This window comes from Gymnodraco acuticeps, unplaced genomic scaffold, assembly GCF_902827175.1.
Source record: "Gymnodraco acuticeps unplaced genomic scaffold, fGymAcu1.1, whole genome shotgun sequence".
Taxonomy (NCBI): Eukaryota; Metazoa; Chordata; class Actinopteri; order Perciformes; family Bathydraconidae; genus Gymnodraco; species Gymnodraco acuticeps.
The window spans coordinates 306713-378801 of NW_022992247.1; the positions used below are offsets into that span (position 1 = coordinate 306713).

At 42.4% G+C, this 72089-nt stretch overlaps 2 protein-coding genes across 4 annotated transcripts in view; both read right to left on the reverse strand.

Annotated features, from left to right (window-relative positions):
- Positions 1–32601: 32601 nt before the first annotated feature.
- LOC117540001 (C-C chemokine receptor type 4-like) lies at positions 32602–37955 on the reverse strand. Of its 2 annotated transcripts, none has more exons than XM_034206381.1 (2): positions 37860–37955; positions 32602–33803 (listed from the first exon to the last, which is right to left on the reverse strand). In XM_034206381.1, exon 2 carries the CDS (start codon positions 33787–33789, stop codon positions 32713–32715), a length of 1077 nt encoding a protein of 358 aa, XP_034062272.1. In that variant the 5' UTR covers positions 33790–33803; positions 37860–37955; the 3' UTR covers positions 32602–32712. The 2 variants fall into 2 exon arrangements, with proteins under 2 accessions (XP_034062272.1, XP_034062273.1); XM_034206382.1 differs by lacking the exon at positions 37860–37955 and adding an exon at positions 36761–36776.
- A 32902-nt stretch (positions 37956–70857) lies between these two features.
- The window catches only part of LOC117540016, a 10095-nt gene continuing 8863 nt past the window's right edge, over positions 70858–72089 (reverse strand). For both annotated transcript variants that reach the window (XM_034206405.1, XM_034206406.1), the window contains exon 5: positions 70858–71780. In XM_034206405.1, coding sequence (XP_034062296.1) covers positions 71481–71780 — 300 coding nt within the window. In that variant the 3' untranslated portion in view covers positions 70858–71480. The remainder of the gene's footprint in view (positions 71781–72089) is intronic.

The window sequence follows — 72089 nt, forward strand, 5'->3', positions numbered from 1 at the left end:
ATACACACATGTATTAATATAATTATTTATTCAATTATTTAAACAGATAGCATACAAAATTGCTGTTTTCATTCATGCTCCATTTATCTGAATCCAACCAATCAGCTGGCAGACTTCAATAAACCTCTGAAATCAAAATTGCTGTTTTCATTTTGACTGCATTTTAATCTAACTTGCTACAGTATCAGCAATACGAGAGGTGAATTATGTCCAATAACGTGTCACCACACTATAAACTATACTCCAAATTCTCCAACTAAGGAGGAAGGGGAGCATTATTTCATTTTATTAGATTTTATTGATCTTGTAATACTTAAAATAGGACTCTTGGTTAAGTGTGTGTGTGTGTGTGTGTGTGTGTGTGTGTGTGTGTGTGTGTGTGTGTGTGTGTGTGTGTGTGTGTGTGGTGTGTGTGTGTGTGTGTGTGTGTGTGTGTGTGTGTGTGTGTGTGTGTGTGTGTGTGTGTGTGTGTGTGTGTGTGTGTGTGTGTGTGTGTGTGTGTGTGTGTGTGTGTGTGTGTGTGTGTGTGTGTGTGTGCATGTGCATGGTGCGAGAGTGAGCGAGCGTTTTTATGTTTCTGGAAGTAAAACGAAGCAGCAGAAAATATAGGTCTGTGAAGTATTTTGTGTAACAAGAAGAACTAAACAAATGCAACAGCCTCTCTCCAGTCATTTCGATATTATTGAACCTGAAGCTTGTTGCTTCGGCCCTGGGAGACCACAGAGTAATCCCCTGTTTCCTCGACTACGGTCTGGGAGCCGACAGGAAAGTTCAACACATGCATAATGAATGCTATCCATGCTATCTGACTGTACCACTTCGGTTTGGTGATGTTACTGAATAATCGCTATGGCATTAGCATTTCCCCCAGAATAGCAAACTGAAAAGCGATAAAGAACGACAGTGCAATGTACAATTAACGCATGACTTTTTAACCACTGCGTTACATGTACTGTAGGCTACTATAATTAGTGGTGTATGTACCGTAGCTGAGATAACATTTACGGGTTAGTTAGGCTAGCAGCAGCAGTATGCCTACACTATTGTCATTAGTGGCGTGAACGTTACCACAAAACTATAGGCATAGGCATATTATAGTTCATAACAGGTAATGTCAAAGCTATGAACTGCATTGTTGTAGTTTAGCTGCAATATAGGCTATATAACATCTAACATTTACAAAAGTCACCTTATTTAGGACTAGATGCCGTTTGCATGGTGGAGAGCAGCAAGGTGATGAAGGGACCTTTGAAGACAGCGCCACTGCAGCGCATGCGCACTTCTTATCTCATAATTATGACTTTTTATCTCATTATTATGACTTTTTATCTCATAATTTCGACTTTTTTATCTCATAATTATGACTTTTTATCTCATTATTATGACTTTTTATCTCATAATTTCGACTTTTTTATCTCATTATTATGACTTTTTATCTCATAATTTCGACTTTTTTATCTCATTATTATGACTTTTTATCTCATAATTTCAACTTTTTTTATCTCATAATTATGACTTTTCATGGGGATTTTATTTTTTTCAAGTGGCGGAAATGGGCTTCCATAGGTATTGATCAGTCTTCTCATATTTTTTTCTCCTGACCTAATGTCAACAGCCCCACCAAAAATATTTTCCACCAGCCGCCACTGGTAACCTTTGATCTCTGGGCTCACACACAGGTGTTTCATAATGTCGTCACCTCAAACACAAACAAACAGACTGGAGTTTAAAGACTGTCTCAGCCTATCATTTTCTGTCTGATGGAGACTTCATACTGACTTCAACATGTTCCACATATTTTATACATTATTGGTGACGTTTGGTTTTAGTTCAAAGGTTTGTAGTTAAAATATTCTGATGCTTTTCAAAGCCTTTTTACTTTATTTTCTCTTCTTTATACACATTCATTCACTACTACTTACATTTAATATTTAATTCCTTCAGCCTTCTTTCAGCTATAAACCATTCAACTATTAACTTATTCAGCTATTTCAGGACATTGAGGCTATACATTTAGTTCTTTATACCTTTTTTAAACCTTCACTATTTTTCCTACTCTTCCAGTTTAATATTTCACTTTGAAGTTTTCAACAAAGTCATTTCAATGCATTTGAGCTGTAACAATTTTGATTCAAATCATTTCACTTTTCTGCATTTCTCCGCTAAGTTCAGCAACACACTTACTTGGTTTTTGTAGCTAAAAGCAGCTACAGAGACCATCCAACTAAATAAATATTCAGCTTTATCTGCATTTTCAGCTAAATTCAGCAACAAATGTACACAGTTTACAGCATTCGCACGCACTTTCAGCAGGAAATGCATTTTCTAGTTTCAATAGGTTTTCACATGAACAATTTTACAGAAGACAGCACATTATATATTGACATACATGAAGCTTCTGGTATGTTGCAACTGACAAACAGTGAAGACACAGTATAGCCATAACATACTTTAAATAACTTTTATTTATGTAATATTGTGAGTGAAGTGTGTGCAGTGATGAGTGTCATGTAGTGTGGATCAGTATGTGTGTGAATAACAAAAACAAAGGATACATCAGTTGTCTTCCACCTCCTGCTCTACCTAAAAAATAGCTCTGTGATTGGCAAATCTCACTCTTGCCCTCTTTGCAATTGACAGCCTTCTCATTGAAGGCAAGAGACTCCGGAAAAATAACTCGTCCTCGTCCTCCACCACTGGCCCTTTCTCAAAGAACGACATCTCCCTTCCCTTCTCCTTTTTCCCCGGTCCTCAATGTTACGCCCCTGATAAAAGGGGAGAATTATGACAAGAGTCAAAGTTAGGTTTCATTCTCCGGTACTTTACTCGAGAGTGAGTCAACAAATGCAACACCTTTCAATAGGCTACATACAACTTGGCTATTAACACTGCATTGTCCAATCATGAGAGTCCTTAATTACCACACTATCATTGATAAGATAATATAATTGACAAGATAGCAGAACTATCACAGAATGATTAAACTAAAATATAAAGACAACATATTACATAACTGTGTGCATACACAACCCAGTCTCATGGCATTTCGTGTTCACCAACACGATTTTTAATCTATTGATTCGTGTTCACCAACACGATTTCCCCCTTTTTTTCGTGTTGCACAGCACGATTTTAAAAGCAATGTATTTCTACTGGTAATGACGCTCATGGAAGCACGGCATTCGTTTGTGTCGGCTGCCCTTAAAGGCAATGTGAGCGTCCATTCCCATTGGATAACGGAGAATTGTACACCCGGAAGTAAGTATTCCTCTTACTGTCGATTGATTTTACAGTGATATCTGCACTACTCATCGACTAAAAAACACCAGATTATCCTTGTTAATTACACAACATTGATTGGTTTAAATTGTGTGCAATGCTTTTGTATTTTTCCCCTTCGATTCGGAGAAACAAATATTTTTTCGGAGTAAAGGATAGCAGAAGACACTACACTACCCAGAATCCCCAGCTATCGTTTAGGACTACACCATGTGCTCTGTTTGACAAACCCCGTGATAGTCCTCAAGCTCTGTGATTGGAGAGTGTGCTCCGAGGGTTACCGAGCCTCGAACAGCACTTGAAATGGGATGGAACCACGGCAGAATGTCCAAAACTGGATTTGAACGGGTCCACCGCGTCCCCCACCCCGTCCCCAGAACTACACATGCTGGCTATTCTGTTTCGCAACATGTTCTTTATCTATGGCACGTCTCTACTGGGAGTTGTAGTTTTAAAAGACGTTTTCGTATTTCCGATAATAAGAAGTTGCCAGTATTAAACTGTGTACATCCAGTGGCGGCGCCAGAGATTTTCTCTAGGGGGTGCTGTGGGGTAGCTTGACGTTTCATAGAGGGTGCTCAACATTAAGGGTTTCCCATTAATGCACCAGCGCTACAGTTGAATTTTCTACTGCAACACTCCCCACACACACACACAGTGCACCCGCGACTGTTACAATGAAGGCTCGATAATCAGCTCACGGCATATAGGTGTAAGCAGGGGTAAAGTGCTATTTTTACAAGTGGGGAGTGGACCTCACCTCCTATAGGAGGGTCCTCACCTCCTCTAGTAGGGTCCGGGGGCATGCTCCCCCGGGAAGATTTTTTTTTAAATATTGAAGTTAAAAGCATCAATCTGGTGCACTTGGAGAGCAACATTAAGAGATCTGTGGATACATCTCTCAACACCCATGAAACAGAACTATAAACAGATTTTCTATTTCTTTATAGATATTTTACAAATCACTCCCCTTTTAAAACAAACCGTTTGAGACCCACTGAGATAACTAGACTAAAGTGAACTATCTAAACACTGAGAGAGTCCTTTACTTCACCTGAGCTGAGGCTATCTGAGACTCTCAGTCTGACAGGAGAGAGTTCTCCCTCCACCTTGTTGTTGAAAAAGCTCCTTATATCCGTTAGCTTGGCTAGTTAGCACCAGATGCTAACCACAACGATCTCCGGTAGATAGTAGATACCCACCGGTGCGCGAGCTCTCTCTCTCGCTCGCACACAAAATGGCTCGTGCCACACACACACACACACACACACACACACACACACACACACACACACACACACACACACACACACACACACACACACACACACACACACACACACACACACACACACACACACACACACACACACACACACACACAGCATGAATGAAACACAGAGACCCAGAAGTAAGCTACTGTACTCACGAAGCATATTATGTGCAGAATCCCTCTCGCTTTCAGGTGGTTTTGATTGAGTGTTTAAGGACTAAAAAACGATCAATTTTTCACTTTGCTGTTAGCAAATAATTTGGCGCTCAAGCTAACAGGAAGTCACTCAAGTGTCACAAAGTAATTTAGGTAGGTAAAAGATCTAATGGGTGCTGGCCATTGGCCAAATCATATCACCTGTGTTGACTTTATGTTTTTGGTCAAACATTTGTTTGTTTCACATTTGCATTGATGTAATCAATAATTTTTCTAATTGAATTTAATAAAAATAATAATTTTTTGTTTTTTTTTAAAACGAAAAAAAATAATATATTTCTTGGGGGTGCTTAGGGGGTGCTTTGGCAATCCTGGGGGGTGCTTCAGCACCCCCTAGCTCCCCCCTGGCGCCGCCCCTGTGTACATCCCTGGAGGTTTAGGGGGTAGGAAACACTCAAATTTAAAACATATAATTAATAAATGGGTGAAAATTGCTTGTGCCCATAATGGGCAGCATTAATATATATACACACATGCCAGCTAAGGTCAGAAGAGCTTTATTTAACAGCTGGTCTTATGTTTGTGACCCCTGTTGTTAATTGATAACATTACATTACATTAATTGATAAGCCTGAAACATGCACTTGTCAAGGTTCAGAGGCAAATTTTGCAAATATGGCAGTAGCCATCGATCAGCTTAAGATAAGATATACTTTATTGATCCCAAGTTGGAACATTTGCGTTACATCAGCATGTGTAACAGTTGTAAATATGCAGTGGTGTTTATTTGTAAATCATTTAGTATAATCACACAAATTCTGTGTTTTATATTTAACAATTCTGTATTCTTTATGTATTGATAGTTCAATACCTGACAAGGTCGGAGATGAAATATCTACATACATCTTATAAGAGTATAATACATTATGTATAATATCAGTTAAAATAAGTGCTTCAACATAGTTAACATTGCTGGAGGTATGCACAAATATTGATAGATGTCTTGTAATGCACTGTTGAGGAACCTGCGACCCAAGTTTTTCATTCAATGCATAACTACACCATAGTTGTGTAGGCCTATATGATATGTCAATAAACCTTAGAAAATCTTGAAATCTTGAAAGGGATGTGCAAAATAGTCATTATATACAGTCTTTAATTAACTATTAGTAGAGAATAATGAGTAATGAATATACTTTATAGGGATCCTATTCATATCTAATAATACAAATAATGAAATGCAATAACATGCTTTAACCACTAGGTGTCCCTTTATATCAGCTGTGCACCTTTATGGTGTAAATACAGCCTATCTACCAATTGGATCAAATATAAAAGTCAGCCGAATTAGTGTTGATACTGCAAGGAGACGTATTGTGTGAAAAGAAATGTAAGATGTTGTTTAATGGCTGATATATTTATGATCCACGTCACGTTTTCAGTTCCTCATGTTTGTCTAGAAGTCTTCTCATCAGGGCTCTATAAATACAGAACTACGGCAGATATGTAATATTTAATGCAGCCGAACCGTGTATTACAATGACGTTATGTGATGACTTTCAAAGAAAAAAGCAAGCACACTCGGAATAAAGCAGGGGTGCCCAACCTTTTTTGAACCGAGAGCTACTTTTAAAGTTGCCAGTCTGCCGAGATCTACCAGTCCAAATAGAGAGACGTAGCCATTACTGACCAGGTAAACTACCAGGTAAATACACACTTCTACTTGTATAAAACTGACCTTTGTACGATAAATACTCCATAAAATACTGCAGATCCTTTATCTTACCTCTTTCTAATCTACACACATACAAGTATTTAACTGAAGTTACACAACAGTGTTGTTGATACAGAGTTGGAGTTTATTCACACGTCACTACAGTGGGTAATGTTTTCAAGAAACATTGAACAGTGCTGCCACATATGACACAGGAAAAAAGAAAATACTCTGAACCCTTTCTTTGCCATTAAAATTAGGCTTACTAATAAGACAACTCAGATCTGAAGCTACACAGGAATCTGTTGCCAAAGTGCAATAAAAAAGACAAAATTAATAGAATCAAACCCTTTTTTTGTTGCATTTTAGTAGAGTATAAAAATAAATGCCTTTAAAATAGGATGCAAGTAACACTAGTTTCTTAACCTGAATTGATAATAGACTATAATCAATTTAAGTTTGCATTCTTATACCATTTTGTACAATAATTATAATGAATAAGTTCAAACAAACTAAAACTTAGAGCTGATTAATAACAGTATCTAACTTGAGTTTTTATTATATCAAAAACCTGTTGAAATGCTATTGTTATTTTTACTGTCCCCCAAAAGCGCGTCGGCACGATAAGATGCTCTGGTAGCAGCCTTGCTCTTGTTGTTGGGCCTGGTGAAAATGGACTGCTGTGCATTTAGCTGTCCTTTCAGGCCCCTCCCCTTTTGGAGCGTAGGGCAGAATTAGGAGGGAATTCCGTCTCGTAGCGTTTGTGCACTGTTTTGAAATGCCGCTCCTAAATTACCCTTCTTCGATAAGGCCACGCTCGCATTGCAGATGAGACAGATGGACTTTGAATTGGAATAGATAAAAAAATAATCATCCTCCCACTCGGAGTGAAAATTATATATTTTGGGCTTTTTTGCTTCTGCCATAATTGCGGTCTTGTGTGTGTGCGGACTGTCACTCCTGTTGACACGGACAACCTCAGCGAAATAGTGCCCACTGCCGACCAGCCACGCCCCGACACATGGGGTCTAGCCGGCCAATCACAAAGCTTTGATGCGTTCAAGTGCATTATTCTGGCACAGGAAGATTATGTTATAGGACATTAACGATAAAACAGAATATTGTTGTTCTATTTTTAGACACATCTCGCGATCGACTGGGAATCTCCCCGCGATCGACCGGTCGATCGCGATCGACTGGTTGGGCACCCCTGGAATAAAGTATTTTTTTATTTTTTTTAAATGTTTTTGGTCTGTTTCCGGTATTTGTTAATGACGATGTGCTGTGAGATGTGAGACTGGAATTGTACAGGGGAAAATAACGTAGGATATCTTTAGATGCGGATTTTGTTAAACTAATATGTTTGCGCTGTGGACCAACATTGACGGGGAAGGGGGTAGCAATAAAGATAACACCATTAAACAGTTACACAACATAACAGAAATAATATCGATAGCAGCGTCCCTAGCAACCACCTTGGTAATAATGAAAACGTCGCGATTTCCTGAAGTAATCTTCGTAATAACTAGCAAACTAAAGATCATGTACATCCACTGCACACATAATCTGAAATAACAACTCATATTTCTCGCATCAAATGACATCAAAACGCATTTTAATGGCCAAACTAACTTTAAAATAGGCATTTTCCACCGAGAATAAAACGAAGTTCGGCCATGTTTTTTTTTTCTGCAGGGAGAAATTTGAAGATCAAGTGACATAGACGCTAGCCATTGGAATGAATGGTGAAAAAAACGGGGTTTGTCAAACAGAGCACATGGTGTAGTCCAAACGATAGCTGGGTATTCTGGGTAATGTAGTGTCTTCTGCCATCCTTTACTCCGAAAAAATATTTGTTTCTCCGAATCGAAGGGGAAAAATACAAAAGCATTGCACACAATTTAAACAAATCAATGTTGTGTAATTAACAAGGATAATCTGGTGTTTTTTAGTCGATGAGTAGCAGTGTTGTGCTAGTTACTGAAAACCAGTAACTAGTTACCATTACTAGTTACTTCATTCCAAAAGTAACTCAGTTACTTTACTAGTTACATAAAACAAAAAGTAATGCGTTACTGTGAAAAGTAACGTTTTCGTTACTTACAAAAGGGGCTCCCATTAATGCCCTTATAGCCTTCATTTCAGTACTGTTATTGCATTGGAGAATAATACAATCTGTTGATCAACTTGACATGCCTTATATGCAATCTGGATTGCATCGATATTAGCTGGCTTTCCATTTGTGTATATTCTTTCTCCAGGTAGTTGGAAAAAGTTTTCCGTCCCATATGCCGTGTGCCCCCGGACATGGTATCATGCTAACTAGCTCCCTGAAAGCGGGTGACTCCACTGTAGCAATAGCCTGTATGTGTTCTACAACATACCGTGCAATGGCTTTATCGACTTTTCCCTGGCCAGCAGTCCCTTGGTTAAAATCCAGCCGCTGTTGCTTAGGTGGAGGTGGAGTGGCGTCGGCTGAGTCTCTGTGGTCTTAGCTACTAGCTTCGTCCCAGCATGTTGTTTTTGCAGATGTTTTAAGAGATTTTAATGACTGGTTTGGGCAGTAGATAGGATCTTTGACCCGCCAAGACACAACTTACATTTAACTAAAACGTTCTTTTCTTTGTGCTCGACAAAAGTGAAATAGTGAGAATATCTCCAGGTGGAGAAACTAGACTTGAGCTCCGCCGCCGCCATGATAGTCTTGTTAGTAAACAACACAAACACGCCCACAGCCCGTCTCCGCATGTGACACAGGAAGTATCTAAGTACATTTACTCAAGTACTGTACTTAAGTACAGTTCTCATCTCTGTTCGCCTGGCTGTTGACTATATAAAAAAACTAACGCAGTAACGGAGTAACGCACCATGTAGTAACGGTAACTGAGTTACTGAATTTAAAAAGTAATGCGTTAGAGTACTAGTTACTGCCAAAAATAACGGCGTTACTTTGTAACGCGTTAGTCCCAACACTGATGAGTAGTGCAGATATCACTGTAAAATCAATCGACAGTAAGGGGAATACTTACTTCCGGGTGTACAATTCTCCGTTATCCAATGAGAATGGACGCACGCTCACATTGCCTTTAAGGGCAGCCGACACAAACGAAAATGTCATTACCAGTAGAAATACATTGCTTTTAAAATCGTGCTGTGCAACACGAAAAAAAGGGGAAAATCGTATTGGTGAACACGAATCAATAGATTAAAAATCGTGTTGGTGAACACGAAATGCCATGAGACTGGGTTGAGATGGCGGCAAGCGCGCGCTACGCAGTGTTTGTTTATGTAACCATGGAGACGTTACTACACACATGAGGTGGCCCTGAAGTGCAAGACACCACAGCATTTCACAAAACGCCACAGCATTTCACAAAACGCCACAGCATTTCACAAAACGCCACAGCATTTCACAAAACATCACAGCATTTCACATTGGACGGAAAGGGTATTCCTTAGGAGAACACTTCTTGTTTGTGATTGGACAGAGCCAGCCAGAGAAGCACTGCTGTGATTGGTTGTTTTTTGCTGCCAGTCAAGAAATGACGCTTCGTGATTTTCGCTTAGCCGGCTAACTGCAGGGAAAACTCCGGCTTTCCGGTCCTACGACGCTGGTTCTCTTTTTAGCGGGCTAGATCTCCATGGTAACTTATGCTGTGCGGCTAACCTGGGGGTATACTACGAAGCAGGATTTGCGTTTAGCAAGATAACTTCTGGGATTTCCAGTACTACGAAGCTGGTTCACTTTTAAGCGGGCTAGATCTCCATGGTGACTTATCCTGGAACCTAGTCTGTGCTCCGATGCAGGCAGTGGCGGCGCCAGGGTATGGCTGGGGTAGGCTACAGCCATACCAAGAAATGGCTTAGCCCTACCTTAGCCCGACCATGAAAAATTATGTTAAAGTAAGCATGTTGAGAACACGGATTGCGAAAATCTACCAGTCGTGTCCACAACACACAAACTGATCCTGCTGTAACAACAAGTGCACGTTACTGACGCAATATGGTTGAGACCATTCGGGCTTATGCTAGAGGGGTGCAAGGAATAGTCCAAGTAGTGGGGGAGTTTTATACACTAAAGGTGTGGACATTCTCTCGCGTGGGGGACCCAAGTTCCCATCGGCAAAAACACGTGGGTTTGCTATCCTGGCTCCAAGATGGTGGAATGAGCTCCCCATTGACATCAGGACAGCAGATAGCTTGCACATCTTCCGGCGCAGACTAAAAACTCATTTCTTTCGACTCCACTTCGAGCGATAGAACTTTTAACAAAGCACTTATATACTGATAAAGGACTGGCTTATCTAAAGCCAGTTGAGTAGCACTTGAAATGTTTTGGCTCTATGAAACCTGATGTACTTATATGATTCTGTTTTCTTCAAGGTTGTGTCTTCCTGGTCGAATGTACTTATTGTAAGTCGCTTTGGATAAAAGCGTCAGCTAAATGCAATGTAATGTAATGTAATGTTATAATATCAGCGCGGCCGCGGTCAGATCAAAATGCCTCCGAATGCAATTTGAACAGACCTACAGCCAATCAGAGCAACGAAACGTTGGGTCTGCTGCGTCATGCATTACTGATACGTCACGTTCACAGTGAAAAGTCCCCAAACTCGCGCCGAGTAAATTTCAGACAGACAGCCGAACTTCTAGGATTAATTGTATATTTCGGATGGATAGATTTGTTCTTAAACACCCTCGCATTGAGGTACAAGTCGAACAGGTGCCAGAGTCACACGACCCACCTGAAGAGTGAATAGTGAGTTTTGAATATATTTTGTAATAATGGGTCATTTGAAAAAGTGTTTTGTATGACAATAGAGATACAGGCTACCTGGGGGGTATACTACGACGCAGGATTTTCGCTTAGCCGGCTAAATTCAGGGAAATTCCGGCTTTCCGGTCCTACGAAGCTGGTTCTCTTTTTAGCAAGCTAGATCTCCATGGTAACTTATGCTTAGCGGCTAACCTGGTCGGGACCAGGTTAGGTTGCAGGCTAAGAGCTCAACTCAGTGAAAGCACCACCTGCTGACCAATCAGAGCTCAGTGTGCAGAGTTTAAAGCGATCAAGTCATATTACAGGAGAAAGGAAATACAGAAAAGCTGCCATTGCAGGAAAGACGGCCGGCAAAAATCACCGACTGTGTGAACGTGAACATTAATAGAATATCACCTCCATCTTCAGAGCAATCTGACTATTATAACATTAGCGTTAAGAAAGCTTACTTAAATATCTGCCACAACATAAGTACACTGAGTGCAGACGTCGATGTGTCCCATTATCATTCATATCACATCATAATGTATCATATATTTCCTTATCTGAGTCAGCTTCTTGAGCCGTATCTGGCCGTGCAACACTTACACTGTAAGTCTTACAGTGTCACATACTGTATGCAGAAGTATTATTTTAAGCAACACATTAAGTTGACGAAACACTCGAGACAAATGTAATTAAAGTCAGATCGGGTTTTAGACGGGGCAGTGATATCATAAACCTGTTAATGTACACATTCAAACACTTTTTCTTTTGCCAGCTGTATTCACCTTGCAGGTGCAGACTATGTGGCTTTTATCCTGGATAAAGTGTTTGAGTCATGGATGTTTAAAGTTTAACTTATTCATATTTGACTAGTATTAAAGTTCACTTTTCATTCAGGAAGTATGACGCTGCGCTGTCAGTGCGCTTCTCCATGTTTCTGATTGGTCGAATGCTCCAAATACCACCCCTTTCATGTGAACGCGCACCTAACTAGATAGGACACGGCTGGCTTGAGCGATCCACTTGATAACCAGCGTCGTAGTACAGTTTAGCGAGAGCGCGTATGTTTTGGATTAGGCCAACCGGCTAACTCAAACATATCCAGGTTAGGTTGAACCAGATTCGTAGTACAGGCCCCTGTTGTGTGCTGTGTCAGTCTCTCTCTGTTTACCTGTGTCTCTGTCTCTCTCCCTCACTCTCCTTCTCTCTCTCCCTCACTCTCCGTGTCAATTCTATATGCCAACTTTTCTTTTTTCTGCCGCTGCGTAGCATGTTGTAACAACGTGGAATTAGCAGAATAGGCTATTGTATTGTTTAACTCACACCTGTTGCTCTCGATATAATTTAGCTGATAAAAGGAGACTAATAAAAGCTAATAAAAGCCTCGCGTTTCACTGTCAAGGGGTGCGATATAGCGTGTATGTAATTACATTACAAATACTGACTTGAGCCCCACCACTGTATGGGTTAGCCCTACCATAGATTACCCAACAAAAATACTCTGGCGCCGCCACTGGATGCAGGATAGGTTCCAAGATAAGAGATCAACTCAGCGGAAGCACCATGCCTGCTGACCAATCAGAGCTCAGTGTGCGGAGGAAATACAGTTTAAACTGCCGTTGCAGGAAAGATAGCCGGCCAAAATCACCGACTGTGTGAACGTGAAAATGAATAGAACATCACCTCCCATCTTCAGAGCAATCAGCAGAGGTGTGGACTCGAGTCACATGACTTGGACTCGAGTCAGACTCGAGTCACAAATTTGATGACTTGAGACTCGACTTGACAAAATCACAAAACACTTGCGACTCGACTTGGACTTGAACACCAATGACTCAGGACTTGACTTGGACTCGAGCCTTCTGACTTGAGGTGACTTGATACTTTAATTCAGAGGTCTCCAACACGCCGATCGCGAGCTGCCGCTAGAAGAGCAGACTCCCTTCGGGGAAAGCAGAATCTTCAGCCGCTCCTACTCTTGCTGAGAATCCTTGCAGGCAGGGGCGGGTCTTTGTTTAGCTGGGCCACCATGCGGCCAATCATATGCGAGGACACACTAGGATCATACTATTATGTGAAAGAAGGGTGGGGGGTACATCATGTGTAGTGGTACAGGCCAGCTGCACAGAGCAACGGGGAGACGGATTTAAATGCAAGCGCGTCGGAAAAAGTCAAGAAATGAGAGAAAACCCAAAAAATAAGCAGCATCTAGCTGCATTTCAATGATATTGGAGAAAGCAAAGCTGAGTGCAGGATTTGTAAAATGAAAATAACCTTCAGAGCAGGGTTTTTTTTTGGTAACCACTCAGGATTTATTTCCAGAGGTGGGAGAAGTTCAGACAATTAAAAAAAGTACAATCAGGGTTCCTGCTGGGTCTTAACAAGTCTTAAATTTGATAAATTCGAATTTAAGGCCTTAAAAAAGGTCTTAAATATGATTTAGAAGGTCTTAAAAATGATGGGATTTGAAAGGTACTTCTGTGTTGCGATCGCGTGTAAAATGTGTTTTGGGGGAAATGTCCGGGCTGCAAAGTAACCAGTACGGTAATAGCCTTTCAGTTCCCCCCAACAATTTGTATTGAATTAAATCAACATGGAACCAGTAATCACTAACTTTGTTCCCCCCGGCCCCTTATTGGAGAACACCCAGCTAGTAACCTAGCAACCAAGCTTCAGCTCATGTAGCCTATCTTCGAATCTACTTACAAATAAATATGGGGAAGTGTAAGTTCAACCGTATTTGGTTGGAAAACATCTAATTTAGTGCTTGGTTGAAACCAGTGGAGGGGAACGTGTTTGAAGCCCGCTGCACCTTTTGCAAAATAAATTAGCGTTTGTTTTGCTAATGTAGCGTTAGCTAGTGCAGCAGCAGCTAGTGCAGCAGCAGCTAGTGCAGCATTAGCTGGTGGAGCGTCTTGTCATATAATGCCCCCCCCCCCACCAAAAGAGGTTTCTATGAATCCCACCCTCAATATTTTTTCAGGGTATGGTTCTAGGACTGGTACCAATAAATGGAGTAAGTTTCATGAATGTGACACTTTTATTTTTGTAAGATAGCAAGGGGGGGCATATTGTGATGGCTAGGCCTGTCATAAAATTCCCGCCCCCCCCCAAAAAAAAGAGGTTTCTATGAATCCCACCCTCAGGCATTTTTCAGGGTATGGTTCTAGGACTGGTACCAATAAATGGAGCAAGTTTCATGAATGTGACACTTTTATTTTGTAAGATAGCAAGGGGGGGAATATTGTGATGGCCAGGTCTGTCATATAATGCCCCCCCCCACCAAAAGAGGTTTCTATGAATCCCACCCTCAAGCATTTTTCAGGGTATGGTTCTAGGACTGGTACCAATAAATGGAGTAAGTTTCATGAATGTGACACTTTTATTTTTGTAAGATAGCAAGGGGGGGCATATTGTGATGGCTAGGCCTGTCATAAAATTCCCCCCCCCCCCCAAAAAAAAAGAGGTTTCTATGAATCCCACCCTCAAGCATTTTTCAGGGTATGGTTCTAGGACTGGTACCAATAAATGGAGCAAGTTTCATGAATGTGACACTTTTATTTTGTAAGATAGCAAGGGGGGGCATATTGTGATGGCCAGGTCTGTCATATAATGCCCCCCCCACCAAAAGAGGTTTCTATGAATCCCACCCTCAAGCATTTTTCAGGGTATGGTTCTAGGACTGGTACCAATAAATGGAGCAACTTTCATGAATGTGACACTTTTATTTTGTAAGATAGCAAGGGGGGGCATATTGTGATGGCCAGGCCTGTCATATAATTCCCCCCCCCCCCACCAAAAGAGGTTTCTATGAATCCCACCCTCAAGAATTTTTCAGGGTATGGTTCTAGGACTGGTACCAATAAATGGAGTAAGTTTCATGAATGTGACACTTTTATTTTGTAAGATAGCAAGGGGGGGCATATTGTGATGGCCAGGCCTGTCATATAATGCCCCCCCCCCCACCAAAAGAGGTTTCTATGAATCCCACCCTCAAGATTTTTTCAGGGTATGGTTCTATGACTGGTACCAATAAATGGAGTAAGTTTCATGAATGTGACACTTTTATTTTTGTAAGATAGCAAGGGGGGGCATATTGTGATGGCTAGGCCTGTCATAAAATCCCCCCCCCCCCCCAAAAAAAAAGAGGTTTCTATGAATCCCACCCTCAAGCATTTTTCAGGGTATGGTTCTAGGACTGGTACCAATAAATGGAGCAAGTTTCATGAATGTGACACTTTTATTTTGTAAGATAGCAAGGGGGGGCATATTGTGATGGCCAGGTCTGTCATATAATGCCCCCCCCACCAAAAGAGGTTTCTATGAATCCCACCCTCAAGCATTTTTCAGGGTATGGTTCTAGGACTGGTACCAATAAATGGAGTAAGTTTCATGAATGTGACACTTTTATTTTGTAAGATAGCAAGCGGGGGCATATTGTGATGGCCAGGCCTGTCATATAATGCCCCCCCCCCCCCACCAAAAGAGGTTTCTATGAATCCCACCCTCAAGATTTTTTCAGGGTATGGTTCTAGGACTGGTACCAATAAATGGAGCAACTTTCATGAATGTGACACTTTTATTTTGTACGCATAGCATATATGCTGACAAAGACTATGTAACATTTGTAAACATATTTAGATTATTAGATGACAACTATGTAAAATTAAACAATACATTTTAAAGCACGTTTATACAGACAGGACGTAACAATAATGATAAAAAAAACATTTTAAAAAACAAACTGAAAAGGAAGTGACGAACGAATTTCGACACCTCAAATACGGAGCGAAAAGTTAAACCAGAAGAATCAAGACTATGAGCTACCAATAAACAACTCACAGTCTGAAAATTACCATTAATAAAAACCCTGAACGTTTACTTTTCGTTTTAAACATCGTTTTAAGGTGTAAACCTATGGTGTTAACGTGTCATTTAGAGGTGAAACGTGTCATTTAGAAATGCGCGTTCCCGTGACAAGGGGGGCATTTCATGACGGGGAGGCATAATGTGACACAACACCGGGATAGTTCAAAACGCACTTCCGTTGCAATGCTTCTCTATGGCAAAAACAGCACAAACATGGTCAAAATAGTCATAGATTAAACCAACGCTGTCATTTTTTAAAGATTGCTTTCATATTTACATGATGTGGTTACACTTTGGCACTATTTATAAGTTTCGTTATTTAACGATATTTTGAGGGGAAAGTGTGGTAGCACAAGCAGGCTATGTTGCTGTCACTGCCAGGGCAGTCACGTCCGTAGTATAGTTGCGCTGCGCTGTCATGTTCTTCTATGGGACAGACAGACAGCAGCAATTGCATTATTGAATGGTAAATATATATATAAAAAAAACACACACACCCAAGTACTTTTTCAGCTGTAATTGCATTATTGCATACTTTTTATTGACAGTTTTAACTAAAGTCTGATTCAACACTTGATTAGATTTCACATCATTCATCCACATCTGCAAAGTAACTAAAGGTATTACATAAATGTAGTGGAGTAAAAGTACACCATTTACCTCTGAACTGTAGAGGAGAAGAAGAACAAAGTAGCAAAACATTGAAATACTTAAATAAAGTACAAGTATCTCAAAATTGTACCCAAGTAGGCTATAGTACTTGAGTTTATGAATTTAGTTACTTTACACCAGATGCCATAAAGATAGAAAGACTAAGCCTTGCACAGAGGCATGACAATAGATTTTCAAAATGCTCAACAGTGCTGCCAAAATTATAAACTGACTGCTACACAATTAAAATAAATGCTTTTATATATTTCTATAAGATGTGACTCTTTAGCGTTTCTGTTATTATTAACACTGCTGCTTTAGTTGTTTTGACTGCTAAAATCCTCTGTTATTCCTCATTTTAAAGCCGATATTCCGTGGGGTCGGGGGGGCTCGGGTCCTTGTCACCTTTTCCATACCTGATGAGTTTGCATCCCTGATAATACTTAGTAAGGAGGCCATAATATTTTTGACTCATGGCTGAAGTTAAGTTTCTCCAGCTCTCCCCAGGTTGGCAAAAAAATGCATCTCAAAATGCATCAGATTGATGCTTTAAAATATGGAATATGTCAAAATGGTCCGGGGGCATGCTCCCCCGGACCCCCTAGAGCAGGGGTGGCCAACCCGCGGCTCGCGAGCCGCATGCGGCTCGAGAGCCAGTTTCATGCGGCTCTTCAATTCATATCGAATTTTATATGTGTGAGTGTGGGGGAGAGACACGGACTCCTGACAGTTAGACCTGATATTTAGTAGGTCTGTTAAGTATTGAATGCTGATAATTCGGACGTAATTTGACCGGTCAAAGTTGTTTGGGCACGGATAAAATCGCTCCGTTACTTTCGTCCCGGCTCTCCCTACGTGTGTATGTGTGGTGTCAGTATGAGAGGATGACAGCGCCGCCGTCTAATTTTGATCAGGAGCGAAGCGGAGGGGTCTAGATCTGCATGAAGGGTGTTATTTTCCCATTATCCCGCTTATTACATGGCCACATTCTCAACAAAGTAACGATATGACTCCCAATATTAATTGAAATGCTTTTATAGATTTAGAAAATGTTTTTATTGATTTAAAAAAATAGTACGCTATTATTTATTTTAAATGACATGCATCCGCTAAGAGAAATAGTCCGTTGTTACTGTTTGAACGTAGCAACGGCAGGAACTGCTTGACAGCGGTCTGTCTGTTCTGGATTAACAACGTGTCACGTGTTCTGAATTGACCAATCAGAATCGAGTATTAAACACTATCTGACCATGAATTGAGTTTAATCCTAAAATGGCAGGGAAGAAATGCACAGCTAATCGAAAATATGAAGACGAACATAGGACGTTTTTAGTAGAGTGGGAGAGTTCATATTTTTTTATCGAACGCAATTGCAAGCCATTTTGCCTTATATGCCAGACAGCATTAACCCATTTCAAGGCTTCAAATCTTCAGCGTCATTTCACCTCACTCCATGCTAACATCGACCATGACTTCCCAAAAGGTACGGAACTTCGCAAGCAGAAGATAAACACCTTGAAAAGTCAGGCAGAAAAGCAGACACAGTTTTTCAAAAAAAATAACGAAGCACTCGGAGACCGTAACACTTGCATCTTATCAAGTTGCTTGGAACATAGCACGAGCTAAAAAGCCGTACAATGAAGGGGAGTTTGTTCAAAAAGGCCTCAGTGACGTGGTTGAAATCTTGTCTCCAGAAAACAAAAAACTGAAACAAGCGGTATCAGACGTCCAACTGTCCCGCCACACTGTTGAACGCAGAATATCGGACATTAACACCGCCATCGAAGCGCAGTTACACTCTGATCTTCAAACATGTGAGTTTTTCAGTGTGGCATTGGATGAGTCTTGTGACATACAAGACAAGCCTCAGTTGGCAATATTTGCACGATCAGTCTCAAAGGATTGTGTTGTAAAAGAAGAACTCCTTGATATTGTGCCATTAAAAGACAGAACCCGTGGCATCGATGTAAAAGAAACAATGATACATGTGTTTGTGAAAGCAAATGTGCCCAAGCAGAAACTAACTGCAATAGCCACAGATGGAGCGCCATCAATGGTCGGATCTGTGAACGGGCTTGTGGGGCTGTGCAAAGCTGACAACACATTTCCCGAATTTTGGAATTTCCACTGCATCATTCACCGGGAGCAACTTGTGTCCAAATCACTGAATTTAGACAACGTCATGAAGCCTGTGATGGAAATCGTAAACTACATCCGCACGCATGCTCTTAACCACAGGCAATTTAAGAATCTCATCGCTGAACTCGACCAAGGGCTTCCAGGAGACCTGCCGCTGCACTGCACTGTGAGGTGGCTTTCTAAAGGCAAAGTGCTGTCTTGCTTCTTTGAGCTGTTGGATGCTGTGAAACTGTTCATGGAACAGAAGGACAAGGATTATCCGGAGCTCTCAGACCCCAAGTGGATTATGGATCTGGCCTTTTTGGTCGACATGCTGTGTCATCTGGACAGACTGAACCTGGATCTGCAGGGAAAGTTAAAAATGCTGCCTGACTTAGTGCAAAGTGTATTTGCGTTTGTTAACAAACTGAAACTGTTTAAGACACATCTTCAAAAGGGAGAATTAGCGCATTTTCCCTCTCTGCTAAAAGCAAGCGCACAAGCCACCGGTGCCACCCGGAAAAAGCAAACAGCCCGTTATGCAATATTGATTGAAACCCTGCAGGAAAACTTTGCGACCCGGTTCCATGATCTACATGTGAAAAGGCCACAGATTACGTTCCTCGTCGATCCTTTTAATGCTGAGACGGACTGTTTGAAAGCCCCGCTAGTCAAGCACGAGGCGGTGGCCGAGTTGGAGATGATCGAACTTTCAGAGGATGACCGACTGAAACCTGTTCTGATGGAAGGGACCCTTGAGTTCTGGAAAACTGTGCCGATCGAAAAATACCCAAATGTCAAACGGGTTGCGCTCAAGCTACTTTCAATGTTTGGGTCAACATACGTCTGTGAGTCTGTGTTTTCTACCCTGAAACATGTGAAATCCAAGCATCGATCTGTTCTGACTGACACACATGTGAGAGAATTGCTTCGAGTGGCCACAACGGAATACAAGCCAGATTTGAGGAGGATTGTTCAAAGCAAGGAATGTCAGAAGTCTCACTAATTTAAAGTAAGATAACAAACCTTTTCAATTTTGTTTACTGAGAGTTTGTGTGTGAGTGCACACAATGTTCATTGCTATGTTGTTATGTTAACTGGCCTCTGAATACTGGTAGGAGAGGTTTAATTCAATTTCTGTCAATATTATGGTGTGTGCCATTTACAATAAATCTGTCTGAGCAGAGCTGTGTGTGTCTCTCTGTGTGTGTGTGTGTGTGTGTGGCCTAGCATTACTATACTTGTGGGGACCTACATCTGTTTACACAGTCACGTGTGGGGACTCGCCTCCCTTATGGGGACAAATTGGAAGTCCCCATGAGGGGAATCATTCATTTTAGGGTGAAGACTTGGTTAGGTTTAGGGTTAGGTTAAGGTTAAGGGTTAGGCATGTGTTGGTTATGGTTAGGGTTAGGGTAAGTCTCCAGGAAATACATGTAAGTCAATGTAATGTCCCCTGAAGTGATGTATACGGTGTGTGTGTGTGTGTGTGTGTGAGAAGTTTTATATTTTCCTTTTATCTGTGAGAGAGAGAAGGGAGGAAGAAAGTGAAGGAGCACAGAGAAAGGCTGAGAACAAAAGAGAGATTGAGGGAGGGGGGGTGCACGTGCATCTGTGACTGTGTTTGATGTGGCTCTTTGCAGTAACATAGTCAAAATGTTGGCTCTTAACCTCTGACTGGTTGGCCACCCCTGCCCTAGAGGGATAATATCCTTCTCACCTTTTTCACCCCTGACCCGTTTTCATGCCTGTACTTAGATACGTTTTACATTTTTGGAGGGAAACGTTTGTGTTCATGTTGGCATGGGTAGCATGATCATGTTAAGACTATGAATATCATTTTACCACAACAGTGGATGAACAATTGATATATGTGTTTGAACAAGAACAACAGGAAGAACAAAGTAAAAGGGACGAACACATGTGTGAACAAGTATTAAGAACAGTGTATGGAAAAAGTGATGTGATGTGGGATGTGTGTTAGAACAACACAAAGTAAAATGAATGAGAAGGAGAACACAGAGGGTTAGGGTTCAACAGAAAAAGATTAATTCAGCCAAAAAACACAATTTTGATTAATCTAAAGTGTAAAACAATCTTCAACACAGACCAAATTAGTGCCCTTGGAAAACAAAACATGGTGGGGCAAAGAAACGATAAATTAAATTGATAGAGTGGGAGACTAAAAATGATTACTATGATAAATATTCAAACTATTTACAAAACTATTTACAGAAGCTCCTGTTGAACCAGCAACAAAAACAGGTTTGTCAACAATAACGAGGCCACTTTGCCAGGGGGAGGTGATCCAGCGACGAGACAATACAGCAATTCATATTAGGTTCTGTTGAGACACTACAGAATATAAAACCTTCCAAGCCATGACCTCTCAGAGGAGAATGCAGCACATCAAACTGGAGTCAGGAGTGTGAATAACACATTTTGACCAAAACAAATTGTTGCTTACCAATACAGTGACTGAGCATTGGACACCAAAAAGTTTGACCTCATGTCGTCACGCAACACTGTTACTGCCCTAAGTCATTTCAAGATGGAAGAGTATGATAAGGCCATCAGCTTCCTCCGGGACTCCATCCATCTGTTTCGGGGCCTGAAGATCGGTCCCAAGGGCAGCTGGAAACCAGTCCAGACAGGACTGGTGATGGCCACAACAACAATCCTGGAGGTCCAGCATGACCTGTTGAGACAAGGGCACAAATTTGTTCTCACAAGCCGCTTCACTCAAGACTGCCTGGAAAACACATTTCCGTCCATTCGTCTGAGGAACTCTGTCCCAACACCTGTAGAGTTCCAATATGCTCTGCACGCTGTCACTGTGGGTGAAAAAAAAAAGTGCTAATTATTTTTTTTAAAGTGTTTATTTTGTTAAAAATAAACATTTTGGATGCATGAAGGAATGAAGGATGAAGGAAGGATGAGCCGAACAGGCTCATCCTTCATTCACTGCTGTAGAGTAGCCTATTCAGTAGGCTATTATTTGTTTAAGACTGAATAATACCTTTGAAGAACAATCATTAAACTAGTGTGTATATTACAATACAAAGGAATCTATCCTAGCATGCCATCAAGCATGAGTAGCGCTAGGCTAGTTGTACAGTACAGATGAGTTAACACGGAACAGTACAAAAAAAAACAAAGTACAGTCAACATGTCACATAATGAAATGTTAGTATATCCCAAAATTCAATGAAATATTAGATGAAATATTTATCACAAACGCCACCTCATTTCTACTAGTGCTAGCAGTTAAGTCATATCATACAGAAAAAGCCGACTAAGGATGGCTAACACGGTCAGGTTCAGCAGATAAAAACCAAAATAACAATAAAAACACATAATCAATCTAAATTCTGCTTGTTAGTTACCCAGCATCATTGATATATAAGCTGCTAGCGATTCATTACTGAAATCTTACCTTCAAAGCTGACGAAGTCGCGCTAGCTAACTAGCAGGCAATGCTAGCTAAATTGGTTGTAACAACCAAGATAAAATATAGATAATTACGCTGTGCATATACAAATGAAGACCAGTATAAGCATCATAAAGGGCCTCTGATACAATATAGACAGTTGACAATTCAAAAGAGTTCGATATTTCAGCAACTTACCTCTGGAACTAATCGACGCGCCGTAATGTAAGTGAATGAAGTCCAACGCCCAAATGACAATATTTTGAACTATTTCGATGTCCATACCCCGGAAGTAGGCGCCGCCATTTTTTTACAACGGAGGTCTATGGGAGTGTCGTAACTCTTATCTCTCTAGGGCTCTGGTTGAACCTAATTACAAGCGGTACAGCTGCAGGTGTGCCGCCGGTCGCCATGGTGTTACCATGATGTTACCATGATGTTAATGTTAATGTTAAAGGTGGGGTAGGTAAATTTGAGAAACCGGCTCGAGATACACTTTTTGTTATATTCCATGGAATGCTCTTAACATCCCGATAGCCGGCCCGGCTAAAGTAACTGGATGGCCTACCTGCCTGTCAGCCTTCCATCGGGGCACAAACTTATCTCGTGCCCTCTTTGGTCATGTGCGCGTTCGTGTGTGTTGGAGGAGGGGCTCTGTGAGAAAGTGGCAGATTTTCTCCGGTTGTGTATTTTCAAATTCTAGCGATCTCGAGCCGGTTTCTCAAACTTACCTACCCCACCTTTAATACGCCAAAAATAGAAAACACAATGATTGTTCACGAGTCCCAAAACACGAGTCCAAGTCGAGTCCGAAGTCTTTTGAGCAGGAGTCCAAGTCAAGTCTGAAGTCTCTGTGTGTGCGACTTAAGTGCGACTCGAGTCCGAGTCACAGACTCGAGTCCCCATCTCTGACACACACACACACACACACACACACACACACACACACACACACACACACACACACACACACACACACACACACACACACACACACACACACACACACACACACACACACACACACACACACACACACACACACACACACACACACACTAGGGCTGCTCGATTATGGCAATAATCAAGATTATGTTGGTCAATAATTGATATCACGATTATTAAATATGATTATTCATTGACTTTGAAAACATCCATTTATTGAACTTTAAAACAAATAATAATTTGAACAGTATCTTTTTAACTGTTGATTACCCTGAACGTATAATTCAACTGAAAAACCAATACAAAAATTAATTAAATAAATTATGCATTACTAAAAAAATTATTAGATCAAATATGTTGTGGTGCACTGTCACAACCTAGCAAAGCAAAATAATCGTTTTTTCCGATTATGTTGTTTTCTGTAGTGGACATTTTATTATATCCTGATATGTTAAAACCAAATGCTTCTCATTTGGTTTAGATGTGCTGTTTGCTCTATCTATCCTACTTCAAGGCCACAGAGCTGTTTTGGCTACTGAGTTGACTCACACAAAGTCACACGAGAACTTCTACAGCTCAAGGCCAGGTGTCTAATAACAATGTGACCGTGTGAAGATTTCTTCTCCTCCCCACCTTTTTACTCTCCCTTTATATTGCTTTGCTATTAAATTAAACTGCGCACACTCGCGCAGACTATCCTATACTCTGTGAGACCTGTGTCTATATTTTATTGTATCTGATGTTTGTTTGAGGCCTCGAATAAACATCACCAGAAAGACAACTGTGTCTGATTCACCATGTATTTGTTTTCTGACTTGTACTCTACAGTATTGGGGTTTTTAGATTTCCATAACATTTCGTAATTGTGGCAGGCCAAAATCGTAATTGCGATTAAAATATGATTAATTGCACAGCCCTAACACACACACACACACACACACACACACACACACACACACACACACACACACACACACACACACACACACACACACACACACACACACACACACACACACACACACACCACACACACACACACACACACACACACACACACACACACACACACACACACACACACACACACACACACCTAACACACACACACTCAAGCACACACACACATACACACTTTTTGTCCAACACGCTAACACAGTTCTGTACTGTAACTGTTGTGCTGTTATGTTCAGTCACTGTTCTTATGTTGAACATGAATACATTTCATTTACTTTGTAAGTAATTATGGGACGTATTTCTTCTTTCATATCAATTTTCCTTCATACTTTATTGCCGTGAAATAGGTCTTAAATTCTATTCAAAGTGGTCTTAAAAAGGTGTTAAAAAGTCTGCCTCGCTGCACATTATCCCTTGCATACAGATAGATTGTGGGTTCCTTATAACATGTTGTACACAGTGGAAATAAACATTCTGGTTACCTTAACATCAGGGATCTTATACATTAAAATCCTTCTGAATCAAACCGTCACGGTAGCCTTACCTTACTGATCCCTCTTCAAATAGAAAAACACACGTTACTTTACCAGCAGAGAGAAAATGGATTACTAAATTATTAATGTGACTAATAAAGAGCAGTTTGATTATTAAGTATTATTCTGTTGATCAATAATAATCCTTATATTTATTATAGCGCTTTATCAAAGACTCTCAAAGCGCTTTACAAATACACATTACACATACAGATCATACATGTAATGGTCATCTACTGTGGACAATACCCACAGGAGCAAATTCGGGTGAAGTGTCTTGCCCAAGGACACAAAGGCCTGACGCAGTGGGGCGGGAGCGGGTTTCGAACTGGAGTTCCCCAACGCCCCCTTGATCTGATGATCAAACGCACAGACCACTGCGCCACCCGTCCCAATGTCATTACATTTGGTGAAAAACACATAATGACTTGTTTATGACTCGTTTTGTCAAAGTTTAGGACTTGGACTTGACTTGAACTTGCCCATCCTGACTTGAGACTTGACTTGGACTTGAGCGCAAAGACTTGAGACTTGGCTCGGACTTGAGCGCAAAGACTTGAGACTTGACTCGGACTTGCAAAACAATGACTTGGTCCCACCTCTGGCAATCAGACTATTATAACTATACTATTATGTTAAGAAAGCTTAATTGAATATCTGCCACAACATAAGTAACTGGATCAAATTAACATTACGTTGCCTACAGTCCGCGGCACTGAGAGTGCAGACGTCGATGTGTCCCATTATCATTCATATCACATCATATCACATCATAATGTATCATATATCTCCTTATCTGAGTCAGCTGAGCCGTATCTGGCCGTGCAACACTCACAGTGTCACATACTGTATGCAGAAGTATTATTTTACGATAACACTGGAGTCAAATGTAATGAAAGTCAGATGGTGTCTTAGTGATATCATAAACCTGTTAATGTACGCATTCAAACACTTGTTCTGTTACCAGCTGTATTCACCTTGCAGGTGCAGCTCTGTGGCTTTGATCCTGGATCAAGTGTTTAAGTCATGGATGTTTAAAGTTTAACTTCATATGTCTAATATTATAGTTGACTTTTCATTCAGGAAGTATGACGCTGCGCTGTCAGTACGCTTCTCCATGTTTGTGATTGGTCGAATGCTCCAAATACCACCCCTTTTATGTGAACGCGCACCTAACTAGATAGGACACGGCTGGCTTGAGCTAACGAGTTGATAGCCAGCGTTGTAGGACAGTTTAATATTTTGTTATTTTTGATTGTTATATTCAATCTCAGTAGCTACAGGCATTTTTGAAGCTTGTAAAGGGAAGAACACAGCTCGCCTATCACTCGCCACTCTGCTCTTCCACAGCGTCGCCCCCACTCCCTCCGGCTGACATTATGAATGTAAGCGTAGAATAATCATAGATAACACCGCAGGGTCCGTTACAGTTTGTTTTCATCTGATTTCAAATAAACAACGTCTTGGCTTTCAGAATATTAAACTTGTTTCGGCAAATTCAGATGATAAATAGAACTTTGAAGCTTTTAACGGCATAATTACAAGCGGAGAACGGAGTAACTTGACGTCACAGCAGGCATAACAACAGCCGGTGTTTCTCCTGAGAGTTTTCCCCGGGAAACAAATGCAAAAATACACAAACACACACACGTATTCACACACACACTCGCGAGCTCCCCCCAGACCAGTAATCCAAACGAAAATATATTCCCTCCGTACTTTGATCATTTGCTCCGCTAATAATCAATCAGATCGATCCAGAGAAGAGGAAACTTTAAAGGCCTTTTTCTCAAAATGATGACTCGGTGACAGTCATTATATAATGTGATATATTTTGCTTAATATAGTACAAAAACAATCCTGATATCATTAGAAAGCTAGGAATCTCCTCTTTCCAACAGTGTATACAACTCAAAATGTGTCTTCGGGTCAATGCGACTGATTTCGATGGAGCAGGTCACTTTGCATTAGGTAAAATACAGCAGGCAGACATAACAGGAAGAATATGTACATTTTAATCCAATCAAATAGGACATTGTCACACCATTCAAATGTATCCATGTACATTACAACCAATAATAAAAGCTTAGATGTGTTTATTTGTTACGTTGTTTACGTTATGTGTTACGTTGTTCAGTGTGTCAGCCGTTAACCTAGATAGATAAACTTGCAAACATGTCAGAAGAACCGGCGCATAAGAAAACAAAATACAGTCAAACTAAGCTGAAATTCAACAACTTGAATGTCACATCCCTGACATCCACAACTCCGGAGCCTGGTCCTTCAACCATAGAACCAGCACAGCCAGATGAACCCCAGCAGCAGCTCTGCGGCCGCAGAAGCTGTCAAAACCGCCGCCGCCGGCATCGTTGAACCGAAACAGGCTGGTTCCGACTGCATGGAGGTTTGTTGTCGGGACATTGTGACGGGCAAATAAAAGCTTATTTGGGCAAAGAGAAGGTACTTCAATGCAGAATGGTACAAAAACAGAGAGTGGTTAATTATTTGCAAAACCACTAAACGAGCCTTCTGTGAAATATGCAGATGTGCTGCTGTCAAACGGCTTGTAACTTTCTCCAAATGTGGAGATGACAGCTTTGTAAATACCGAGTTAATAACTGGAACTTTTCACAGAGCTTACTTCAGTCAAACACCAGTCAACATTCAGCTTGTCAAACAAGAGCGTAGCAGGAAAAAAGAAGAGATGGAATGAGCAACTGCGCTGTCATATGTGTGGGCTGGTCTGTATAGTTTAATTTACAGGAAAGGAGTGAGCAGAGGGTCGAGTTGTCCATTCTTGTTCTGTTTTCTCTGACTATCTTCCTCCTGAATACACTCTCAGACTTTCATTTGCTCGCGCTACTAAAGAAACACGTTACCATGGAAACCAAACAATGGTGTAGCTGTATTGAAGTCCGAGTGGAAACAGTAACATTTGGTGCGTTATGTTAGAATGAAACAAATCAGATTTAGTCAGAAATCGGGAGAAATGCAGGATAAATATGACTCCGGGAGGAAAACGGGAGTCTCCCGCGAAAATTGGGAGGGTTGGCAAGTAGGCTATGTCACATACACACGCACTTTTTGGCCCCCCCACTTCTGAAATGAATCCGGCGCCGCTGGGATAAAGTGTTTAAGTCATGGATGTTTAAAGTTTAACTTCTTCATATGTCTAATATTATAGTTGACTTTTCATTCAGGAAGTATGACGCTGCGCTGTCAGTGCGCTTCTCCATGTTTGTGATTGGTCGAATGCTCCAGATACCACCCCTTTCATGTGAACGCGCACCTAACTAGATAGGACACGGCTGGCTTGAGCGATCCACTTGATAACCAGCGTCGTAGTACCGTTTAGCGAGAGCGCGTATGTTTTGGATTAGGCCAACCGGCTAACTCAAACATATCCAGGTTAGGTTGAACCAGCTTCGTAGTACAGGCCCCTGGACAAAAGTTAAACATATACAAAACACAGACTGTCTATGTCATGGCGAATACAGTTGCTGCTTTATTTATGTCTGTATGACGTTGTTGTTGTTAGCCTGATCGATCCGATTCCGATAGGATTTACATGGAGATACGGGGCGCCCCCTCTCCAGCGTCTTGTTTGAATGACAACTTCATGTGTTTGCGTGTCATTCATGACTCTTGTGTGAAAGAGTATGTTATTATGAAGTATCAACAAATTAGCCTACTTTATAATTAGCTAACACTAGCTAGCTATCTCACATTACTGTATGTATTGTAGCGTGTGTGTGTGTGTGTGTGTGTGTGTGTGTGTGTGTGTGTGTGTGTGTGTGTGCGTGGAAATGTTCTTCTTTTTCAATTATCAATACATATTCAAAACGTTTTTTCAAAATGTAAAAAAATAAAATGATAAATAGTGAAAAATATAATATTAAATCATTCTTGTGTGGAACAAAATATAATTCTAAATATTATCCAACTGAATTTTCCAAACCAACAAAATTGCATAAAAACACACATTATTCTAATACGGGTCATTTTTGACCCACTTATGGAAGAGTTAATAGGCATTTGGCCAGGGATCTATACTGAGGAATAGATCAAAACGAACATTTCGTCTTGTGATTCAATTAACCTGATAAAAGAGTGAGTAAGCTCATTATTTTTGTCAGACACATTTGTGCCTTAATGGCAACAAGGCTACATTAAGGGCTTTGAACTTGCCTGTGGGTTTAAAGGATGAAATATATCCATCAACATTTAATTTCATTATATAACATGTAAAGAAAGAAAATAACTGTATAAATAAAAAAGTGAACAACCCAGCTTACCCAGACATTGTGACCAGAGCCCTGCCTCTGCTGCACATGTGGTCAGTTTGTTCCTACTTTCACCTGGCTGCTATCATCACTGTTTCTAGTACTGGACGTGTATTTTGCTAAATATAAATTGTGCGATTTTTACTTTTATCTTTAATATTTGTATGCAATACTTCTTAATTCATATGAAGCTATCTTTGGCTCTTTACTTGCTGTAACAATGTACATTTCCCTGACGAATAAACAAAGGTATTCTGATCCGGATTCCATTCTTATAAGGTTTCCATAAAAAGATGACAAAATTAACATTTTGATCAAACTGCACTACCACAGATTTCCAGTTCTGCTTGACATTTTCCTGAAAATAAAGAAAAGGATAATAGAAAACAAGAAAAGACATTAAATAACAGAGAAGAAGAGCGCGGAAGGCTACACTAAGCTAAGCTACACTAAGGGCAAAAAGACTCCAATCTTTATCCCTTGCCAGGGAAGCTCGAGAAATAGTAAGGTAAGCTTTTTCATAACTATAACTTTAAACCTGACCTTGTCATTTAAGAGCCATCATGACACTGGAAAGTTCCAGTGGAAAATACTGTCTTTTTGTCAACATTTATTTGGAAATTCTACAACTGTGTTATATCAGAAAGAATACATATGTACTAGATTGGCATGTATGGCCATTGGATTCAGCATAATGAATGTCGATATAACTATGAGGGCAACATAGAATCTTAAACCTTCGTAGTAGTAGCAGCTAGAACCTCTGACAGCAGGAAGCTGGTTGGATGTCTTTGTGTTGAATGTCATTGTGGAATAAGGAACTGTGGTTCCAAGAAGTAAGGAATTATTGCCAAAGACAAAGCATTTGCATGTATCAATCACGATGACAAACATAGGGAGAAGGGAAATTGTTTGGGACTGTGAGCGAGTGAGGGTTATTGTAGCCAGTGATGCTTTGGTTTAACCATTTAAAATACGACTGTAGTCTGTAACATTAAATACAACTAAATTATAATATTGGCCTTGAGTAAAATGCTCAAACCAAATGTGCAAATCTGCCTTAGGTTATCTAATGTTGGACTAACCCCAACGTGTTAAAGATCCCATGTCATGGCCATTTCTACTGATCATAATTCCATTGTTGAGGTATCCTGCCCCCCCCCCCTCCCTATGAGCCCACTGTGCTCAGAGTTGGTCAGCTCGCCCACTCTGTTCTGATGAGTCCTCCACCATTACAGCAGAACATCAGAGATGATGTGTTACAATGGCGTTTGTTAGCAACCAGAAAATGACACCAGTAATGACAAACAGATGAGAATGCTGCGTGGGGTCTGGGTGCCGTGTTGGTGGGACGTTGCGGGGCTCGCTGCTGTGAGGAGCGGACATTGTGAGCTGGGTTCATTTGCTGCTTGCCCCACACCCCCAAACGCGGCGCACCTACAGTGTAAGCGCGCCAGAGTTTCACCGCTGCAAGGCTCGAATAGCACCCCCCCCCCCCAGCACGTCACAGTTTCGCCGCTGAGACAGTGTGTGTGTGAGGAGCTCCACGGATTGGTCCATTTGGGTATGGTCACGTCACTGTACCCAGGAAGACAAAGAGAAATGTCCAACGAGGCGTTCTGCGGCAGCATAGACAGGTCTTCTCTGTGTTAGAGTTTTACTCCCTACAGGGTGTACTTTGAGGGTTTTTGACTGCAGACCGTTTACATGCAGAAAAACCTTCATAACACACAAGGGGACGGGTAATAACCGGAAAAGCATGACATGGGACCTTTAAGCTGTTTAGAGACAGTCTCTTTTTATATAAAACATATGTTTCATGTACAAAAATGTATTTTGCAAAAACATTGACTCAAACAGTGTGTATAATAAAGCTTTTTTTAATCACAGGGTTTAAACATATTTCCACATGTCCACACACTTATTTAATGTAGTTTTCAAGGCCTTACCACACTGATTAAAAGAAGGAAGTGCTAAGCTGACAGGAAACGGCTCAAGATGTTCTGTCAGAAAAGGGAAATGATCTTATGAGTCAAAACATCTGACAGAATGCAACAGTGCAAAGAATCAGGGAAAATACAATAATACAACAAGTCACAGGGGCCTGAAGGACTTTGATCAAATGTGTCAAATACACAACATTTTACATACATTTTGCATTCAGCCAACAGGAAATCTCAGAATAATGATCACACCAAAAGCAGAAACATTCCATCATTTTCAGCATTATTAAAAATCTCGAGAAAAATGAGCTCCAATAATGTCAAAATTCTGTACGTTCCCACTGGTCAGCCTCAATTCTTATTTATTGAAACATTTTTGTATTTGTTTATTATTGTTTGGTTGGGATGGGGAGGCAATTTTTAGGTTACAGAGCCAGAAAGTAGTGAGAAACACATTGCTGGTTTTGATCTTTTCATTGAATTCATTGTCTTATACTTGAGGTCCTTATCATGTCAGATAAATGCCTTTAAAAACGTTCCAATTAACCCATAAGAACCCACCGTGACACAGATGTTACATGACATTTAAATGTTCTGGAAAGTTCCTTATTCAGCTTTAGCCTTTATTTTATCTCATGAAGTCCCTAAGTGACACACCCTGAACAGTCTGGTGGGTCACGGGCCAGGTTATGTGATTTTGTGTTCCCATACCAACATGTCCAAGATGTCCATATGCCGGGCTAACACATGTGACCGAACAAGCTACATTTCAGAAGCTTGTTTTTTTACTTGTCAGAAATGTGTTCTATGTGGTCTATTAAGTCTGTGCTCTATATTTCTTATAATTTGTTTACGTTAAGTTGTAAGGGAAACTTCTGCAGCAATGGAGAGTCAGGCCTCAGACAGACACAAGGAGAGTTGGAGCTTTGATGTCAAACACTGATGGTTTATTACGAGTATCGGCCGGAGAATTTCACATCACAAGTCACAGAGCAGCCAGAGGTTCTGACTGCACGGGTGGGTTGCCACATCAATTCTGACCAGCCTCTCTATCGAATAGCCCTTTTAACTAGTTTACAGAGAGTTAATCAACAGCTGGGCACACTGGAGATATCCCCAACATTCTGGAGACACTGAATCACTTGCCTGACTCTTAGGCTCTGTGACCGAGGGTTGACCGGTCATAAACTAATATCAACATTATAGCTGAGGCCTCCCATTCCTTAAGACAGATAACAGAGTCAGGGTTGGTCATAAACGTCAACAGGTAGAAAAGGTTAGACTCCTAGGAGTAAGGAGAATTAATCCCCAACAATAGTTTTATTGAAATAATTCTCTGTCTGTGTTTTTAATTTTTTGTTTTACTTTTATGTATGCACCACAACACCAAGTCAAATTCCTCGTACGTGTTAACCTATCTGGTAATAAACCTGTTTCTGAAGTCTAAATAATGTTCCCCATAATTTTCCCAACTTTGCATGGTAGCCAGCTGAATACACATACTGATTAAAAGATGCACTCTTAATATAGACTGTGTGTGTGTGTGTGTGTGTGTGTGTGTGTGTGTGTGTGTGTGTGTGTGTGTGTGTGTGTGTGTGTGTGTGTGTGTGTGTGTGTGTGTGTGTGTATGTATGTATGTATGTGTGTGTGTGTGTGTGTGTGTGTGCGTGCGTACGTGTATGTATGTATGTGTGTGTGTGTGTATGTGTGTGTGTGTGTGTGTGTGCGTGCGTGCGCGTACGTGTATGTATGTGTGTGTGTGTGTGTGTGTGTGTAGGTGTATGTGTATGTGTGTGTGTCTAGTACTCGTAGGCAGAGTGTGTCCTCTGAGAAGTGCTCCTGGTGCTCTGGCTGCTGGTGTTCATGTGTCTCTTCAGACAGGGAATCTTTTTAGCCATCAGCCTTCTGAAGTGGCTCTGGAACTTCTTTCCCACAAATGTGTAAAACACAGGACTAATGCAACAATACAGATAGGCTATGTTCCGGGTCGCATACAGTGCATAGTCCAAACTTTCCGAGTCGGAACATAAGTCTTCCCCCTTGCTGGTGACCTGAAGAGCTCGAAGGAGGATGACGATGTTGTAGGGTGTCCAGCAGGCGAAGAAGGTGAAGATAATGACAAATATGACCTTGATGGCGCGACATTTCTCCTTCAAGCGGGTAGACAAAATGCGGATGGTGATGCTAATGTAGCAGTACATCACCATGGTGAGAGGGAGGAGGAAGAAGAGCAGGAATTGTTGATAGTAAGTGACCAGCCGCCAGCGCTCCATGGTGCTCTCGGAGTATCCCGACTCATCACATGTCAGCCCATTGAATAGACTCTTTCCCACATTTTGTAAAACCAGCTCTTTCACACTAGCTACAATACTGAGGCACCAAACTGCCACTGATGCAGTAATGGCATATGCCTTCTTCCTGCTCTTGGCGGCTGCCACTGCATGCACCACTGCAAGGTATCGGTCAAATGTCATGAGTGTGAGGAATAGGATTGAGCTGTAAAAGCCGATGAAGTACGCACTGCTTACCATCTTACACAGAGCCACACCAAAGATCCACTCAGACAGATGGTATGTCGCCCAGAAGGGGAGACTGGAGGCAAATAGAAGGTTGGAGAGGACCAAATTCAGAAGGAAGATGTTTGTCACTGTGTTGAGCTTCTCAAACTTGTAGATGATAAAGAGAACAAGCCCGTTGCCAAGGTAACTCAGGAGGAAGATGGTGTAGTAGAAAACTGGGATGAGTCTTGCACCGAACTGGTTGACAGCCTGCTTTGAACAGAGCTTGACACTTTCACTAAGCACATAGCTGGGATCAGTTGAGCTATTGGCTTCATACATTTCCTTAAACGCCAAATAGTCGTCATCATAGCTCATGGCTGGGTTTTGACCTGTGAGACATTAGGGAACCATGTTAGTCACTTTTCTGCAAGTTGAAGAAATTGCTAACAAGTCAATTGGTCTGATAAGTTGTCACATGGTCTGGCTGCTTGTTAAAAGGTCATGGAAGTTACATCTATTTCATGTTCATATTTCACCTGAAGAAATTAGAGCGAGAAGATTTGGTAAACAAATAATGAGGATTCATACAACAGAAAAGTCAGCGAGTAACTACAGAGTAGTGTAATGAAATAACTAACAGTTAAACCAATGACTCTTGTGTGATCTGTCATTTTGTGTGGATTTCGTTTGTGACTCCCAAAATAAAGAACAGGAACTGAGAGTAAAAAAAAAGTCCCACCTCCCAAAGCTGGTGTGTAAGGCTTGTTCCTCGGAAATAAATCATTGCAGCTGTACTAGGTTCCATACCTATTATAATGACCATCATACCTAATATTATAACCATTCGGGTTAGGGTTCGGGTAATGTTGTGAATCGAGTTGCCCATGGTGGTGGTGGGGTTATGGTATGGGCAGGCGTATGTTATGGACGACGAACACAGGCCACTTGATTCACAACATTACCCTAACCCTAACACTAACCCTAACCCTAATCCTACCCCTCACACCAGATACTGACTGGTTTTCGGACCCCCCCAGACCCCCCCAATAAAGCAAAACTGCACGTTTCAGAGTGGCCTTTTATTGTGGCCAGCCTAAGGCACACCTGTGCAATAATCATGCTGTCTAATCAGCATCTTGATATGCCACACCTGTGAGGTGGGATGGATTATCTCGGCAAAGGAGAAGTGCTCACTATCACAGATGTTTTCAGATTTGTGAACAATATTTGAGATAAATGGTTATTTTGTGTATACAGAATTTTTTTTAGATCTTTGAGTTCATCTCATGAAAAATGGGAGCAAAAACAAAAGTGTTGCGTTTATATTTTTGTTCAGTGTATTACAGGATAAAGGAAATACAGTTTAGACTGCCGTTGCAGGAAAGACGGCCGGAAAAAATCACCGACTGTGTGAACGTGAACATTAATAGAATATCACCTCCCATCTTCAGAGCAATCTGACTAATATAACATTAGCGTTAAGAAAGCTTACTTAAATATCTGCCACAACATAAGTAACCGGATCAAAGTAACATTACGTACGTCGATGTGTCCCATTATCATTCATATCACATCATATCACATCATAATGTATGATATATTTCCTTATCTGAGTCAGCTTCTTGAGCCGTATCTGGCCGTGCAACACTTACAATGTCACATACTGTATGCAGAAGTATTAAGCAACACACTAAGTTAACGAAACACTCGAGTCAAATGTAATTAAAGTCATATATCAACTCCAATGCCAGCAGATGGCCTTACATGTTTCTCATAGCAGGAGAATGTCTGCAATCACACACAAAATACTCATAGAACTCCCATGTTCCCTTTAAACTGTGGGTTTTCTCTGGAAGTTTTTCCTTGTACGATGTGAGGGTCTAAGGACAGAGGGTGTCATATTGTCATACTGATATTTTGTACAAACTGTGAAGTCCACTGAGACAAATGTAACATTTGTGATATTGGGCTATATAAATAAACATTGATTGATTGATTGACAGTAGAGTATACTCCGGGTGATTTACCGTACGGTCAGTGCATTATAGTTGGCGTTCCAAGCGTGTATGCTACCGAGCTACCGTTCCTAGCGTGTATGCTACCTAGAGCTAGACATGCTAGGGAAAACATTGTTTTTATGCCAGCTACAATGAATTACCGAACGTAGCAGACTACCCGTATAAGATTGCAATTGTAAACATGTTCTTGCTAGCCTAGACTAACTGTTGTTCATAGTAGGTTGGCATATTACACTGAACAACTAGCAAACGTAGGTTAGCATATTAATCTAGCTGGCAAGCTAACGAACCTAAAACAACTAAGTTTCTCTAATATTTTGTGATTTGCATTTGATTTCGTCCAGCCAGATCAGGAAACTCCTGGCGTATCCGGCCGACCACACACACACACACACACACACACACACACACACACACACACACACACACACACACACACACACACACACACACACACACACACACACACCACACACACACACACACACACACACACACACACACACACACCACACACACACACACACACACCACACACACACACACACCACACACACACACACACACACACACACACACACACACACCACACACACACACACACACACACACACACACACACACACAACACACACACAACACACACACACACACACACACACTATATAACATATCATTCATATATAGCAAACCATGATTTCATTTTTCATCAAACATAGAAGTAGTTTATTACAGGTACAAATAGCTTGCTCTTCTTCCGTTCTACGCCTCAAAGGTCCATAATCGAATCTGTACATGTTATGGAGGTTCTGCAGGGTGTGGGGTATGTATGGTGTATATCTTGGCATATAATGTTGTGTGCTACTGTTGGTGTTTTCAGCTAGCTGGCTACATAATGTTGTAACTGTCAGCTAGGCTACTTTTCTAATTTCTTTGCAACAGACGTTTTCCACTTCGGTAGGCATCATGGCGCAGTTTCCATAAGTGCACCTAAATAACAACAGTTGTAGGTGCAGTCAGTTAGTTAGCGTATAACATATACGGCTGTACCGACGCCATTGTAAGACTGATGTTCCGCTCAGAGACGAAAAAAGCACTGTTACGGCCCCTACACACGGCGGCGTGCGTTGCCGCTTGGCGGTGGGCGTATCTTGAGCTTGGGGAGTCAACGCGAGCAACAACCAATCACATGAATGTCCCGCCCCGGACATACAAAGCAAAGCATTCATGCTACATCCATGCTGGCTAAATATACTGTCTATGCCTGCTAGCTGTCCATTCAAACGAAGTACACTGGATATAAACTCCCCAAACAGGCGAAAACCTACCAGTGTCACCCACTGTCTCTGCCACCTCCCCCCATGCCTGGCTCCTCCGGTTTGTATCCCTGTATGTAAAGAGGGACTGGTCATATACCGGGTGATTCCCTACCGCCACGATAATTTTCTCCTCAATTTTTGACATATGGGAAATAACTGCGGTCTGGCTCTCCCAACATACACACGGTTTGATTGGCTAGCGCTTGAACTGTCAGATTTGCATATGCGGGATTTGATTGGCTGACGCCTCCGTCGAGGCGGCAAAAGTAGAACATTGCTCTACTTTTGCAGCGAGCACCGCGAGAGAAGCTACGCTTTGCTCCCACAATGCAGTTTGGCGAATCGTGACGTCACCCCATTCAAAGTGAATGGGCAGAAGCGTTGAAGCGGCAACGCACGCCGCCGTGTGTAGGGGCCGTTAGACATGCGCGGAGCCTCTCTGGTGGTGGACTAATCAGAACAGAGTGGCCGAGCTGACCAATCGGAGCACACTGGGCTCACAGGGAGGGGGGGGGGGGGGCAGGAGCTCCAACAAGCCGTTTAGGACAGAAAGTGAATACACATACTATACAGAGAGTCTGTATGAGAAACCAATGTGAGTTTGGAAAATTGCACAGTATGGTATACCTCAACAATGGAATTATGATCAGTAGAAATGGCCATGACATGGGACCTTTAATGTACGCATTCAAACACTTTTTCTGTGCAGCTGTATTCACCTTGCAGGTGCAGCTATGTGGCTTTTATCCTGGATAAAGTGTTTAAGTAGTCATGGGTGTTTAAAGTTTAACTTCTTCATATTTGTCTAATATTATAGTTCACTTTTCATTCAGGAAGTATGACGCTGCGCTTGTCCATATTTGTGATTGGTCGAATGCTCCAAATACCACCCCTTTCATGTGAATGCACACCTAACCATCATTATGCCAGTTTCCAAAAATAAATAGGCATTCATACATTTCATAGCTAAAGAAATTCAAAAATCAAGCAAACAACAACATACTGTGGGTGTCACTGTAATATATGTATTACTCTTATATTTATATATACATATTTTATATATATATATATATATATAATATATGTAATTATAAAAGAGTGAACTCACCAGTGCAGCGCTGTGGCGATGCAGAGAGCGGGGTAGCCTTCCGTGTATGCTGCAGAAGACTGATCTTAGAGCTGGGTGACAGAGTGTCTCCTGAAGGGGCAGTCCTACATCTGACTCATGCTGTCCTATTCCTTTTTCACAGCTTTCACACCATTTTCAATCAAATTTACATTTTTCTCCAGGCAGAGAAAACCCGGAGTGAAGATTTAGGATCGACTTGAGATGAATCTCCAAAATGTATGACCTGTTGAGTAACAAGGCTTATTTGTACTTTACCACCAGTGATGGGGTCGTTACTCAAAAAAAGTGATATATTACTTTACTTCGTTACTCTCTATATAAAGACTAAGTAACTATTTACATAACTTTTGCATTACTCAGCAACAGCCTATAGCCAAAATGTGCACACATCAATTACTATAGCAATAAGGAAGACAGAACACCAGTTAATAACCGTGAAAAGATGTGATGAGGCCCTCTGTGTTGTGGTGGGGGGGGGGGGGGCGTTTACAGTAATTGCGCCGCATTTGCGCTTCGGATGAGGCTCCCTCTGCAAGGTGTGTGCGAGGTGAGGCCCCACGCAGTCTGCGTGATCTGCGTGTAGGGAGGGGCGGGCCCAGGGCCGGCCCTTGGCATAGGCAGTATAGGCAAATGCTAAGGGAATCAACCCATTGGGGGTGCCGAAAATTGAGGAGATTTTTTTTTTTTCAGAACACAATTTCCCGATTTTGGATCAACAAATTACATCTTGTTATCTTATACTAACAGAACTACGCCTATATTGCGTGCAGAGCCCATAACCTATGGCGCACCCCACCCCCCCAAAATCAAGTTGAACTGCCCCAGCCCCAGTAAAAACCAGAGGTTTATGGGAAATAGTCCTTTTTTGGAATTAATGGTTTTAGTGTGCAATTATAGGTTTTCATTTTGTATTTGTGTTCATTTAAAATAAATCAAACGTATACAGCTTCTGTGTGCTTTTATTAACATTGGAGTTTACTATGTAAGCGGCCGCGGGGGGAGAGCTTTAGAGAGCTCTCTCCTGAAAGACTGAGCGGCTCTGATAACCTCAGCTCAGTGAGGTAAGGGCACACCTTTATATGACCTTTATAATGATTTAGTTATAAACAAAGAGAATAGATGGAAAACAGGTATAAAATACTATATGACAGTAAAAAAAGTTGTTATTAATACAATTATTTGCAAGGGGGAGTAATTTGTAAAATATCCATAAATAAAAATAAAATAGGCGCCAGCTAAAATCTTGCCTAGGGAAGCAAATTTGTCAGGGCCCTGGGCCAGCCTGCTCCACCCCTCAAACGTTATAGCTGTTGATGGCTCTGTCTCTGCAGCACAACTCCTGTGACAGTTGCATGTGGACAAGTCGCGCAAATGTTACGCAAATATAAACCTGCGGCGGAAATTCTTCTAGTGACTAGAAATATTTAAAATTGTTAAAATGTAGACCTATCACATTTACCAATCTTATCTACCCCTGGAACTAGCTAAACTAGTTATAAATATGTTTATTATTTACTGTCCTGTCGGGTCACTCATTCACTGGATCAGCGAGCTGCATGATACTGATAAAGACGGGCTGTCAGGAGAGGGAGAGAGGAAAATAGAGGCTCCGTAACCCATGTTATTATCCAAAGTTACTGTAAACTTCTGAATAATGTAGTAACTACTAGTCCAGGGGTCGGCAACCCACGGCTCTCGAGCCGCATGCGGCTCTTTAAGCCCTCTGCTCTGGCTCCCTTGAGTTTAGACATAAATAAGAAAATTAAATAAAAGTATTTGTAGGACTATTTAAATGTTGTTGCATGGTTGAAAATGTTTGGCATCTTGTATTTTGAGGTATTACTGTGACACAAATAAAACGGTTTTAATTAGGTCAACTAAAATATGCGTCATATCCTGCTACGGTCCCGCGCCAGCGCCTTTTCTTGCAGGTAAATAACCTGACCCCGGCTCGATGAGCGAACTATGGATAAATCAAAGAAAACCCTAATGAAAAAACCAGCATGGAATTCATACTGGGCTTTTTTGGCATCCGTCAGGAACTGAATTTCAAAATAAAATAACCAGAAACTGTTACGATGTGTGAAGCAGGTAGGACCCAAATGCAGATTAACGTGAACATTCCTTTATTTCAAGGCTATACTAACAAAGACAGAACACAACACTCACGGAGTACAAGCCAAATCACAAGACGAACCGACACTGAACACAGGAAGAGACAAGACTAAATACAGGGAGGGGTAATCACAAGACGAGACACAGCCGGGCAGGGGAGAAGAAACACAAGGGCCACAGGTGAAAACAATCAGACAACTAGACACACCAGGGAAACTAACGACGGGAGGAAAAACACAGGGAAAAGGACCAGACAATATACCCAGAGGAAAACATGACAGGGAGAACAGCAAAACACCCAAACCAAGACATACAAAACGTGACATAACACAATAATCGTAACAGAACCCCCCCCCCTCCCCTCATGGGACGGATTCCAGACGTCCCTAAAACACCCAAAACAGTCCAAAAAAACAATGCCCAGCAGGGTGGGTGGAGGGGGACCGGAGGAGGGACACAAAACTAGGGCCACCAGGGTGGGTGGAGGGGGTCCGGAGGACGGGTCTGGGCTGAGCACCCAAGAGCACCGCGGAGGACCCGGAAGGGATCTCGGGCGGACGGCCCGGGGCCAAGGCAGAAGCCGAGAAGGGGGACTCGGGCGGACGGCCCGGGGGCAAGACAGAGTCCAAGGTGGGGGTTATGGAGGGGCGAAGGACACCGCGGGCGAACTCAGGGGGCCGAGCATGAGGGCGAGGGCCGCGGCCGGGAAAGTCAGGGGGCCGGGCTCGAGGGCGAAGGCCGTGGCTCTCAGGGGGCCGGGATCGAGGGTGAAGACTGCGGCTCTCAGGGGGCCGGGCTCGAGGGCGAAGACCAGACAGCTCCGGAGGCCGGGCAGGAAGGCGCTGACGGGACAGCGCCGGAGGCCGGGCAGGACCCGGTGTCGGAGCTGGTGGGACAGGCCTCTGCAGGATCCCCCACGGAAGAGGACCAGGACACGGGATTGGCAGGACCCCCGGCAGGAGAGCAGTCGGCGGGACCTCCAACGAGACAGGACAAGGAGCTGGCAGGACCCCCGCAGGAGAGTAGACGGCGGGACCTCCAAGGGGACAGGACAAAGTGTTGGCAGGACCCCCGGCAGGAGAGTAGTCGGCGGGGCCTCCAACAGCACAGGACAAAGGGTTGGCAGGACCCCCGGCAGGAGAGTAGTCGGCGGGACCTCCAACGAGACGGAACAAGGAGCTGGCAGGACACCCGGCAGGAGAGTAGACGTCGGGACCTCCAACGGGACAGACATACGATTGGTAGGACCCCCGGCAGAGGAGTAGTCGACGGGGCCTCCAACGGGACAGGACATGGAGTTGGCAGGACCCCCAGCGGAACCTCCAACGGACCAGGACATTGGGTAGGGACTTGAGACGTGACTCGAGAGGGGACTCGAGAAGGGACTCGAGAGGGGAACCAAGGGGGAACTCGAGAGGGGACTCGAGAGGAGACTAGAGGAGGGACTAGAGGAGGAACTCGAGAGGGGGACTCGAGAGGGGGACTCGAGGAGGGACTTGAGAGGGGACTAGAGGAGGGACCTGGAGAGGGAACTGGAGAGGGGACTCGAGAGGGGACTGGAGAGGGGACTCGAGAGGGGACTAGAGATGGGACTAGAGATGGGACTAGAGGAGGGACTTGAGATGGGACTAGAGGAGGGACTAGAGATGGAACTCGAGAGGTGACTCGAGAGGGGACTCGAGAGGTGACTCGAGAGGTGACTCGAGAGGTGACTCGAGAGGGGACTCGAGAGGGGAACCAAGGGGGAACTTGAGAGGGGACTCGAGAGGAGACTAGAGGAGGGACTAGAGGAGGAACTCGAGAGGAGGACTCGAGAGGGGGACTCGAGGAGGGACTAGAGAGGGGACTAGAGGAGGGACTAGAGAGGGGACTAGAGGAGGGACCTGGAGAGGGAACTGGAGAGGGGACTCGAGAGGGGACTGGAGAGGGGACTGGAGAGGGGACTGGAGAGGGGACTAGGGAATTGACTAGAGGAGGGACTTGAGATGGGACTAAAGAAGGGACTAGAGGAGGGACTAGAGGAGGGACTATAGATGGAACTCGAGAGGTGACTCGAGAGGGGACTTGAGAGGTGACTCGAGAGGGTACTTGAGAGGGGACTCGAGAAGGAACTGGAGAGGGGACTTGAGAAGGAACTTGAGAGGAAACTGGAGAGGGGACTTGAGAAGAAACTGGAGAGGGGACTCGAGAGGGGACTGGAGAGGAGACTAGAGGAGGGACTAGAGGAGGGACTAGAGGAGGAACTCGAGAGGGGGACTCGAGGAGGGACTAGAGAGGGGACTAGAGGAGGGACCTGGAGAGGGAACTCGAGAGGGGACTGGAGGAGGGACCTGGAGAGGGGACTAGAGATGGGACCTGGAGAGGGGACTAGAGATGGGACTAGAGGAGGGACTAGAGGAGGGACTAGAGATGGAACTCGAGAGGTGACTCGAGAGGGGACTCGAGAGGTGACTCGAGAGGTGACTCGAGAGGTGACTCGAGAAGGGACTCAAGAGGAGACTCGAGAGGGGACTCGAGAGGGGACTCGAGAGGGGAACCAAGGGGGAACTTGAGAGGGGACTCGAGAGGAGACTAGAGGAGGGACTAGAGGAGGAACTCGAGAGGGGGACTCGAGAGGGGGACTCGAGAGGGGACTAGAGGAGGGACTAGAGGAGGGACCTGGAGAGGGAACTGGAGAGGGGACTCGAGAGGGGACTGGAGAGGGGACTGGAGAGGGGACTAGAGATGGGACTAGGGAATTGACTAGAGGAGGGACTTGAGATGGGACTAGAGAAGGGACTAGAGGAGGGACTAGAGATGGAACTCGAGAGGTGACTCGAGAGGGGACTCGAGAAGGAACTGGAGAGGGGACTTGAGAGGAAACTGGAGAGGGGACTCAGGAGAGAACTGGAGAGGGGACTTGAGAAGAAACTGGAGAGGGGACTCGAGAGGAAACTTGAGATGGGACTGTGGCAGCTGGGGCCAGAGCTGGGTCTGGAACCATGGCTGCGGGGGCCGGAATTGAAGCCAGAATCATGGCTGTAAGGTCCGGTTCTGGAGCCGGAAACATGGCTGTAAGGTCCGGTTCTGGAACCGGAAACATGGCTGAATGGGCCGGCTCTGGAGCCAGAATTGAAGCCAGAATCATGGCTGTAAGGTCCGGTTCTGAAGCCGGAAAAATGGCTGTAAGGTCCGGTTCTGGAGCCGGAAACATGGCTGTAAGATCCGGTTCTGGAGCCGGAAATATGGCTGTAAGGTCCGGTTCTGGAGCCTAAAACATGGCTGAATGGGCCGGCTCTGGAGCCGGAATTGAAGCCAGAATCTTGGCTGTAAGGTCCGGTTCTGAAGCCGGAAACATGGCTGTAAGGTCCGGTTCTGGAGCCGGAAACATGGCTGTAAGGTCCGGTTCTGGAGCCGGAAACATGGCTGTATGGGCCGGCTCTGGAGCCGAATCCATGGCTGCCGGGACCGGTTCTGGAGCAAGGACCATGGCTGCTGGGGCCAGAACTGGGTCTGTAACCATGGCTGCTGTGGGCTGAACTGGTTCTGGAACCATGGCCTTTTGGGCTCGTGCTGCTAACCTGGCGACTCCTCTTAGGAGCCGTTTGGAGGCTCCGTGGACCTCCAAAAGGCAGACGAGTACCAGCGAATGGCTCCTGGACTGTAGCAAACACTGGGTGAGAAGCAGGGGCTGACGCCAGACGGACCACACCGATGCGTGTGGTATCAAAAAGGGAATCTGGAGACCTGGGTCTATCAGGATCGGGAAAACAAACCGTGAGGTATTCCAAAAGCCAGGCCGGTAAGAATTTAACCAAATCTTGATTACTCAGCGTAAGGTGGACTGCATCTGCCAGAGCAGCATCTCGCTGCTTAACCCTGACCGCTCCTATCCATCGATGAGCACAGTCAGACAAAGAAAAGGTATAATCCACTAGTTCCTGCTCAAACGGATCTGCTGGGCCCATATCGTGGTCGGTTCGTAATGTTACGATGTGTGAAGCATGTAGGACCCAAATGCAGATTAACGTGAAAATTCCTTTATTTCAAGGCTATACTAACAAAGACAGAACACAACACTCACCGAGGACAAGCCAAATCACAAGACGAACCGACACTGAACACAGGAAGAGACAAGACTAAATACAGGGAGGGGTAATCACAAGACGAGACACAGCCGGGCAGGGGAGGAGAAACACAAGGGCCACAGGTGAAAACAATCAGACAACTAGACACACCAGGGAAACTAACGACGGGAGGAAAAACACAGGGAAAAGGACCAGACAATATACCCAGAGGAAAACATGACAGGGAGAACAGCAAAACACCCAAACCAAGACATAAGAGGTTTCTCAATACTCAAATTTCCCCTCCTCGACTCCTCGGTCCTCGGTCCTCCGGTAGTGACCCGGAAATGAATTTCAGCGCGCCATTTTGAAGGACGTCTCATTTCTCTAAATGCACACCGAGGACCGAGCATCGAGGAGGCTCTCTGGAGGAGCTCTAACCGAGGATACACTGATGGTTCCTCCACGGCTCCTCCACGGATGCATTTCCGGGAACGGTGGAGGCGTGACGCACGGCCGGACTTATCTCAGCCAATGACAGCTATGCATGCATCCTCTGGGTATTATTTTAGAAACTGCTTTCATCGCGTCGCGATGTTTCCAGAGAGAACAGCTGTACGGTCCATGCAGAAAGCAGAGCAGTGTGTATAATATATATCACTCAGTATAACAGGCCTACTCTCTTTATTTGCTTTAGTTTAGTAGATATCTACAAACAAAGAGTCGATATTTTTCTAAGACCATTGCTTCACATAATAAAATACACAACGGCTTATGCTTTTGGAGCTGTAGGTGTGTGTGGTACAGTGTGTAGGTGTGTGTTGTACAGTGCGTAAATGCGGCGGACAGACGGGTCTCAGTTGGTTTGGTGTCCTCTGCTTACTTTTAATAGAACTACTTGTAAATACAACTTTTGGCCCGTAATTTCAATTCCCCATTTCAGCGACCAGAGAGAGGGGGGGATATATCCAGTCTCTGATTGTGTTACGTTATTATGAGAGTGCTCTCATACTTTAAATTGTATATATTTATATAAATATATTTGTGTGTGTGTGTCCGCATCTGTAGCCTGTTATTGTCTCATTATACCGCACTCTCAATGAATTCAAAGTAAATATGTGGGGGAACAATGTTCAGCTGATCTAACAGAGATACAGCGCTATGACAAAACACTCGACAGCTGATGCAGCTGTTGCCACGTAATAATGAACGGACGTCTCTTTAAAATGACCGCTCAGAGGAGAGGAGTTCTCATTTCTTTAAACGTCTGCTGCTTCCCCTCCTCTCTCCTCGGTTCCCCTCCTCGGTCCTCCGCTCGCATCTCCTGTGGGCGGGTCTAAGTCTCGAGGAGGGGAACCGAGGAGGGGAACCGAGGAGGGGAGTCGAGGAGGGGAAATTTGAGTATTGAGAAGCCTCTAGAGAAAACGTGACATAACACAATAATCATAACAGAAACAGATACACACCCACTGAACTGATTACCCAAGATCCTCAGCTATCGTTGAATCTCGGTGATTGGATTGTTTAGCCGCAATTCATGTTTGGATATGGTGTTAATGCGATATGAAATCGGCTGCATTAAATATTACACATCTGCCTCAGTTCTTTATTTATAGAGCCCTGATGAGAAGACTTTTGGACAAACAGGAAGAACTGCCACTGAAACTGAATACGTGATGTGGATCATAAATATATCAGCAATTAAACAACATCTTCAATTTCTCTTCACAGAATACGTCTCCTTGCAGTATCAATACTAATTTCGGCTGACTTTTATATTTGATCCAATTGGTAGATAGGCTATATTTACACCATAATGGTGCACATCTGATATAAAAGGACTTGTAGTTTTTAAAGATATTACTGATTTTCTTTGAATATAAGAATGTAAATACTGAGTTGAAAAAATAGTCAGGGGTTGTGGGTGATGGGAGACACATCTATGGAATGAGAATTTCAATAGCTTACCATTAAATGACGGATATACCTTTCTGTCTGTGATGTTTTACAAATCAGATATTAAAGGTGGGGTAGGTAAATTTGAGAAACCGGCTCGAGATACACTTGTTATTTTCCATGGAATGCTCTTAACATCCCGATAGCAATGAATATCTTAAGTGCTTTGACAAAAAATCTATTAAATTAACAAATTCTAGCGCACTCGAGCTGGTTTCTCCAAAATTACCTACCCCACCTTTAATGTGTAGAAGTAAAACATGTGAAATAATATAGCAATATGCTGTAAAATTATGTGAAAACATGAATAAAACTAAATATCTTCAGATGTTATACATACATAAGTGTCCTACACTAATAATACAAATTAATTATGGCATTATATGCTGTGTGCACCGCCTAGTGGTTAAAGCACGTTATTGAATTATTGTTTTTGTGTTATATTTGATGAAAAAAATATTAAGAGTGCATACAAAATAGGGGAAAAGTCGAAGGTCAATGATAGAAATATAGAATATAAAAAATCAAGAAGATACTGTAAGTGATCTCTACAATAAAACAGTTTAGTGCATTATGTAAAAATATATTAATATGAGGATGTGCAAAACAGAAAAACGAATTAACCTTTATTTAAACATTAAAGAATACTTTAGGTTAAGGTATTCTTTTAAATAAGAAAAAAACTTTGGGGGTATCTACAGATAAATATTAAGCCTGACAAAGTACTTAACGTCTAATATATTGCTTTCCTGCAATGTTAACTATGTTGAAGCACTTATTTTAACTGATATTATACATATGGATTATACTCTTATGTATGTAGATAGAATAAGAAATGTGCAGAATATGACTAACCCTAGTTTAATGGTGGAGGTATACACATATTGATAGATGTCTTGTAATGCACTGTTGAGGAACCTGTGACCCACGTTTTTCATTCATTGCATAACTACACCGTAGTTGTGTTTATGATATGTCAATAAACCTTTGAAAATCTTGAAATCTTGAAAGGGATGTGCAAAATAGCCATTATACAGTCTTTAATGAACTATTAGTATAGAATAACGAGTAATGAATATACTTTATACTGTAGGGATCTGCAGATACATGTTTAGTCTTCTCAAGCACCAGCTATCAAATATCTCTCCTGATTGTTGGCACTTGACAATCACCTTTCCCTGAATTTTACTCAGGTGTAACTAAAGTCTGATTTAAGGGTTGTTTATATTTCACATCATTAATCAGAATCTGCAAAGTAACTAAAATAAATGTAGTGGAGTAAAAATACCAGGTTGACCTCTGAATTGTAGTGGAGTAGAATTACCAATCAATCAATCAATGTTTATTTATATAGCCCAATATCACAAATGTTACATTTGTCTCACTGGACTTCACAGTTTGTACAGAATATCAGTATGACAATACGACACCCTCTGTCCTTAGACCCTCACATCGTACAAGGAAAAACTTCCGGAGAAAACCCACAGTTTAAAGGGAAAAATGGGAGAAACCTCAGGGAGAGCAACAGAGGAGGGATCCCTCTCCCAGGACGGACAGACGTGCAATAGATGCCGTGTGTAAATTGAAAAGATAATACATTTGCAACATAGGTAGTCCAAATGTTTGGAAATGCATGCGTGTATAATAGGAAGATGAATCCACGAGGATATCCATCCAGGACTTATGATCCAGGACCACAGCCACGACTCAAGATCCAGGACACAAGACCGCAGGATCATCCATGACTCCGGATCCCAGCGTATATAGACACCAAAAAGAAAGAAATTTGGGGAAGCTGGGTTAATCGGAACATGAGAGTACACAGGTATAGACAGAGAGAAGGAAGAAGTTGTTAAGAACCTTACAGACACTTGGACTCAAACGCACGACTCTAAAGAGAGTTTGTTAAAAAAAAGTCTTTACTTTGTAAAAGTATAAAGTTCAAACAAAAAATCACTCCTGAGAGGCAAAACATAGTAAAGCAAATTACAAACTAAATACAATTGACTATGGTCACAAAATACATTAATCTCTTGGCGAGACAAGCTGGCTCTCTAAATGGCATAAGGCACAAGACGAACTGGCACAGGACAAAGGGAGACAGGACTATTTATACATGAGGTAAGGGGGAACAGGTGGAAACAATCAGGGGCGGGGCAGACGCTGACGATGGCGGGAAAACACACAAAGGGAGGAAGTAAGGGGACCTGAAATGAGAGACAAGAGGTAAGTACAAAATAAAATAGGAAGTGCAATGACAGGACTAGACAGGTGAACAAAAATACTTGACTAAACATAAATCTAACCTGGGCTATGAACTAAACGTGAAACAATAACATGAACCTGATTAACATGACAAACAATTTAGCAGACATGACGGGATGTTACAGTACCCCCCCCCTCTAGGGACGGCTCCTGACGTCCCAGGAACTTCTGGGTGATCCCGATCAAAATCCTTAATCATGGCCGGATCAACAATGAAACTCGCTGGGATCCATGCTCTCTCTTCTAGACTGTACCCATCCCAGTCCACAAGGAACTGTCTTCCTCGCCCTCGCTTACGAACTGCCAGCAGTCTCTTTACAGCGTAGACGGGGCCTCCTTCTACCATCTGGGGGGGTGGAGGGGGTTTAGAGGCGGGTACCAATGCGCTCTCCCTGACCGGCTTGATCTTGCCGACGTGAAACGTTGGATGGACCTTTAATCACCTGGGTAGACGTAACTGAACAGACACCGGGTTTATCATCTTCGATATCAGGAATGGACCAACAAACCTTGGCGCTAGCTTTCTCGACATGACGTGGAGGGGTAAGTTCTTGGTAGATAGCCAAACTCGTTGTCCAGGCCGATACGGTGGAGCAGGTCTCCGGCGTCGATCCACCACCTCCTTCATCCGGCTGGCACTGCGCAAGAGAGCCCGACGAGCACCGGCCCAGATCCGGCGGAACCAACGGACCATAGCGTGAGCTGATGGGACCGTGACCTCGGCCTCATTGGCAGGGAACAGAGGTGGTTGGTAGCCGTGCACACACTGGAAAGGTGTGAGTCCTGTTGCGGAAGTGGGCAGCGTGTTGTGTCGGCGTACTCCACCCACATCAGGTGCTTGCTCCAGGATGCCTGGTTCTGGGAGACCAGGCAGCGCAAACAGGTCTCTAGTTCCTGGTTAATGCGCTCGGACTGGCCATTCGACTGGGGATGATATCCTGAGGAAAGGCTCACGGTGGCTCCAAGGAGATGGCAGAACTCCTTCCAGAAACGGGAAATGAACTGTGGGCCCCGGTCTGACACAATGTCCCTGGGAAAACCATGAATGCGAAAGACATGACGTAACATGACCTCTGCCATTTCCTTGGCAGAGGGAAGCTTGGATAGTGCAATCAAATGTGCCATTTTACTAAATCTGTCCACCACCGTCAAGACGGTGGTGTTACCTTCTGATATTGGTAGTCCGGTGACAAAGTCCATCGAGATGTGGGACCATGGCCGTTGAGGAACAGGAAGTGGCTGCAGCAACCCCATCTGTGCTTCAGTGGAGGTCTTGTTCCTGGCACAGACAGTGCAGGCCGCAACATATTCTGCCACCTGCTTCCTCATAGCCGGCCACCAGAAACGTTGCTTGATCATGAAGGTTGTGCGTTTCACTCCCGGATGACAGGTGAGCATAGACGTGTGAGCCCAGTGTATTACCTGTGATCGAACGGAAACAGGGACAAACAACCTATTTCGTGGGCAACCCCTAGGTGCCGGGGTCTCACCATTTGCCTGCTTCACCACTGATTCTATTGGCCATGAAACTGCTCCAACCACACGGTTAGGTGGAAGGATGCTCTCGGGCTCTTTGGCAACAGGTTCAGGATCGTACAAACGTGACAATACATCAGGTTTAACATTCTGTGTGCCTGGTCTGTATGACAATACAAAATGAAACCGATTAAAAAACAATGACCATCTAGCCTGGCGTGAGTTCAGTCTTTTGGAGTTCTTAATGTATTCCAGGTTTTTATGGTCAGTCCAAACTAGAAATGGTTGCTCAGCCCCCTCCAACCAATGACGCCATTCCTCCAAAGCTGTTTTAACTGCTAAAAGCTCCTTATTCCCCACATCATAGTTCCTTTCTGCAGGTGTCAACTTACGTGAAAGGAACGCACATGGGTGTAGCTTATTGTCCTGCACAGATCTTTGGGACAGCACCGCCCCAATGCCATCGTTGGAGGCATCCACCTCCACAATGAATTGTCTCTGTGGGTCGGCCACTGTGAGGATTGGGGCAGTCGTGAACAGTTTCTTGAGCTTCTGGAAAGCTTCATCCGCCTGTATATTCCACTTGAACATGACATGGGGAGAGGTTAAAGCATGTAAAGGTGCTGTAATGCCACTAAAGTTTCTTATAAACCCCCTGTAGAAGTTTGCAAAGCCTAAAAATTGTTGCACCTTTTTCCTGTTGGTGGGAGATGGCCAATTAGCCACTGCACTGACCTTCCCTGGATCCATCTGGAGTTGGTTGGCCGAGATGATGTACCCCAGGAAGGAGATGGTCTTGACGTGAAACTCACACTTTTCAGCCTTGCAGTAGAGTTGATTCTCCATCAGGCTTTGCAGTACCTGGCGGACATGATGGGTGTGGGTCTCCTCATCGGGTGAGAAGATCAAGATGTCATCGAGATAAACGAATACAAATGTATTGAGATAATCCCTCAGCACATCGTTGAGAAATGACTGAAAAACTGCCGGAGCATTGCATAATCCAAATGGCATGACTAGGTACTCGTAGTGACCACTGGGAGTGTTAAAGCCGGTCTTCCACTCATCCCCCTCTCGTATCCTAATGAGATGGTAAGCGTTTCTCAAGTCCAGTTTGGTGAATAGTCTTGCATCCTGCAAAAGTTCAAAGGCTGAAGACATGAGAGGGAGTGGGTATCTATTTTTAACTGTTATTTCATTAAGGGGACTATAGTCAATGCATGGACGGAGGGTACCATCTTTCTTATCAACAAAGAAAAACCCAGCGGCCGCTGGGGAGGAGGATGGTCTGATGAGTCCAGTCTTTAGAGAGGAGTCAATATAGGCCTTCATAGCCTCCCTTTCCGGTGCAGAGAGAGAGTAAAGTCTCCTTTTAGGGATCTGAGAACCAGGCAACAGGTTAATGGGACAGTCATACTGGTGGGGAGGTAGGGACATGGCCCTAGTTTTGTTAAATGCTTCCTTTAAGTCCTGGTAACACAAGGGCACTTTAGTCAGGTCGGGATAATCTGAAATGGAGTCAGGCTTATGAGTGTGTTTGTCTTGTTCCTTTTCAGGTTCTGTGGAGAACCTAGGAAGGTCTGAACAGGTCAGCCTACAGCCTGGGCCCCAGTCCTTAACCCTCCCTGATCGCCAGTCAATGATCGGATTATGTTTGATCAGCCATGGATAACCCAAAATCAAGGGGTGTAGTGCAGAGTCAAATAAATGGAATTTCATTTCCTCTATGTGTGTATTGTCAATGGTTATTTGGACAGGTTCAGATACATGGGTTATTTTAAATAATAACTTGCCATCTAAGGAACTGGCAGTAACAGGGGAAGTCAACAGAACAGTCTTGATGCATAGTCTCTTTGCCAAACTCCAGTCCATCAGACTTTCGTCGGCCCCTGAATCGATTAATGTTCCCACAGTAATGTCTTGGTCACGCACTTGAATATTTACCATGGTCAATGAACTTGGAGGGAAATCAGTTGCAGAGAATTGGCTCACCAGCGCCCTCCGTCGTGCCGATGAGCCTCTCCTTTTACTGGGCAGGAAGACACCACGTGACCCTGATGCCCACAGTAGTAACAGCTTCCTTGTTGGGTTCGGCGCTGTCTTTCTTCTGGAGACACCTTGGCTCTGCCCAGCTGCATGGGTTCCTCCGGTGCAGCTGAGGGCGCTGGTTCCTTGGGCGAGGCTGAGGAAGGTGGACTGGAGCTGCATGGGTGTTGAAAAGCAGGTGAGCGACCCATGTAGCTCGGAGGTCGTGCACTGGTTCTGATTCTCTCCTTCTGCCTTTCATGAAGCCTGTTATCAATGCGAATTGACATGGCAATGATGGAATCAAGATCTGTGGGTAGTTCATGGGGTGCCAACTGGTCCTTTATAGAGTCTTGTAGACCATTCATGAAGGCATCAATTAAAGCAGGGGTGTTCCACCCACTGTCTGCTGCTAGGGTACGAAAATCTATTGCATAGTCTGTCACTCTCTGTTGTCGCTGTTTGATCTGCATAATGACTCGTGAGGCTTCTCTGGAAGGTGATGAGTGATCAAACACACGGCTTACGGTCTGGGTAAACATGTTCAGTGACTGACATATGGGCGAGTTTCTTGACCACTCGGCTGTAGCCCAAGCAGCGGCCCTACCAGACATGTGTGACAACATGAAAGCTACCTTAGCTTGGTCCGAAACAAAGGCAGCAGGGTTATGAGCAAAATGTAGTTCACACTGTACCAGAAATGGCCGACAGTTCCCAGAGTCCCCAGAAAACCTCTGCGGAGGAGCCAGACGAAGCGTCGATCCAGGTGGGGTGGTGTGATCTGAAACAACAGCAACAGACGGTGGACCTGGCATTGCTGGAGTAGGTGCAGAACCGGCTTTGAGGTGTGAGAGAACTTGCTGCATTTGAAGTGCCAGGTGATTTACTTGGTTGGTTACAGCTGATTGGAATTCAACCTGACGATCCGTGAGACCAATCATTCCTTGGTTGATGGAAGACAGCTGTTCAGCATGGAGGGTTAGCTTAGCTTCCTGCGCTAACACAGCCTTGAAGGAACCGGAGTCGGCTGAGTCCATTTTCTAGCCAGTTCGTTCTGTTAAGAACCTTACAGACACTTGGACTCAAACGCACGACTCAAAAGAGAGTTTGTTCAAAAAAAGTCTTTACTTTGTAAAAGTATAAAGTTCAAACAAAAAATCACTCCTGAGAGGCAAAACATAGTAAAGCAAATTACAAACTAAATACAATTGACTATGGTCACAAAATACATTAATCTCTTGGCGAGACAAGCTGGCTCTCTAAATGGCACAAGGCACAAGACGAACTGGCACAGGACAAAGGGAGACAGGACTATTTATACATGAGGTAAGGGGGAACAGGTGGAAACAATCAGGGGCGGGGCAGACGCTGACGATGGCGGGAAAACACACAAAGGGAGGAAGTAAGGGGACCTGAAATGAGAGACAAGAGGTAAGTACAAAATAAAATAGGAAGTGCAATGACAGGACTAGACAGGTGAACAAAAATACTTGACTAAACATAAATCTAACCTGGGCTATGAACTAAACGTGAAACTATAACATGAACCTGATTAACATGACAAACAATTTAGCAGACATGACGGGATGTTACAAAAGTAAGATGTCCCCTGACAAACTAAGCCTATATCAGCAAAACTAGGGGCTGAATCTAATCAGCCCTAACTATAAGCTTTATCAAAAAGGAAGGTCTTAAGCGCACTCTTATTGCAAAGTAACAATGAGCTGTCATGTGGGTATATATTAATGCTGCCCATTATGGATACAAGCGATTTTCACCCATTTATTAATTATATGTTTTACATTTGATAACACCAATGTGTTTAATACTGGCAACTTCTAATTGTGGGGAAAACAAAAACGTTCAGTAGAGACGTCCCATAGAACATTTTGCAAAACACAATAACCAGCATGTGTAGTTCTGGGGGGGCGTTTGAGTCCAGTTTTGGATAGTCTGGCGTGGTTTCGTTCAATTTCAAACAGCTGTTTGACGCTCGGCGTAACCTTGGCGCACTGCCACTCCAAGGAGGTCGTAACCTAACAGCAAATACACAATTTTTGACGATTTACATGTCGCAAATTACTCCAAACTACTCGTATATAGTTTTTCCGATAAGCACGAAACGCTGTATACATATTGCTCTTATGAATCTGATCATATATCAAATTGCCTTCCATTAGCCCGGCCCCCCTGAAAGTCGGCCATTTTGAGAAATGCGCGTTTTTCATGCATTTTAAGGACATTTTTGCGTACTCCTCCTAGGGGAATGATCGGAAAAATTCCAATCCAGGACAAATTCAGCCCATATCCAATATGATGCTTAATTGTGAGGCAACATTTTGATAGCTCAATCGTGGAGGTCGTAAGCTAACAGCGAATACACAATTTGACGATTTACATGTCGCAAATTACTCCAAACTACTCGCATATCATTTTTCCGATATGCACGAAACGCTGTATACACATTGCTCTTATGAATCTGGTCATATTTCAAATTGCCTTCTATTGGCCCGGCCCCCTAGAAAGTCGGTCATTTTCACAAATGTGCGTTTTTCATGCATTTTAAGCACATTTTTGCCTACTCCTCCTAGGGACATGATCGGAAAAATTCCAATCCAGGACAAGTTCAGCCCCTATGCAATATGATGCTAAATTTGGAAAATAGTTGCTAGCTCAAACGGGGAGCTCGTAAGCTAACGGAGAATGTACCATTTTTGACGATTTATATGTCACAAATTAATCTAAACTACTACATTTCCATTTTTGGAAACATTTACAAAGTCGCACCGTAACTCTGAATGACCTGAACTTTTGCACACTTATTCGGGTGGACCTACTCTACATATTATATCCTTGATCCCCTAGAAGTCGCCTACTTGATTTATTTTTAATTAGCATAATGTTAAAAACCGTGAAATATTAACTTAAATTTCAAATTGTAGTGTTTCAACTCCAAACTTAGTATACAGCATCGGTGAAGGGTCAAACACATTACCGTAGGAAATGGCCATGTTCAGTCAATAAATATGGCTGTCATTATTCTAAGCGTGTTCGCAAAAAGGCGGGGCTTAGAAAGAAATGCTCATAACTCATCAACAATGTATCCAAATAACACACATTATGGTGGACGAAATAAATTGTATTGTTCTTAGACATACTCTGGGGGTGAGTATGAACTTATAGGTAAAGTGTCGCAACAAATGACGAATGTGGCTGTGGCCTGCGTTTTTTCATGCATATTAAGCACATTTTTGCTATTTCCTTAAAGGAAAAAGATCGGAAAAAAATCCAATCCAGGACAAGCGCATATTCAATGAGATGCTACATTGCAAAGGAATAGTTGTTCGCTCTAACGGGGAGCTCGTAGGCTAAAAAATACAAATTTTGACCATTCTGCCACATCAACTCTCTCGCACACACACACACACACACACACACACACACACACACACACACACACACACACACACACACACACACACACACACACACACACACACACACACACACACACACACACACACACACACACACACACACACACACACACACACACACACACACACACACACACACACACACACACACACACACACACACACACACACACACACACACACACACACACACACACACACACACACACACACACACACACACACACACACACACACACACACACACACACACACACACACACACACACACACACACACACACACACACACACACACACAGCCTCTGCTGGCGGCAAATTAAATTACAACAGACACCTATACAATCCACAACACACACCTACTCACTGTACAACACACACAGCTCCTTAAGCATATAATGTATATCAGGCTACAGCCCTTGTATATTTTATTATGTGAAGCACTATATGGTTTCATGACAAATATCTTTACTTGTAGATATCTACTAAAGCATACAAATAACGTGTGTAATGTAGGCCTACATATATTATTGATGTTCTCACTGTAAACATCGCGTCTGAATGAAAGCAGTTGTATTAAAAAAATATATAGCCTAACATCCAGAGGAGATGTGATTAGTGAGTAAACAAACGGTAAAGGGCACAAAGTCTGATGCACATTTGATCATCTCAAATAACTTATAATCACAACGGGAACAGTTTGCAGAGCTGTGCTTCGTTGACAGAAGTCCAGCCATGCGTCACGCCTCTTTTAAACATCACTGTTGGCTGAAATCGGCTCAGGAGAATACTTCAGTGTACCCTCGGTTATAGCTCCTCCAGAGAGACTCCTCTCTCCTCTAAATCAGTGTATCCTCGGTTACGGCTCCTCCAGAGAGACTCCTCTCTCCTTTCTCCTCTAAATCAGTGTATCCTCGGTTATAGCTCCTCCAGAGAGACTCCTCTCTCCTCCTCTAAATCATTGTATCCTCGGTTACGGCTCCTCCAGACAGCCTCCTCAATAATCGTTCCTCGACAAGCCTTTAGAGAAATTTGTTTTCCTTCGAGACGGCGCGCCAACATCCGTTTCCGGGTCGCTGCCGGAGGACCTGGGAGTTTGGGACGCCAAAATCATAGAAATTATAAACGGCTCATTTCGGAGGACTCGCACACGTCTGCTTGACGCCGGGACGACCGGCTGCCCTCCCCGACAGGCGCACGGACGCGAAGGCCAGCCCACAACTGCGTGCACGTCTGTTACCGCAGTTTTAATTCTTATTGAAATGTCTTCTGCATTACCTTAATAAAGCATTTACATTTGCGGTCAAAGTGTTGGTATGTTTCTTTCAAAGTAAAGTATTTACCCTTGACCTTGGTGATGGCAGCATACACTGTGTTCTAGATGTGGAATGGGTTCTATTGTGATCCTGATTTGGTGTGTTATGAATACTCTGCCAATTGTATCACCAGTTTGAGGACATCTGGCAGAACCATTTTTCCTGTTACCTGGGCCCAGGAGTTCAACACTTTTAATCCCTATCTGATCAGATCAGATTTGGATTTTGGGGAGTTCAAAACCAAAAAACAGGATTAGGATCACTTTGATATCCGATCAGATCAGGAAATCCAATCCAAGCTTTAATCTGGATCAAATCTTCAAAACGGGTAGTTCAAACCGACAACACAGGATTGGGATCAGTTTGATCCCAAAAAACTGGATTATCCTGATCCCACCAGAGGGGTGGATTTCCAGTGGATTACCAGAGCAAAATGTACTGTACAATTTATTTAAAAATATGTTTCAATATAAATAAGATGGCAACGTTTGTTAACTTAAATAATACACAATTTTTAGCCTTCATGGGAAATACATTTTATTTTTTCCATTTTTGCTCATGTTTGTGGTGGCCTATTTTGTTTTCAACCAAATGTTGATGACATAAATGTTTATGCTCATAAAAGTATCACAGCAAAGATTGTCAATCACAAATTTAGATTAAAGAAAAAATATCTACAACAAAAAAAAAGTCCATCATCTGTCATGACCTTTCAAAAGTAATTGCTGACCTGACCAAACCATTGAGTTGGAAGGATGGACAAAAAGGGGCCTAATTTTACATCTGCTGAGACCCATGCACTGCTGCAGGGTGTAAGGAACAATTATGACTCCATAGTTGGTAGCTTTAACAGAGAGGGTGGAGCGACTAAAGTGAAGAGCGGAATATGGATGGAGGTGACAGACAATGTGAATGCCACAGGATCTGGACACAAGAGGACGGTGGACCAAGTGAGGTTGAGGTGGAAGCATTTGAAGCAGCAAGCTACCAAAGACCACAGCCAGGCTAAAAACCCACAGACGGGTAACAAACCATAAAAGGGGACAATACACAGATGTGGTACTTGACATCATTGGTGGTCAGCAGTCACAATGTTTACATGGAATACCAAACGTTGTACTGGATGGTGAGTCGCAGGTATGTGTGATTTTATCCTTGTCCCATAGAACTACAATTATTATCTTGTATAATTGTTATTTTCATAGTACTACAATGGCTATATGTCTTATATAGCATCCTAGTACTGCAATTGTCCAGGAGCTTGCATGCTTGTGATCATCTTATTAAGGCGTATAAAGTATATTGATAAACTTTCATTTCAGGTCGTCAATGCACCTGATGTAACACACACCATTGAAGATGAGGTCCTCCTGACCCATGTGGATCCAGAAGCTGGACCTTCAGCCAGGCCTGATGACACACTGCAAGAGCCACCTCTAAAGAGAAAATGCAAGCGCACCAGAAAACCAGAGCAGTGGGATGATGCCTACGAGACTCTGCTGAGCCGTGACACGGAGAGGGATGATGCCTACGAGACACTGCTGAGCCGTGACACGGAGAGGGACGATGCCTACGAGACTCTGCTGAGCCGTGACACGGAGAGGGATGATGCCTACGAGACTCTGCTGAGCCGTGACACGGAGAGGGACGATGCCTACGAGACTCTGCTGAGCCGTGACCCGGAGAGGGATGATGCCTAAGAGACTCTGCTGAGCCGTGACACGGAGAGGGATGATGCCTACGAGACACTGCTGAGCCGTGACACGGAGACGGACGATGCCTACGAGACTCTGCTGAGCCATGACACGGAGAGGGATGATGCCTACGAGACTCTGCTGAGCCGTGACACGGAGAGGGACGATGCCTACAAGACTCTGCTGAGCCGTGACACGGAGAGGGACGATGCCTACGAGACTCTGCTGAGCTGTGACACGGAGAGGGACGATGCCTACGAGACTCTGCTGAGCCGTGACACGGAGAGGGACGATGCCTACGAGACTCTGCTGAGCCGTGACACGGAGAGGGACGATGCCTACGAGACTCTGCTGAGCCGTGACACGTAGAGGGCGGAGATTCAGATCCGTCTGGCCAAACAACAAATGCAGCAGTGCCGGCTTCAGCAAACTGAAACCTCACTGAGAATTCAGCTCCTCAAAGCACGCCTGGATGATCCAGCTTTGAATGAATGTTTTATTGTTGTTACCCTAGTGGGAGTATTTTTTTAAAAATTACAATTTCATTATGATTTGATGTCCTTTATGTATTTAAAAATATAATTAAACATTATAGATGTCTCTGCAATGTGGTCTCTTGTCTTCCTTGTATTCTTTTTCATGTCCACTAGATGGCGATCGGTAGGATTAAAGCACTGATATTCAGGATCTAGTCATCTTGAAAAGTCGTAATCTGGATCAGGCTGATCCTATCCTGAATTGCTTTGAACTCCAGGGACAACATTTGGCCGATTTGTCTGATCCTGGATCACAAAAATGGGATTTCAAAATCTGATTTGATCTGATTGAGATTAAAAGTTTTGAACTCCTGGGCCCTGGAGACTTTGCAGACAGGATGCGCAGACCATACCAAAGCATTTCTATTTCTTCATACTTCTGTAGACTAAGTCTTCCTGTCTTTTCTCTAGCTTTATCTGTCAGATGTATTTTTTCATGGTTCTTGACTTTGTCTTAAACTGTGTAAATGCTGTGCACAAACAACACATTTGAATTGCTCTCAAACACGCTTTCAATGGAATGGTCAACATTGAACTACAGTGTCCAATAAGCAAACCCTGGGTATTCATGTGCAGCTAGCTAGCTAATATTCCACCAGTTAAAGGGAGAAAGGACTATTCATGTTACATGGCAGAGATGCAGTATCCCCTGGGACCCCATTTGAGATCTCTAACCTGATTATCAGGATTGAACATGTTAAAAACAACTTATATGATTCTGTTTTCTTCAAGGTTGTGTCTTCCTGGTCGAATGTACCTATTGTAAGTCGCTTTGGATAAAAGCGTCAGCTAAATGCAATGTAATGTAATGTAATGTAATGTAATGTAAAGAAAAAAGGAAACTAATAATAAAAATAAGCAAAATAACAAAATACTTAACAAGGTATAGAAATGAATACTCAAATAGTTACCTTCATGTTCAAAAGGGGGAAGAAGAAGCTTAGAATACAAGTTCAGTTCATCATCAGCATCCGTGATTTTTGACTCGTCGGTTTAAACCAGACTGTAGGTTTAAACAAATAATCCCTTTGTACAAAACAAAAAACGAATAACCTTTACAGGTCAACCAAAACCGTCCACAACGGCAAATAACAAGCAGGAAATCCCTGGTCTTGCTCGTAACCATTCAGGATTTTGTTTCTTAGGATGAAAAGCTTGATCCATCGAGTGAAGGACAGTCACCCAGCATTTATTCACTCATCACTGACATCAACTCCTTCATCATTCGATCTGGGCCCCAATCAGTAAGCCCCTCCCCAAAAGACCCTGGTCAATTTCAAGCCCATATCCATTTTTCTTGTCTTTCAACAATCCTGTAACGTGTAGTCTCTACCCAACTCTTTAAAGTACACCTGTTCCACCCATCCATCATCAACCACTTATCCGGGGTCGGGTCTCGGGGGAAGCAGCAGAGGGCCTCCTCTGGCTGGGGGGACTCTAAGGCCCTCCCAGGCCAGCGTGGAGATATAATCCCCCGGTCTCCTCCCAGCTGGACGTGCCTTTAATACCTCCCTATTATTGATTACTCCACTGTCCCTCCAAAAACATCTGCAATATTGGAGTTATTTTCAACTGCAACCTCTCCTTTGAACACATCAGTCGGATCACCACCACCTCCTTTTCCCGCCTCACAAACATAGCATGTCTCCGCCCACCACTGTCTTTCTCTGCTGCGAAACCCTGATCCAGGCCTTCATCACATCCGGAATCACTGCATCCTCTAATGATATCCAAAGATCCGCCGCTCAAGTTCTTTCAAAGGCAACAGTGTCAATACAACTAACAAGCTAATACAGACAGCTCCTACTGAAATAGCACATTTTACAACTGATGGATCAATAGATGTATTGAGTCTTACTTTCAATTAGGTTTAATATCAGTGACAAAAATACTCTGTATTGTTTTACTTAGCTCTTTGAATGATGTAAGACCAAAGTTATTTCTGGCAAAAACTGCTCCAATGTGATTTTTGCTTGTCAACTATTACCTCTGCTATTTGGTCATGTGTTGTGCAATTTAATTTAGTGGGGGATGCTTAACAGCATTCCAACTATCTGTTCTTCTAAGCACGAAATTCTTTATTATTCCGCCTGTTATTTTGCACCTCTTCTTCTCCCACATTCCACATCACAGACACTCCGTTCAAACATCAAAACGTTCAGCTCGGTCGGAAATCGATGGCTATTACTTTTCTCATTCATAACTTTCATAATTCCAGAGATACATCCCATAATTCATCACATTTTTAACATTTGAACTTTAACATTGCGCAGCTCGTTAAGGCAGAGTGCGTGATGTCAGAGTTAGATTGGAGGACAGTTCGAAATGTGCCTTCATATTTCTTTTTTAAAACTGCCATAATTCCCAAACCCTACATTCCTGGGACATAATTGTTCATGATAAACGTAGGAAAAGCACCCCCCATGATTGCCAAAGCACCCCCTAAGCACCCCCAATAAATGTGTTTTGTTTTTTTTTCGTTTAAAAAAAAAAATAATAATATTATTTTTATTAAATTTGAAAAATTATTGATTACATCAATGCAAATGTGAAACAAACAAATGTTTGACCAAAAACATAAAGTCAACACAGGTGATATGATTAGGCCAATGGCCAGCACCCATTAGATTGTTGACCTACCCATAGGCTAAATTACTTTGTGACACTTGAGTGACTTCCTGTTAGCTTGAGCGCCAAATTATTTGCTAACAGCAAAGTGAAAAATTGATCGTTTTTTAGTCCTTAAACGACCACGTGTGGACACTCAATCAAAATCACCTGAAAGCGAGAGGGATTCTGCACATAATATGCTTCGTGAGTACAGTAGCTTACTTCTGGGTCTCTGTGTTTCATTCAAGCTCTGCTCTGTGTGTGTGTGTGTGTGTGTGTGTGTGTGTATCTACCGGAGATCGTTGTGGTTAGCATCTGGTGCTAACTAGCCAAGCTAACGGATATAAGGAGCTTTTTCAACAACAAGGTGGAGGGAGAACTCTCTCCTGTCAGACTGAGAGTCTCATATAGCCTCAGCTCAGGTGAAGTAAAGGACTCTCTCAGTGTTTAGATAGTTCACTTTAGTCTAGTTATCTCAGTGGGTCTCAAACGGTTTGTTTTAAAAGGGGAGTGATTTGTAAAATATCTATAAAGAAATAGAAAATCTGTTTATAGTTCTGTTTCATGGGTGTTGAGAGATGTATCCACAGATCTCTTAATGTTGCTCTCCAAGTGCACCAGATTGATGCTTTTAACTTCAATATTTAAAAAAAAATCTTCCCGGGGGAGCATGCCCCCGGACCCTACTAGAGGAGGTGAGGTCCACTCCCCACTTGTAAAAATAGCACTTTACCCCTGATTACACCTATATGCCGTGAGCTGATTATCGAGCCTTCATTGTAACAGTCGCGGGTGCACTGTGTGTGTGTGTGGGCAGGGGCGCCGTAAGGGGGTGAAAAGTTAGGACGATTCTAAGGGCCCGTGACTGACAGGGGCCCCAAACATTTTTAGAACATTAAGAATTTTTTTTGAAGTAACCTTTATTCAATCATCAATAATTATCATTAATATAACGTTATATTGATAATGTACTCACTAAACGTACGATTCATTTAGTTATTTTCTTCCAAAAGTTAATTATCCAAGGCATCGAACACCCCCCTCTATTTACATGTAATGGTTTGGTCCTGCCTCCAAACGCTGTGCGGCACCGTGACCGGGGTTGCGTTCCAATAATCCAAAAATCAGCTCCTAAATTCTAACCCTATCTCCTATTCCTTGACCTCTGAGTGAAACATCACGGGGTTAAGGGATAGTGGATAGGAGAATTCAAAAGGACTTAGGAGAAGAGACTGCGGTACTTAGAGAATCCGAATGCACTTTCACTATCCGACGTGTTTATGATGCGCCAGCGGACGTCATGAATGTGCGTCTGCTGCTGTGGGGAAACCATGGAAATTACAGTTTTCTATACAGCGGACTACAACATGGATGTTTAATAAGAACCAGGGACTACTGTAAACTCATCTAGAGACTCTGCACCGTGCTCTGATGCTGTTGCTTTATGCTTTATGAACGTGGACAACAGAGAAACATATTCTTCAGGACCAAAGTTGGAATTGAAATAAAAAAGGAAAGTGAAACTTATGCTCGTCACCCTCTCCCTCCGGTCCACATTAATACAAATGATCCCAATACGTATGACTGTATGAACTATTAAAAGATCTTAAAATCAATACAAATGTATTTATTATAAACGTTAGTCCTTAACATCTATCACTGTGTATATCACCATTCAAACATATTTTAAAAGTTGAACAAACCCCACACAGCTCAGTAAAGACTGTGAAATGTTGACTTTATTTGATCATTTCAGTAAAAACTAACGTTCATATTTCTCTTTTTGATTATAATACTGATGAACGTTCAAAACAAAGCACTTTGGCAACTTACCACATACGTTTTAAAATGCTTAATAAGCACCGTAACTTTCATGATATCATTTCTCCCATAATCGTTTGTGTCCGTGAACGGCCGACTGTTGAGTGACGGCAAATGTTGCGGCTGCAATGCATTGTGGGGCAGCATTTTCTCCTCTCCTTTCAGTAAGGGAGGTCCAGTGGTTCCTAAGCTAAAGGAGGTTATAAAGGAAGTTTGAAACCTCCTTTCCTTTCATTTGGAGAATTGGAACGGCACTTATCATGACTGCCACTGACGTACTTCCGGGTCATTTCACTCCGTTAGGAAGGTTCCTAAGCTAAATGGACTATTGGAATGCAACCCGGCCCTTTAGCAGAGTGAGAGCATGTAAGGAGGGATGCTAGTACTTACGTGTGTACGTACAAACGACTAACAAAGTCAGGCTTTCAAGAAAGAAAAGAAAGGAGAGAAAGACAAGAGAGAGGGACTAAAGGGCGACAGTATGTCACCCAGTTTTTCAAAAGAAAAGGTGGGTGTGGTCCATGAGTGGTGGAAATTAGTCTGTTAGCTAAGCGTAGTCCATTGTAAATAATAATTGTAATGTTTTGCTGACATTAAAGGTGAGGTAGGTAAGTTTGAGAAACCGGCTTGAGATACACTTTTTGTTATATTGCATGGAATGCTCTTAACATCCCGATAGCAATGAATATCTGAAGTGCTTTAACAAAAAATCCATAAAGAAATATCATCAGCCGTAGCTGTAAAAAGCACGACCAATCATTTTAGCCGGCCCGGCTAAAGTAACTGGATGGCCTACCTGCCTGTCAGCCTTCCATCTGGGCACAACCTTATCTCGTGCTCTCATTGGTCATGTGCGCGTTCGTGTGTGTTGGAGGAGGGGCTCTGTAAGGAAGTGGCAGATTTTTTCCGGTTGTGTATTTTCAAATTCTAGCGCACTCGAACTGGTTTCTCCAAAATTACCTACCCCACCTTTAAGTACTGTTAATATCTTCACAGAACATTCAGAGGTTTTTCATTTCACTCCTCTTTTAGCTGACATTTAATAAATGCAGGTACATTTTTAGCAGCTATTCATACTAAATCAGTTGTCCCCATGGCCGTTTCTTCCTATAGGCGGACTATGCGGGGGCATAGGGCCCCCGCGGCCACTAGGGGGCCCCCAAGCTGAAAGTATTTTTTTTTTCTATTCATCCGAAAAACAAATTAAGTTTAATTCATACACACAAAGATGAACACAATTAGTATAAACGGGAGGGCTGAAGCATAGCTTCTGGAAAGTAGCCCTCCCGTGCATCATCCTAATACAGCGGCATTATTGCGTCAAAAACGTATAGAAATGAAGGAGTACAAAGAAATAAAGAAAACAGGAGAACAAATTAAATAAAGTTAGGGCAGGAAAACAATAAATGCATATGTACGAAAACTAGATATAGGGTCATTTTCTGCACATGTCAATAGCAGTTTCAACTATCTTTTTTTGGAAATTAAAATACTATCTATAAATATATACATAGGTACACATGTACTTGGCAAATTAATAATAATAATAATAATAATATATGCATAATTGCATATAAACATTGTGAACACTTATTTTCAAGTGACTTTTTTTACATTCATATGTTCACGCTGTGGTTTGGAACTGATTTTGAATGTTATTAGGCATTTTCTTAAATGTTGTGCATAATCAGTACTGTTTTAAGCTGTACTATCTCAACACATTGTAATAGATTGAGTTTTTTTATATGGGAGTTGTGTGTTCATATTTACCAACACCACAGACTATTCGTAATACTTTTTTTTGGGATGTTATTATTTTTTGTAGATTTGTTGAGTACGTGTTTCCCCATATTTCGGAGCAGGAGTAAAGGTAAGGGAGAAATAGACTGTTATAAAGAGTATCTTTTCTTCAAGAATGTTCTTAGTATGATACAAAATACCTATTGTTTTTGACAGTTTAGTCTGTACATAATTGATATGGTGCTTCCAATTGAGTTTTTCGTCAACAAGCAATCCTAAAATGTAGACCCTCCAGAAAAACGCGGGCAAAAATCCTTGATTATGCGGGCTAAAATCCTTGATTATGCGATCAAACATGCAGGGTTTTATGTGATTTTATGCGGTGAAATTGCGGAAAGTTGTGAAATATGCTAAATATGCGGAAAGTTGCGAAATATGCTAAATATGCGGAAAAAATAAATATTGGGATGTCTTATTTATTTATTCTCTCTCACACACAACCTGCCACTAACGTTAAACCCCTTTACTATACAATTAAACACATTCAATGTTTATTTATTGTAAAATAAATTGGGCTATTTTAATCAAACTCTCTCACACACACACACACACTTCTCCGCCTCATTCTGTTTTCATTTACTCGTTCGTTATCTGACCAGCTTCAATCTTGTAGGCTTCTCACCTCGTTTCTTGTAGCCCTCGAAAGGGTTTTGGAGGTTGATGCCTCGGTGAACATGAGTTGTTTGGCTTTCTTGTCCGCAGCAGCAGAAAACATTTTCGAATGTTTGAATGAATCAAAGTGGGTCGTCACCGTCGATGTTCTCTTATGCTCCAACACACAGTTGCACGGGGTGCAGAATAGTTTCCCCCCACTTTCGTGCAAGACATCGGGGTACTGCTTTGCCCGGTCTTTAGCAGAAATGTTTGTCGGTAAATGAGATGGATTAGATTTTTTCATCTTGGTGTTTTCTCTCTCTGTTTACCTTCTGTTATGCGCAAGCTGATAACTTTGCGTCATCATCATCATCACTTCACGTCAAGACGAGTTCACTTTTTTTTTCTCTCAACTTTGTGTGGAAAAATGCGGGGATTATGCTGCCTTTTGATAAATATGCGGCCTTTTAAAAATCTGCGCCATTTTGCTGATTATGCGGTAAATTCTGCGATCGCAGAATCGCGTTTTCTGGAGGGTCTAAAAAATGTACATGCACCAACTTTTTCTATCTCTGTATTGCAAATCCGTATAATGCAGTGATTTCTACTCTCAGACTTTGTATTGAATAACATGTAATTTGTTTTGGCCACATTAAGGGATAATTTATTAACTGCAAACCAGTTACATAGTATTTTTAATTCTGCATTCACAATTTTAACAAGATCGCCAAGATTATGATGGGAGCAGAGAATTCAAAGTTCAGGTTCAGAATCAATATATTTGGGGAGAATTAAAATGAGCCGTCTTTATTTGTAGACAGCCAAGCCCCCTCCTGTGTTCGCAGTAGCGTTTTTATATGTACAAAAGTGGTGGGGCACAAAAAACGTAGATGTCTATATATAAGCTTCTGCAGTGAGGTTCATGGCTGGTGAGGCACTGGCACTGACTCTTCAGGTTTACAAATATTATATTTTGACCTAAATCAAAATATAATATTATTTTCAAAAGCTTTTTTTGGTCTGATGCTTCGATTAATTTTAAACAGACAGTTCAACAAAAGGATACCCAAAAAATGTAATTTGATCATTTAAGTATTGAATTGTTCTCTCTTAGTAAGATCCCATTTTCAATAAAATTGCGGTCTTACTTGAAGATGAAGTCCATTTGCCTATCCTTCTGGACAAAAATCTCTATTACTTTTTTGTAAAAGTCCTCCTTATCTTCTTGTAGTTTCAAAAGTCTATCATAAATCTAATTGATAGATTTATGATTAGAAAATGATAAAAGTAGGGTAGACATGTGGATATTATCCAGCTGAACAAAACGTGCATTTATCTAACAGGTACGTTTCCCACAGATCTTATTTTGAGCTATTTTCTAAAATCCCATGGAGAAATCTCATAGCTTTTTTGTGGAGGGAAGCCATGCGCAGCTTACTTCCTGGTTTTAGGACGCGTCTCTCGTCTCCTCTTCACACACCACACTTGTCGCGGCACACATACTTACAGCCAATCAGCTCTGAATTATGTGAGATGACGTATGGTGGGGATGGCAGCTCTATGGCCCTATGGTCATTATTTGTTTGCCACACACATTAAATAGGACAATACTCTGAGCATGCGCAGTGTAGTTTTTATAGTCACCGTTCACTTAGACAGTGAGAGGGAGGGGCAGGATCGGGTTTTATCCCACATGGCTCTAAACAGCTCAATAGGCACACACTGTAGACACTAATTAGAAGAACACAGACTAAAACAGCAATGTACAGACGAATCAGATGATTAACCATGATCTTAAGGTGGGGCTGTGCCCCACCTGCCCCTAATGACCAGTCACCACTGTGTGTTCGGTGAAGCATTATATGCTTACAAATCCAATGTAGAATATAAACACGACTAAACTGCAATGATAGCAAAGCTGTGGCTTGGGTTTTTGGGGTAATAGTCCAAATCATCGTTGGGCTGACAGCCAATGAGTGACGTCTGAGGAAGATGAAAAATGTAAATTAAACATTGTTGAGAAAATGCATTTATTGACATAGAGGAGCCTTATTGTTTACCTTTTTAATATCATTTTTTGTCATTTTCAATTGCTTGGTTTTCACGAAATTAGCCTGTTTTCCTATTAAAGTGTAACAGATTGATGCATCTCCACAGATCATCTTAAAGGCTTCGGAATCCCCCCCATTGTAGTTAAAAAACTGTCAAAACTAGGGCCCCCAAACAGCATCTTGCATAGGGCCCCCAAAAAGCTAGAAACGGCCCAGGTTGTCCCTCCCCTGGTGCCAGGACCAACAGATCCATCTGGCTCCGCAGCCCTGTCCCCCCATAAGGCTTTGCAGTCTTGCCATGCTGTCCATTGAAAGCCAGTTGGCTAGAAAGCTGGACTTCAAGGACTTGATCAGTGACTTTGCCTGTAAGAAGGCTAGGTGCTGGGCTCTTGGTGAGTAAGGCTGAGCCAGGGCTCGTAATAACTGTTAAAGGGCAAGGCTATGGTATCGATATTGGATCACTACACAGAAGATGCATGATGAGAAAAAGACTGAGAACAGGTAATAGGCTCTGATTTAGCACCCCCATCAGGCCTTTTCACTTCCATTTCCGTTTTGTTGTCCATTTACACTTTAATACCCGCTTATTTTGTAGTTGGTATATTTAATTAAAATCTACTGCTTATGTTATTTTTTTTGTTATAGCATTTTATGAATGATAATATTGGTGTTAATGTTCACTTTATTTTAATTTAAGAGGTCATGTATATTTAAGTTATATTTATTTAGATTTTTGAATGTTCCATTCAAAAATGTTATTAAAAAGGCATGTACACCATAAAAGATGACTATTGAGGTCTATTGTCAGGAATGTTAGTGTTATATCAAAGAGTGAATTCTACTGCAGCAGAATGTTGCACGTCTGCACAGTGTTATATGTTCACCGCTCAGTGTCAGTACATATTGTGCAGTTAGTATTGGACTACAAGATCGATGCTGTACAGGTAGTTATTTAAAGCATAAATGAGTCGGTTGGGTTCTGGAGGTGTGGTTACAGCATTGTGCTTGGTTGGCGTGGCCTGGGCCTGATGGTGGGGCCCAATGTGATATATTTTCATGGGGCCCAAAATCCCTAGTGGCGCCCCTGTGTGTGGGGAGTGTTGCAGTAGAAAATTAAACTGTAGCGCTGGTGCATTAATGGGAAACCCTTAATGTTGAGCACCCTCTATGAAACGTCAAGCTACCCCACAGCACCCCCTAGAGAAAATCTCTGGCGCCGCCACTGTTGAAAAATGACAAATAATTAAGCAAAATAATTAAACAAAATGCCTCTTGAGGGCATGAAGTGACAAAACTTTCAACATGCCTCCATTAAAGCCCATTGTAATTTCAGGCAGATATTTCCTCACGGTAGCAGCCTTTAGTTAAACTGCCAAAAAGGCCACATTATTAACCCGGAAGTACACACAAATTACACTTCAGATACTCAACTTCCTTGACATGCTTCACGTTTTGAAATTTCACAGATATCTGTTACGGTTCTTCCACAAAACGTTCACATGTAAGAGGTTTATCTCTCATTCAGAACAATGGAAATCTTTGATCTCTGGACACCTCGTTAGCTCAAATATAAACACCTGTGTCATGGAACACGATGATGTCATCACACACAGGTGTTGTGTTTGAGCTAACGAGTGGTCACTGGAGTTTAACAGACTGTCAGCCTAGTATTTTCTGTCTGATGGAGACTTCATACTGACTTCAACATGTTCCACCTATTTTATACATTATTGGTGACACACAGCTGTCGTCGTTAGCTCAAATATAAACACCTGTGTCATGGAACACGATGTCACATTGACAGGTTTGGTAACGATGCAGCCATCAACGCATCTAAGCGTATTATGGGGTGTCATCAAATGACGTTGCCAGGGCGACAGACCACTCGCCATGAAGTCGCTGTAAGTCCAATGGACATGGTCCGTTCGTCCCCCAAAACTTCGCTTGTATATCACCGGTCCAGCCCTCAACAGCTCTACGTCAATTATGGGGTTTCTTCAAATGCCGTTGCCATGGCAACACAATACTCGCCTTGAAACACGGTTTTCTCATAACTTCAGTGAAAATACTCCAAACACCCCAAAACTTCACAGGTTTGGTAACGATGCAGCCATCAACGCATCTAAGCGTATTATGGGGTGTCATCAAATGCCGTTGCCATGGCGACAGACTACTCGCCATGAAACACGATGTCGCTGTAAGTCCAATCGTCCCCCAATCTTCATTTCAATCTAAATTCTTCACTTTCTTCTGACACATTACATTTCAGCATAGCAATTCAGCGTCAGCTTTTCAGCATAAAGTATTCCCACTAGCAATTTCTTCAGGAATTGCATTCTCTAGTTGTTGGTCTACTGTCTGAATATGATTAATGAAAGGCAGGTTTTCTTTTTTCCAAAAACTGAGCAAAGGACACATGTTAATACTAAATATCTTGATTTCATATTTTGAAAGTTTACTAAAAGTGCTGTTGACTTACACAATACACTTAATTAAACGTGTGGCTAATGCAATGAGTTCACCAGAAAATGAAACAAGTAAAAACAATAAAGCATAATGTAACCAGGCAGATATGTCCATGCATGTACCTCCTTTTTTTGTCGGGCCTTTGCTTATTTTACCAATCTGTATGTGCAGGAGATAAAGATGTGACAAGTGGTGACTGGAGAAGGCCTGACGGAATATTCGTGTTCACTGCAGCAACTTACGAAACTATTCCATAAAACGGTCATCTCGTGGCCATCTTCCTGATGTACTCCTGGACCTTTGGTGTTTCACCCTGGATTGTGGCCCTGACACTCAGACAATGTCAATAACGTGGTTGAGTTAAAATGAACTCAGTAGTCATGTACCCAATCTTTGAACCCTGCTACCTCCTGTACAGATATTAGCAATCACATTCATACTGAGCCGAATTTAAATTAGTTTATATCTAGTTGATAAACGATATCGAATAGTTATGGCTCACTAGAGCGAAAACATATTCAATGATTGGTGGTTCATGGTTTTAATGATTTTTGACCCTAGGTATTTCTATCCAAGCCACCCAATATGTTATAATATATACGAGGCAAAATATAAGGACATTAATCATTTTCATGTATTAATAAATAATAGCCAATACATATTACGTGCTAACCATGACAATGCTTTTATTTCCATCAGTGAAAAAAACAAAACCTGCAATGTTGTTTTTTTAAATCCTACAGACCCTTTTACATTTTACATAATTCTCATTAGATTATTCAGAATTGAATCATAAAGCATGAGTGTGAAAGTCTGTGAGAACTCTACAACACAAACATCTTGAAACCTTTCATTTTGTTTGAGAATTGTAAACTCGTAGTGAGAATTTTCTCCAGCCACCCCCTAGACCTAAATGTCCATTTAAAAAAATAAATGAATAAAAAGCAGTAATTATTTGGAAAATGTTAACTCTAATCTCAGTATTATTTCCCCCCAAGAGAAAATCATAAAATAATTAAGCTACATTTTTGAGCTTGCATAGAAAAAGAATGCATCTTAATTGAGAACTGTTGGAGCCAGAGCTCTAAGCCCTGAAAGCTGCTGGTTTCATTGTTTTGCTCGATTAAGTTAAAGGAGGATGCGCACTAAGGCTTCACAACCATACTTGTGGAAAAATGCCAAATGTTCCCTTTGCAATTTGTCAGTTTTAAGTTGCTTAAAATTCTTAAATTCAGTTCAATGTTTTAATCCTTAGTCTTTAACACACTACGTGTGAACTACGAACCTGCAGTGCAATCCTTAATGTCAAATATCCAGACACCTTCACAGCTCCTAAAGGTTATACACTTGTAAAAACGGAGACTTGACAAAGTAAAAAGCACACGGCAATTGTCTAGGTGAAGAGTTTGTTTTTCAGGCTGATGAACTTGGAGGTTTGCTTTGGTTGAAGCATATCAAGTCCTACAAATAGTCTTTGAAAGACTTCAAAAGTCTTGGCAAATTTGGGAGGATAATCCAGATTTAGGGCATATGTGAGGCCAAGGAGAAGGCAGCAGGCTTTGGGCAGGTTATCCAGATCTGTCATCACTGGAGTTCCATCAATGATGATGCCCACTGCATCTGGCTGCTGGCAGACATAGATCCTCATACTTTCTGCTTGAAGGTCTTGATGCACTTTCGTCTCTGCTGTTCTCTATAAAAAACATACATTACATCACATGTTAGACGCTTTTATCCAAAGCGACTTACATACTCAATACTGTGGGCAATCCCCACAGGAGCACTTTGGGGTGAAGTGTCTCAGGGACACAACGACATGCTGACTGCAGTGGGGCTCAAACTTGCTACCCCCTGAAGTCCAGCACTCTATCCACTGAGCCACAGCCGCCTGATGCATACATACAATCTTACATTGCACTTGACAAGCTTTGAAATAAGAAAACATGCAAACTTAAGATAATTAATGTAATCCATTTCAAATAATGACTCAATGTAAGGAGCA

Coding starts and splice junctions, on each gene's coding strand:
- LOC117540001 (XM_034206381.1), bottom strand. CDS start 33,789: ATGAGCTATGATGACGACTATTTGGCGTTTAAGGAAATGTATGAAGCC.